The sequence below is a fragment of the Ambystoma mexicanum genome, chromosome 7q (assembly GCF_040938575.1).
Source record: "Ambystoma mexicanum isolate Mex_15411 chromosome 7q, UKY_AmexF1_1, whole genome shotgun sequence".
In the NCBI taxonomy this organism is placed as follows: Eukaryota; Metazoa; Chordata; class Amphibia; order Caudata; family Ambystomatidae; genus Ambystoma; species Ambystoma mexicanum.
The window spans coordinates 584,919,173-584,991,261 of record NC_090941.1 but is presented as its reverse complement, the minus strand read 5'-3'; positions in this window follow the sequence as shown (position 1 = coordinate 584,991,261).

The window sequence follows — 72,089 nt, the reverse complement described above, 5'->3', positions numbered from 1 at the left end:
GGGCTATTATAAGTCTGCTCCCTCATTGGTCTACCATTGACACTTGACAGTACTGGGACAAAGAAGAGGCAACTAAGAGCAAAAAAGACAATGCTCTTTTACCGCTCTAGTACTGCGACGAGGAAGATGCCTGCTAAGAGTAGTAAAGGTCAGGCATGTCCCTTTAATTGTGACCAGGCAAGGCTGAATAATCATCCACACCTGCAGCCTGTGAAAGGACTGCAGGTGTATAAATGGAGCCCAAACCAGTGGAAAAGGGGAATAGGAGAAGGACCAGGAGGCCGGTGCAGGAAGCAGAGAACTCTACAGCTTGGTGTGGGAGTGGGGACTTCCTGGAGCAGACTGGGAAATGTGAAAGAAGCCAGGATGGAAGGCTGCCCTTTTCCTTCCTATTCAACGTGCTTGTTCCCCTGTGGTGGAGAACCACACCAGGAGTGTCTGAGAGGCAGGAAGGGGAGCCTTGACACTGAAGTATGAAGGCCGTTTGAGCCACGCTATAGCATCAAGCTTCAAGGTGACCAGTGAATTTCTGGTAATTGGGAAACCCGGTCACGTGTGTGTGAACTTAAGAATTTCCTGAAATACTTTGTACAGGTGGGGTCATTTGTGGAGAGATACACATTTTCGAAGGTCTCCAAACATTGAATTGCTCAATTAAAGTGAAACAAACAACTATACTTGTCCATTATCTAACAGTGTGCGAGCAGTGTGCAGTGCGGGAGGATCAGGAGGATCAGCAAAGAACCTTTTGCAAGTCTGCTTTCACTGTTTATTTCTGGAGGCATGTCAACCTTTAAAACAACCAACCGGCGCGTTATGCGTATGGTGTGCGAGCAGTGTGCAGTTCTGAGGATCAGAAGGATCAGCAAAGAACCTTTTGCAAATCTGCTTTCACTATTTGTCTCTGAGGGCGTGTATCACTTTAAAACAAGCACCTAGCATGGTACATGCGCGGTGTACTAGCAGTTCTGCATTTCTACGGAAGTTGCAGGAGTGTGGGAGTGTGGGAGTGTGGTTTGTTTTATAATTCCTCAGCCCCTCCACACCTATTGAGGCCAGCTTGCTGTAAGTACAGTGCTTTATTTATTTACTCCTCATCTCGAGCGGCCTTCGCTCTGCTCGAATCCTCGACTTTCTTGGATATATTTTATATATTGTATTTTAAACTTTAAGATGCTTCTATAGAGCGGCGCCACTCATGACACGTCATTAATAACAAATTCGGCATCGATCTCAGATCATGAAATGTTGATGGCGGTTGCTTTACCATTGTCACCCTCGCCTTTGGATGCTGTTTGTGGGCCACTGATTTGAGCCTAATTCAAGCGCTTCCTAGTAACTTACCATCAGTTCCAGCTGTAGCGCATCTTACGCAGCAGGGGCCTCCAAGAATTCATCTTAATGACGTCAAAATCACGGAAAACCTATCTCTCAATTGGTCGAACATGTGCAAGTGGGAGCGGGTCAAAGAGCCATAGTTACAAGTCCTCATGCTCCAAGTTAGAGGAGGATTTAATGAGCATGTTGCACAACCCACCAGATATATCATGTGGTGCCGCGTGCTTGTCCGACTTTTCGCGTTCTCTGGTTAGTCCCACTCCTGCATATGTGCCACATCAGAGACTTTCAGCAGCTCTAAAGAACCTCAATGGGAGTGCAGACCTTTCAATATGTGACGCCCTGCTAGAGATCAATAAAGCTGGTCATATAGTGTGTTCGTGTCACTATATGAAGGTTTAAAAAACGAAACGAAAACTAAATCACATTCTATTTTATTGGAATCCCTCCTCTTTAAATTTGATAATGTTAAATTTCATAACATGGTCAAGGATTTTCACTCCAATTATGGACAGGCCTAAGGTCCCGTGGAGGCAGTGATTAAGACTTAAAACGCTCAACAGGGCGTTTTTGACTTTTCTGTGCCTGATGTGTCTTCTTTCAGGGACTTGGGAGCTGGACCCTTCTCTGTGGGTGCTTGCTCCTCCTTAACAGTTCCCAGTACCCTCTTCCGTTTCTGCTATTGACATTATGGGCGCCGAAAGTCTGCACAACCCAGTTACTAATTCTGCTCGTATCTCAGATTTAACCATTGTTGATTTAAACACTGAGGGACGTTGTACTTATCGTAGGGTTGATATGAAAACTAACACCATAGCAAATGCTTTTCCACCTTTAAGCACTTTGATTAATGCTGTTACCCAAGTTGGTAATGCTGTTATAGAGCCGTTTAATAATATACAAAAGACTACGGCTCGTAAACAAACTCGGAAAACACAAAATATACTACTGAACAAAAAGAATAGACAAACATCCCAAAAAATGTCAAGACATTATTAAAGAATCCTCAGACAAAGGATAAACTCAAAAACAAAATCATGGTCTCAGCATCCGGTTAGCAGATGCCTCTTTTGGGGCTTTTGCCTTTAATCCTCTGCCACAAGTGATGCAATGATTGTTCAGTTTCCCACTCTCCCCTCACCCCCGAGGCTAGTTGTTCGGCTTTGCCTTAGGTTGGTTCTTTATCAGGTATTTCTAGTGGTACAATGGTGCAATTCAACTGCGCAATGCCAAGTGACATTGTAAGTAATTCTGGGCACTCGGTAGTGGCGAATCAATCTGAATTGGCCCATCCAATTTTGAACACTGAAATGCGATCATCTACTACACCTATTAAACAAAACTGGGTTTCTCAGTGGCTTCTCCCCTCTTCTGTGCTCCATACTGACCCAAAAATGTATCAAACAAAGGATCAGCAGTGCATGTCCTCAGTTACAAATCATATATTTTGCTTTTCGGAACCAGAATTAGGAATTCCTTCGATACCTTATCATAGCCATGCACAGCCTGTTTCAGGGATGCCTCTAAAGCCATCAACACAGTGTGTAGCAGTTTAAGAGCTCCTAACAGAGATGATTCAGCGGGCGAACACTGTACCTTGGCTTCTAACATTTTGGATCCATCCTGGAAAAGACCAGATCCAGCTCAAAGTACACTTTCCATGCCTTAAGAGGGTGGGGATCAGGGCACACAATTACTGTTGGAAAGTGTGCTACCTGAAAACAGAGATATTAATCTCAATTAATCTAATATATTAGGACATTTTCGATCGATTCCTTCGCTTCAAGCAATAGCCACTGGGGATATTGATTGTGGAGATTTTATAGATCATTATAGAATGGAATAAGTCATTTTATATATAAAATCTATGATCTTATTGGACCTATTGATGAAGGAATAACAAATGATTAGATCATTGGGCTTCGATCTTTCCCAGTACAGGGAGCCAAGGTACTTTAGTGGTGGCCAAATTGAACAGGATGTGATCAGCCAATCGCCCAGGGAGATTATAGCATCACTACGTAGAGAGAAAAAACAATTGTGACAAACGCGGTTGCTGGGAGTGCCCGCGCTTGTCCAAGAGCAACATAATGACTGGCCTTGGCTTCTAGGGGCTCCAACCACTGGACAGAACTTGCAATTTGCACATCATCCCTCCAATTGAGCCTGCAGTGTTTCACTAACCCTTCTATCATGGAATTCCACGGGCCACTCCATGTTGTTGTCTAATCCCATTGTCAGGCAATTGTTAAAAAATCATTGTCTTATTTCTATTCAAGAAACATGGTTACTTCAATGCCCTGCATTTGATGGATTTATGACTAGTTTTCAACCAGCCAGAAAGGGGGCCCTTGGGCGTCCTAATGGAGGCTTACTTACCATGGTGTGTGTGCCCATGCAGTTATGTACCATTAACTCAATGCAAATATTGTTTGGGATTTTGGGAACACATGTTAGGTTAATGCTTGACTCAATCATTGACATACTGTTAATCAACATTTACTGCCATGTTGGTTTGGGTCAACTTGACATGTTTATTGATTCCATTATGGGTTGCGTTATTGATTGCATGGAAGTTAATCCAAAAGGACATGTCATTGTATTGGGTGATTTAAACGCTTGTTGTTTATCCAAACTATTAGAGATGGATCTTCCTAATTTTCGAGCAGGGGAAAAAGCAGTATGGGCACATTTGGCTAACAAATCTGGAAGGTCTGGGACTGACAATTCTGAATGGCTCAATTATTGGCGATGTCCCTAGTCATCATACTTGGACGAATGGGTCTTCTTGTTCAACATTGGATTACATTTTTACAAGTAACGGGTTCTACAACAGGTGTTCCCATTTGTACATAGTACCCAACGAATTTAGTGATCACTGTAATTTGTCAAATGTGTTTTTATTCCCCTGCCTGTCAGGACCCGGTCTTGACTATGGCTCCTTTTTTAAGAGTCACTCCAGCTGGAAATCGTGTCAGTTCAAATAAGGGTAAAGTCCAAAGGGTAAATGAGGCAGCATTAGTCTGTCTAATTTCTACATCATGGGGCTGGCAGTATTCCACACTTAGGGTGGAAAATTATGTACATTTTTTGAGGGACCCACTATCTTCCAGCTTACCGCTGCATTATCGTAAAAGGAATCCCCCCCCCCCCGAAACATCTGTACTCATTTGACATTAATATGGTTGGCAGAAAATGAGCAATTCGTGCAGAAACATGAAACAAGCCTACAAAAACTGGGCTAGGGGAACCCGAGCCCTGCATTATCAACAAGATGCTGAGACTATGTTATCAGTTTTGAGAAATCAAGATGCTTGTTCCTTCTGGTACTTGATGAATGACATTGACCGTTCACAGTCAGAACATAGAATTTCATCAGTCTCAGAACAACAATGGGTCTCCCATTTTGGCAATGTGTTTACAAAACAAACAAATGCAAATCATAATTTGGTAATACCAACAATACATACAGCTTGCAATTGGAGTCTGTCCGTTGATCGAGATTCAATCTTAGAAGTTATCTTAAAGATTAGTGCCTTGCGGGCACCAGGCCCTAATAAGAATATTGAGAATACCCGCACTTATCCAAAATCTTGATGCACCGTCTACATACTGACAATTTAAAAAAAGGCTCACATTCAGACCAATTGAATGATCGCCCTATAGCGATACTGTACGCAGATAGCAAGGTATTCTCTGCCTTGCTTTTACAGCATCTTGAAACATGGCACAGGGCAATTGGAAGAATCCCGCAATGACAGACATGATTTAGCAAGCACCATTGCACAGCCCTGAATGGTTTTCTGCTGAAGGCCACACTTAGCCAAGTCTGGCAGAAGAAATATGATTCACTTTATGTCGCCACGGTGGACCTCTCAGCTGCATTTGATGCAGTTGATCTAGGTCTACTGTGGACAAAGTTGCAGAGATGGGGAATCCCTGATGGTCTCCTTTGGCTAATAATTGGTCTTCATACAGAGTCTAATATACAGGTGTTACTTGATCATTCAGGTACATTGTCTCGCAGTATTTCTACACCTAGGGGCATCAGGCAGGGTTGCATATTAGTGCCTGCCTGTTTAGCCCCTATTGGAGCAACATCAGCACATTTATAACACCAGCAACATTGGCTTCTACTAGGATTCAGAATCTGAAGGTGGTTTGGCTTGCCTATGTGGATGATTTTTACATTTTTTACATCACTCCGATTGGCATTTGCTGGATGCTTTTAGTAATTTTGCTGTGACTCATTGTCTAAAAATCAATCCCAAAAAAATGTAAATATTGCAATGTACCAACAAGAAAAAAGTTAAATCTTTTGTTTGACGTGTTGATCAGGACCACTTGAAAAAGTTGAGGGTTTTATATTCATAGGATTCACCATCTATGTTAAAGAGCATAGGGTGCCTGTTGGGGATTGGCTAATGTCACGGGGGGTGATGCTTTGTAATCAACTCCACCGGGATGATCTTGGGTATGGTAGATACCTTATTTTACTGTGTGTGAAATTTTTCAAAGGTAACATTTTCCTAAAAATACTGATCGGTATAGAGCTCATGCCACCTTGGATCCTGGACATAGTGCAGCTTATTGAGGGGTGGCTTTAGAGAAATGTTTTGCAGGTTCCAACTAGTATACTGCTTGCAGCAATTGTATATGAGTTGGGCATCGAGTCACTTAAATGCAGAGCTCAATGGAAATTTCTTGCACTCTATTACAAAATATTATATCATATTAGCCATCCTTCCTTATATATGGAGATTAATGTGATTCTTAGAGATGGGTGAAAAGTCTGTGTGTGAATTCTCAAATTACTGTAGACAATTATTAGAGGAGTTGAGGCTTCTCCCGGGTGTTCTTGTAGAGAACCCCTTTGAAGTAAAAAAAAAAGTCTATATGGACACGATTGGGCTCACACGATGAACACCTTTCAAATGAATTGTTAAATCATTTGATACTTGATTTCAAACAGGTTGGAATTCTTGCTCCGCATCTCTCCATCTATACTCATCCATCCTCATCACCCTGTTAGATGCCTGTTTTTTAGGTTTAGATGGAACACAATTTTAACTAGGGAGATTCGCTGCCGCAACAACAATTTATCAAATGATTACCGTCTCTGCAAGTCATCCCTTGTAGTGTAACCTTGAAATTGAGGAGGGCATTCAATGTTAGATACAAAAAGAGTCTTTCTTTTGGTACAGTACACTTTGTTGTTACAATTTTAGGGTTCACCACTTTAGGTTTAATAGGAGGCGGAGAGACGTGGAAGTGGCATAAGCCATAACCTGTTTTGGCACAGTGTTCAGAGTCTGCCTATCAGAGGATAAATATTGTGTCTCATCCCACAGAACATCCTCACCACCCAGGGGATCCTCCCACAGTACACCAACCCCAGGGTGGGGTTCAGGAAACATCTGACTCCCCCATACCACCTGATAAGAGACTTTAGGCAGGGTTTCAGTGAGAGATGCACAGGATTCTTTACAGGGGGCGCAATGGTTTTGAATATCGAGCTAATGAAGTAAAGCATAACGCTTACATTGAGAGAGATTGAGCAGAGACACATTGTAACCCTAATGTCAGAGTAAATAGGGGATGCAATTGTTTAGAATACCAAATGAAATTCAGTAAAGCAATATTGGCATAACAATTTTATTGAGAGCATTCGATCGAAGACACATTGCAGCTTTCATTGTCCAAGTAAAGAGGAGCCAATATCTAATGTAATCTGAATACAGGGAGGTCACTTAAAAAGGGAAATGAAACCCAGAATTGCCAAAGCCAAGAATAGCCAATTATAAATGAGAAGGGATACAACTTTCCTAAAGAGGGGAAATTGAAAAAGAAACAATACCAACAGTTAGCTGATGTTGTAGAAGGAATCCAGAGGTGGCAGGATAACATCCTTCCTTGTAGAAATCCTCAAGGGAAAGAGGACAATCACCTGCATTGCATACAGCAATCAAATCAATGGAACAACCAGCATCAATGTGTATTGTATCCTTATGGAAGAAGTTGTGAATCCCAATGTGGTTGTTGAAAGTGAATACTTTTCTAAAGCTTGAAGTGAACCTTAGCACAAAGTATTTGTAGTAGTAGCAGTAGTAGGAGATGTATCCTGGCAGTAGAGTATACCAGGAAAGGAACTATTAAAGGTTAGTCCTGGCAGGTGAGTGGACCAGGAAGAAGACAATTAAAGTTCTGCAGTGTGGTATGAAGTTGTGTTGGAAGAAAAGTAATAAAGTTGATGCTGTGCTATAATAAACTGTGGAAATATCATACTGACAACACTTTTTATAATTATGAAGAAGCGTGAAAGTAGTTGTTCTACAACAAAAAGAAATTGTTTGGAATACTGATTGAAAGTGCAAAGATAAAGTTGTTTTTGGTTATTAATCCAGTGCTTGTGGAACTTTCACAATCATTGTGAAAACTAAAACATTCAAGTGCCAGGTGGATGACTTGTGAAGCAAGAAGAACCTTTGTGTTGTCTTGAAAGCAGAACTTATATCTTGGAAATAACCTTCTGTATACAAACTTTTGTGTTGAAAATCCTGACTTTTTCTTGGGGCAAAGGGGATCCGACCTTGTTTACAAGGATACAGGTTTGCAAAGTTTATGTTTGAATGCAATTATTGTTTTATTAAGTTGAAGCATCCATGTGATACCTGTGTGATTTATGTTGTATGTTTAACTGTTAAGGACAGAAACATTTTAGAGTGTTTTTCTTTAGTTTCAGTTTAACTGGCAGGGAAATCCTCATTAGGTTAGGGAACGTGAGGCATTTATCACACCATTATAATTTAATAAATGGCTACTTGTGATAAAAATATATCTGCTTGTCTGCCTCGCATTTCTGACCCCTCACAGTGTACATTGTGAATGTCAACATTAGAGAGGTTATAACATCTAGTTTGCATTCCTTTTCTGTAGAAAATATGCCTGCATTTATGTGGAATATAGTCAGTGACTTCCCTAGAATTGAAAGTTAGGGGGCAGCTATAATTTCTTGATTTAATATTTTAAATAAAATAGAATATTCGGATTAAAAACAGCCTGTTTTTTTACCCAGATTTTGGGGTGGGAGTGTCTTGCAATTTATATCAAAAGTGCATTGTGCAACCCAGATTATGCCCAAGATAACAGATATGTGTAAAGTTGCATTGTTATGCTGAACTGAATGGATCCTGCCGGATAATCTCATGAAGGATAAAGGTTGTTTTTGGAATAAGACAGAGATAGATGGAAAGAGATTTGTGTTGTATTTTTGTGGAGTTGATGTTTGATAGAATATTGAGATTTGGAAGTGAGAAACACAATTCAGGTATATTGCTTATTTGAATATCGATTAATAATAAGGAGTTACTGATTGCGATTTGTGATCAAATATCCAGTCTAAAAATGTCTCCGGAGTTAAAGTTGATTTAAAACAGGCCCAAGATCATACTTTGTGTAGATTCCTTCTGCAGGAGCAATGGGTGACACATGAGCTAGATTCATGAAAATCAAAATGAGGGGAAGAGTGGAGAAAATAGGAGTATATATTTGGAAGCACAGCAGCCATTAGGCTAGTTCATTGCATTAACTGTACATCACGTTCACTAACAAAGACATTTGTGAACCTTTCAGCTGATCAATTTCTCCACTTCACGATAGTAGAAGTAAGACTAGCTGAAAGGATAATTTACATGAAAACAAACACAGACAGTGACCAAATGATTTAAGTAGAATTAAGAGTAATTCAACGAGTAATTGACCAGAAACAACAACAAATAATATGATGACAAGAGGCACTGGATAGCAACCCAGTGTTATAATATAAACAATGGTCTTTTTGAGGCCGTACAAGATTAAATTCAAGTGTGCAGAGAATTAAAACAATGCTAACAAAGAGCTTTTTTGATTGTTAATGACATTCATAGTAAGTGTTTACAGACACATGATAAATACAAGTCTAAACTAAGTAATCACACTATTTATGCCAATCCATTATTAAATGACATAGTGACCATAAAAAATGCAACTCAAAGAATGACAGGAAACAACTGCAAAATCTATCATAAAGGATATGAATTCACAAATTGAATTTGATCAATTAACACAAAATGCAAGCACACGAAAAAGACACTGGTAGCCAAGAAATACACCAATTCACCTTGCTTTTGACAGAAGCACTGGCAGAAGGTGATCAGAGCAAGGCATCTTCAAAGGAGATTAAAAGTAGGGGCTATCACTTCATTGAGGTGTTCTACCTCTTATTAATACCCAGGAAGGAGGATGTGGCGACCTCCCAGCCAATGCCATTTCCAGGCGGTAATCCCGCCACCCTGAGCCTCCTCAGGACTGATGGCCACCATCTCCCCTTGCCGGGGAATCAGGTAATCCCTCCCACCTGCCCCATCCACAGAATTTCCTGAACGCCCTCCCACCTCTACTCACCTTCTTTTCTGTCCATTCCGGGAGGGGACACGCTGCAAACACATCTGTCCCCAGCACGTCCTCTCCCGATCTGCGACAGGCCATCATGGAAAGGAAGAAGGGACTACACATAGTCCATTCTGTCCTTTCCATGGCGGCCATATTTTTGTTTACTTTCTCCTATTTTTTGAATGGTCGCCATGGAAAGGGAGAAGGAACTACGTATAGTCCCCTCTCCCTTTCCATGGTGGACATTTTGTTTGTTTACTTTTTTTTCACTTATTTTCAATGCCCACCATGTAAAGGGAAAACGGACTTTGTTTTCCCTTTCCGTGGTGCACATTTTTTAACAGTTTTGTTTTTTGTTCCGAAACTCCAGAGCGTTTCCGAACAGAAAAATAAATGCTTTTAGTACCCCGGTCTTATGGGCCGGGGTACTAATAGCAATAACCCCCTCGCAGGGGGGCATTACCACTTCAGGTAATGCCGGGGCCTTCCCTAAGACTCTCCCTTCGCTTGGGCCTGTAACTAAGGGCCCTGGGGCATTATCTGAAGTGTTAATGGCACCCTGCTCGGGGCTTATTGCATAATTAGAAAACCTAAACTCTCTCTATTTAAACCAATCTTTATAATTATGATAGGTTAGTCAGGATAGGTGATAGACAGTGACACAAGCCCAAGGTCACTAACTTGAACAGGTGAACAGAATAAAGACAACTTGCAACGCAACCCTGGATTTTAGAATGTTTTGCCTTCAAACAAATAAATGATTCCTACAATAAGAGAAAACTCTAAACAATGTTCAGTGCATATATTCTTTAGTGGATTGCCAACACGTGTTTCAACCTAATAGCTAAGGTCTTCTTTAGGGCTTCATTTCCAGAAAACATCATATGACAACAGAACAATTCATGAATAAATTAAGACTCACATAAAAATGTCAAATATGAAAATTCTTTGCCCATGCTCCATCATTGCATGTTCAAATATAAACACCAAAAAACACACATATCCAAATAAAGACATAATACAAACCATAATACGGGAACAAAGATGTTTTATAGGGAAAGAAAAAGAAATACACAGGTTAGTTGTTAGTAGCATCCACTTAGTAACAGTTCATCATACTATCAATGTGTCACAAATTCCATGAATCCGCTTCCTAACACCATGACCAAAAAGTGCATCTATAAAGTAATTTATTATTTATGAAAACACCCACCTTCATCATCCTACACCCTTATAGTCGTTACCACCACCAACACACTAGTTGTGGTGAAAAGCCCATTGACTTACAAATTGTGAGAATGATCACACATTATTCGGTTGAAAGCAAAAAATGATATAACGTATTTCATAAACATTGGAGTATTTTAGCCCTTCTGAATTTCAAAAATATGTAGGTGCCATTATATGGGGGTCTTTCTCTGAAAACCATTTAGAGGGGAAATCCCCATAGGGGAAATTGTAACATTAAATGGACAAGAACTGTTGATGAACTGTTGCAACTTTATTAGATTGATGGCAAAGAAAAAAGAGTTTGGAATAATACATGTGTTTATAAAGGTTGTGACTGTCTAAGAGCCGTAGTGTTTTGGAACATTTGAAAAAATTGTCTTGATATATGATGCACTCTAATATGTTCAAAAATGTGAATACACAATGTTCACCATGTTGTAAAATGAATGGCAGCCATGTATTAAATTGGCAAGAACATTGAGTTTATTTCCAAGAAGGCTAAATTTCAATGTCGACCTGTGGGACACATTCATCTCATCCAGTTCTTAAATTGGAGGATGATTGAGAAGGTATACATGCATTTCGTCGACCACTTTTTCATCGTGGGACTTTTAATCGCCGACCCTTTCATCGCCAACATTTATTTTTTTTATTTTTTTTCAGGGGGGGTGTTTGGGCGGGTTGGGGTATGATTATTTAAGTAAGGAGGGGCTTGGGGGGGCCCGGCCCCCCCATAAATAAATACATTAAAAAAAATGTTGGCGATGAAAGGTTCAGCGATGAAAAGTACCACGATGAAAAAGTGGTCGGCGAAATCACGTAGAACCGATTGAGAGGCTCTTCATAGAGAGGAGATGTAGTAACAACTGCTATGACTGAGAGATGCATCACTTAATTTGTTTAATTTTTCATGTAGAATAATAATGTTAGTGTAGTAGGTCAACACCTGGTTGACACTGCAGGATGGTATTTTTAGAATGAGAGCCTAATTACCTACCATGTATGGTATGATATATCATAGAGCAAGGTTTCAAGAATATAGTTATTACTGTTCCGTTACTGATGGTTATCTTGCAGTTCTGGTTAAAGAGTCCATCCACGGGAGATTGTATCCATGGCACAGGCACATCTGAATGACATAACTATGTACATTTGAGAAGGCAAAAATACATAACAGTACCCAATTGGGAAAAATATGTTAGACAATAAATCAACATGTTAATTAGAAATTAAACTTTCATTAACATTGACATTTACACTGTACACTTTTTGCGTCAGCTTGAATATCATTGTGGCAGATTGTTAATCATGAAGCATACAATGGCATTAATATTATGCAAGATTTTATTTACATTATTTGCTGATTTTCCATTCTAGCAATGTAAAGTTGAATGACCGTCTTGCTCAAATGTTCTGAACTTTTGTACGTTATATTTCATTATAGTGAATCTTATCATTTCTTTGTGGTTACTTGCAACATTTTGTCCTTCAAAGTGTTAGTACGAGGGATTCAAGGACAAATAACAAGGAGACCCTGCATTGAGTGGTCACGTTGCCAAAGGAAGTTTTCATTTTTGGGAATAAATACCACATATATTAACAATATTATCTTCCAGTTTCAATTGCACGCTGTGCAGTGAAAATAAGAACATTATTGTGCAAAATATGTTCTTTGTTATTTACTATAAATAACACATTCATAATATAACCTTGTTTAATTATTTTAATATTTTTAATGTGCAAGACTACATGCGGACATGGGAGTGTTCATCTGGTCAGCTGATTTTTCAAAGCAAATAAATTACAACTTGTCTTCAAAATCAAATTTATTTTGCTAAAATCAATAATGACTACCCTCTTTCAGCCCAGTTCCAACAGAGTCGTACAGTAACAACGACAATGTTATCCCTGATTTTATGAGACTTTAATACAATAGTAACTAGTGGCATCACAAGCGTGTGCCACTTTGGGGGCTGTGTGTTGTCCCTCTGCAAAGACAATTACAATGCCAAATGAGCAGGAGCAAACCAGAAACAGGTGTCCATGTTATGTTATGTCATGTTATTTTGCAATTTAGACCACGAAACGATGGCATTTTCATGGTCTCCAGGTGCCCTGTCCCACCCTGCTCTGGGCCACTGCAGCAGCTACACCCTGGAGCAGTGTGGGACATGAACACCACAGTGCTGTGCGCTCAGGGCCACCCTGAGGCATGGGCAGTCTATCAGCTGACCACCCATGGCCTTTTTGGGCATGTATGCTAAATGTTAAATGTTAAAGGTATTTGTGCCACGCACCGGCAACAACGGCATTGGTCCCCAGACACTATGTGTATGATAAGCTTAGTCATAGATGCCCAGAAGGGAGGCTGTCACGCATCAAAGGGGGGATGTACTGTCTGTGCATATGGTTTCGGTCTGGTTAGGTGGTGAGGCGTACCCTGCTTTGTTTTAAACCAAGCATACTGTGCGTTGTTGCTTGTCTCAAGGGCAGTTTGTGGCTGCCCGTTGCTGTGTCCTGATGGCTTCTCTTTTGGACATCCTGTCTGGGACAGCAGTGTTGCCATGTGTTCCTGCTTGGCCTGAAGCCGAACACAGACAGCAGTGTGGCAGTATTCTACACAATGGGTGGCACAGTAGGAGCACGATTTGTGTCATAATCCAGGACGTCGACTGCACTGCAGGCCCAATAGGAGGCAAAGCCAGATGCACAGCATGAGCACACAGCTCCATGTCCCCCCCCTGTCTGAATGTTGCAGGGAGAGGGTACTGATTCAAGTCACCGTATGGAGTGCAGGAACGATTGTGTATACATTTATCATTAATTGTCAAAGTTACACTTGGTGGGAATAGTAGCACAACTTTTTTCATGGCATGCTCCCCCCCAATCTTGCAACACTGGATAGTCCTCTGATAATAACTGTTCGTAATATATACCACCAACACCTGCAACCAGGTAACAGGTGTGTTTATGTGTTTCCGTGCTTGCATTCTCTCTATGGAGACAGCCAGCATTGAACATGGGGGGAAAACACTTGCGTTCTTAAAGAACCCGAGCTCTTTTGCTGGACTTCGGACTTTTAATTCCTGAGTGAGTGGGACCTTTTTCCCCCACTCCCTCTTGTGTTTTTCCTGACCAGGCTTGTTTTCACTGTTTTTGGAGTCTGACAAACTCCATAGGCATCTGCTTTTTGTATGGTGACACACAGCAATCTCAGTGCAGTGTCACTGAGAAGTCCCTTGGATTTCTCTTAAAGTTTAAATGCCTTTTCTTGGGTGAACTACCGTTCGCAAGAATAGTAAGGTGAAATTGATCTTACTTACCTTTTACTTTGTAGGTCCAGCACACACCATCGTATGTGGAGTGCTGGGGGGTTACCTAGTAGGTCCTTATTCTACTTTTTCATGCAACATTTTTTGTTACCCAGCTGAGGGTTCAGCCTGCGGTAAAAAAGCACAATGGTACTTTTTACTACCGTTGTGCTTTTTTACCGCAGGCTGAACCCTCATCTGCAGTACAGCACCAAGGGGTGTCCATTTTGTCAAAATGGCTCCTGTCTTCTTTTTTCACCATTTTCTTTTTGTGAGGTCCTTCTTGGCTTTTACTCTGTACGTTGAGACAGGTTTGAGCCCTTTGTGTGTTTTGCCTTTGGGGGGCTTCAGCCCGGAAGCCGGCCCCTGGCTCAAGTGTGTCTGGAAGGACGAGAAGTGAGGGAGGGTCCCTAAACTCCCCTGTCCTTTGTCTCTACAGGGGCCTGATCGAAAGCAGTCCTGATTGGCCAACTGGCTGTCTCGGAAGGACAACCACCCTGCTGTGTGATTGACAGCTTAGGTCTGTGAATGAATGAGAATGAGCTTAAAAGGTGATGTTCTTGGGACTGCAGGCAGAGTCGACCACTGGAAGAAACATCCAAAGAAGAAATCATGAAGAGAAGCCTGCTGCAACCTCCTGGACCTTGAATTGCCCGGTGAAGCTCTGCTGCTGTGCTGACCTCCTTTTTCACCTCGACAGAAAAGCTCCGGATGGTACGACTTCTCCCTTGGGCTGGTGCGACCAATTAGCACATGACAAACTCCACTTTGGCACAATCCCCTACTTACTGTGCCTCTCCAGTCTTGCAGATGCCCAATGCCAGGGGCTGAGTGTCCATAAACAAGTGCAACGTCGTCCTTGGAACAAATTGGGCCAAAAGCTCCGGGAGCCTCCTACGCACAATCCAGAAGCAGGAAATCCCAATCCAGAGACCCCTCACCATAGTTCAGGATCAAGGGAGCAAGGAAAGTCCAAACAGAGATTTTCATTCTGCATCAGTGCTGTTTTGGAAGCGCTGAAACCGCGAAGTGCTGCTGAATTGAAGAGAGCCCGTAGCTGCCGAAGTTCTTCCCGAGTACTGGCACAGGAGCCCACCAGACGTCCTCCCTCTTGTCCCCACCACTGAGGCTCAGGAACTAGGGTCTGCTTGACTGTAGCAAGACAGAAACCAGCTGGACAACTTTTCTTCAAACCAGAGCTACTTACTGGGATTGTAGTGCTTACCTTCTTGCCTTAACTCATGCTTTCTCACGTGAGAAGGGCGCCTGCTTAACTTTCTGAGCTTATTTCAACTCCCCTTGCACAGGCTTAACTGCTTGTGTTCCTTCAGTGATTGTCTTGATCTATCTAACTTTGTGAAAGACTTTATCCAAGAAGTGCATCAGAACCATAGACTTTGTCCAATTGACTTTGGCTGTCCTGGCTCCCTAAAAGCATCCTTCTAATCTATTGACTTTGGCACTGCTTGTCCCTTCAGAGGTTGTAATTTGTTGAACACTTTTTAGTGCTGGGAAAGGCTTACCTAGACTTCATTAGAGGATTCAAACTGTCTGCCTGTTATGAGAAAGTATGTTCTAAACTTTCTATTGCTTAAGCTTTCCTTCCTCCAACACAAAGTCTGAAAAGTATATTGGTATTTATGATAGATGCAATACTATTGTTGCTATTGAAGTCACTTCAGGGTGTAGGAGAAATGTTTTAGCATATCCAAAGAGTATTCACCAAATGTATTGGCTTTGTAAAGTGATTCCAAAGTCTGTTTGACTGTTACAAACAATTGTTTTTTTAAAGAATGCTTAACTAAAGCGTATGTGTAAATAATTATAAATTTATACCTGAATCCTTGAGTGTAAGTTTTACTTGGTTACTTTTATTGATGGATTGTATCTGTACAGCTCTACAGCTCACATTTACTCCTCTTGAGATAGGCCTGGCTGCTCAGTCACACTACCAACGTGTGTAGTACAGACCTATACCAAAGGGTGGGTTACCTTATAACAATCAGATAAATCTTGTGTAGTCTCACACATAGTGACTGCACACATTCTTACCTAACTATAGGTGCCCAGTACTGTATTTACGCTTTGGCTGTTGGGTGGTGGGTACCAGGATCGCATCCATGGGTCTATCCATGGGTTTCGCAGTCTTGGTGATAGGTTTGAAGGATGCAAGGTATGGGGCTTGTGCTTTGTGTGTTGGCGAGGCTGGATGGGAGAGCGTTCCTGCACCCCATCTGTGTCTTGGCAATGTCATATTAATTTATTATGTATCTTTTTGTGTATTAGGCTACTTACTGTGAATCAATCTCTCATATAATGGCATTAATGTCGCAAGAGCATTTACAACCAGATGTCAGTAGTCCTTCAATGTAAATTCAAGCACCCCAACACAACGAAACATAACCGTATCACGCCCGGGCACAGCCCACCCACCTTCACACTTCTCAATACGCCCTACTTGATTACACACACACCGAAAAACAAACACCATCACCACCTCACAGCCAATACAACTTAGACACAAGCAAAATAATGTCCATCAGTTACATAATTTCACCCTTGTGACTCTCCCACCTCCTTCAAAATGTGTAATTGCACTTATTACCTCACCTGAGTTGCTGCTTGCCACCTAGACACTACCTATCAACCTACTTTGCTGGCTAAAAATGCACTAACTCATTTTTATAAAACCTCTCTTCATGTCTCCCATGGCTGAATATGGTCTTCAAAAGGCCGTTCAACTACACAGCGCTTCTTGGACACACCAATGGCATACGTATTAGAGCATGCAATACATTATATACGGTTGAAAAACACAATACTACTGATGTACAGAGAAACAGACAGAAACATAAACAGGGGTGTGGGCACTTGTTTCAGTTGAATGGTCCAGAGAGCTACAGAGTTGCCCAATGTGCCATATTTCTCCTGCGCATTGGTGCTACAACTGGCTGGCAATGTTTCTCACACAATGAAGTGCAGTAATGCTATGATGTAGTCCAGTTGGTGTTCCGTGTGCGAGGGCCACTCTGTATTAGATAATTAACCTTAGAGGACTATATGAACAATGTTAAGTATGTTTCACCTGCCTTTGTGCTTTCGTGAGAGTCTCTTGTTGCAAAGTTTAAACTGTACGGTATTATTGAGTACAGTTTAATGGAGTGTGTCTATAAAAATGTCCTTTCCAGACTATAACACCAGGTTTCATGTGCGTGGAGTTTGGGGGAGCTTCACAGTGCCAAGACATGTGTGATTAGCCATGGATTTATAACGAAGGCAACCCACACGCTGGCATGCATGGGAGTGGGGCTGTGGGAGGACTAAGCATCGGTGGCTAAGCCTTGCCATATGCTCCTTGTGGCGTGTGGGGGGGCTGTAGACATGCTCTCAACCCTCTCCAACTCCAAATGCTGAAAAGGGCACATAAATTAGCCAGTCCTAGCAGGATTCTGGCAGGTCCTGAGCACTCCCTGGTTCCATCGATGCAGGGGCCTCTTTGATCTCCCGTAGAGGTGCTCCCCCGTGATCTATGCAGGAGGGGATTTGTATATAAACAGCTGCCATACCACGATATAACCAGAATCCTATCTGCACGCGCTATAACATCGCATCGAATTCCAAACGCCTTGTGGAACTTCAACAATGTAGAAGCAAGAGATTGCGTGTCAAGTCATCAAACGTTCAAAGCAATATGTTCACTGATATTTTTCCAGGCTATATTTGAGATTCCGGCATTTTAACAATTTTCGAGACCCAGAAAAGTATCCAAATTTAGAGTGTGACATGGTGAACTTGAATTACTTCAACAAGAATATACCCCTAGAGGTTAAAGCAGGTTGTACAATGAAGCCTTTAAACGTGGAGTTCTAGTAGATGGGCGTAAAGGCACTCCTGCAGGGGAGCATTGCTTCTCAGCAGCAGGGAGTGAATGGCATGTGTTCTGCTTGTGTGTCTGTTGTTGATCCTATCATCTGACCAGCACCCTTATTAATGCCTTGGTCCTACACCATTAAGTGCCTGGAGCTCGAATTCCATAAAGGTGAGGAAAACTGCCTCTCGCCTACTTTGCAAGCAAGTGTGATGGTTACTGGCAATGTATAAAGTTATTTTCTTTTCATGGCTGTTTGGTTTCTCACTGATAGGCTTTCCTGCGACGGCTGCTTTACTCTGAAGAGGAGGCTTAGTCTAGTTAGTTGCATTCAGATTGGATATTGGCCACGTCCCTCGTCTACGAAATTAATTCTGATTTCAGTTTCCAATATTTGCAGCTGAAAGTGGAGTAAGTGTGATAAGCAAATCGCGGTGTTTCAAGAATCAAAGTACTATTTGTTGCTGTGATTGATTTTATCCTTCATTTATAACACACTTAACACCAGCGAGTGGTTTCTAAGCGCGGGATCGGGATTCGAACCCGTGTTGCGCCACATTGTTTTGCCTCCAAGACAAACGCGTTGCCCCTGAGCTATCCTTCCTTGTTGCGCCATTTCGTCTTGCTTCCAAGACAAATGCGTTGCCCCTGAACTATCCTTCCTTCTTGCGCCATGTTGTCTTGCTTCCAAGACAAAAGTGTTGCCCCTGAACTATCCTTCCTTCTTGCGCCATGTTGTCTTGCTTGCAAGACAAATGTGTTAGCCCCTGAGCTATCCTTTCTTGGTGTATTTGGACATGCAGCATTATGGCAGAAACACATTCTCTGTACGAGTGCCCTTGGATTTTGCCACATCGTGCAGACTGCGCACAGTCAAACTGGGAGTTTTCTGGGATTCTCAGATTCGGAATATACAAAAGTAGTGTGAACAAACTAGAAATGTCCTGGGGTTGTCAAACTGAGAAAGCATTGCGATTTTTCAAACTGAAATGTTGAAGTGCATTTTAAATGCTCCAAGTATAATGGAAGTGTGTACAATAGGATACTATGCAAAAAGGACCATCTAAAACCTGCACAGTGCAGTCTTCTGGCAGAGTACAAACTGGGATATCTGGGAGTTTCAGGCTTGGTTTGTTAACATGTGAGTGCATTGGATTAGCCAAACTGGGAGTGTACTGGGTTTGTCAAACTAAGAGTATGCTGCTGTTGCCAATCTGGGAACATATTGAGTGTATCAAAGTAGCACCCTACTCGAAGCACTCAAAATAAAATCTGGGAATATACTGGCATTTCAAGTGTGGGAGACTTGTGTGGCTAGCACACATACTAGAATTGTACACAATGGGAACATACTGGGTTGTGAAACTGGGATTTACTGGCATTGTCGTAGAGGGGATATATTGGAGTGTACTGGCATGCATTGGGTAAAGGGACAATGCACTGCTCTTCTAAGGGTTCATGGCCAAATATATCCTGGTCTTAACATTTGTGCAATGTTAGGATTTCCACCAGTGTTAGGACTGGTGCAATAACCACACATGCACTGGTCTGTCCAGTGCTAACCCGGCTGCAAATTCTTTCATCGCAACAGTGAAAAGATAAGACACATTTGGCCATCATCCTAGGCTACAACTGGCAACACAGGTGCAATTTCATGATTTGTCTGTTTCGGGTCTGGTGCCAAGCAGGCATTGTATGGGGTACTGGTCAAAACAAGGAAACGATTTGTAATGCTCTTTATTCCAGTGCAACTATCAGCACATATGTTGTCATTGTTTATTGATGGTTTCATCTGTGCAAATCCTAACATAACACACCTGACAAATGTAGTCACTTTAGAAAAACATTAGAAAGGTGAACATCCAGTCCCTATTCCTAGATTATGACTCATGCCAAGTGGGTCTCTGTCCGAGCACCACAACAAGTAATTTGCACAGGTGACAAATACGTTGCCATTGAGAATTGTTGTGAAAGGCCCCCACTGTCTGCTATTGCCTTGCACGATTGTAGAGCAGACTGGAGCCCCTGGGCCTAGAAGACTTGCCATCAAATTAGGGTTGCAAACTACAACTAGACACAGAGTGACAGCAGAGTATTTTCTACAGTGCTGCCCATGGACTGTTTTTGTACTGTAGGCCCCAGACTACCATGGTGAGTATTGGTCTTCCTTCTTCCCGGCACCAGCACAGAAGGTAACACCTGCTCGGAGAGAGCAGTGAATGATGTTCTGATTTAATATATTGGAAACATGACAGACTATCTCATTACGAGTCCAGTGGTATCCATGCCGGTAAAACCGGAAGGCTGCCACCGAACTCATGATGAATTACCACTGCCTGACTTGCTGGAATAACTGGGGCATTACAGCCCCGGCCGTCCGGTAAATCAGCCGGCAGCAGTTGTTACTCCCCATTCCTATTCGAGTCTCATCGGACTCAGTGGGAATTGGGAGGACGGACTGTGCGCAACAGTGCCAGTGCTTCCGTCAAAGTCTGCTGGCGGGTGCCGTTCTGTCCGCCAGGGTCAAATTTTGGGGGTGGAACAGCACCTGCCAGCAGACTCGTAGTTTGGCGGTCTGGAAACATCGATGCCGGTAAGCTTACCGGCACCGTTGTTTCCATACCGGCAAACTTGTAAAGAGGCCTATAGTGTGCTTATGGAAACTCGAAATAATGTGTTATGTGGCAGTAATATAAACTAGGAATGATGAGGTACGTGGGTGTAATGGAAATTGCCTCTTATTTGGTTAGTTGCAATAGTTAAGTATCATAGTCCTGCACTGCAGTTATAAAGGAAGTTATGTGCGCAGAAGCCAAGCCATCAGGTCCAAGCTGAAGATGGAAGTGCAGAAGGAGGACCAAGAGAGCATAACTACTGTATTGTTACAGATTAGGCCTATAATGCTCTTAGCATCTGACCACCGGCCAGGTGCACATCTTTCAACCTCATTTTCATCAAATGAATGTAAAAGTCATTAAAACCACTCCATAAATATCACTGAGCAGGACAAGCTCTAAGATTTTGGGACCATGATCTGGAAATATTTTGGAGAGGAGGAGAGGCTAAGAGATTGTGGGGAGGGCATAGTGTGGGAGAGGGTGGTGCATGCATAGGTGGCAGGTGGATATAGATAAGTGGGATGAGGAGCTAGGGAGTGAGTAGAGCGGGAGTCGATAGGGCTGGTTAGTAGAATCATGACAGTCATCAAGAACCATAACCATGCTGTCAATTATGCATGCAAGTCCTGGATCCTAACTGACTGTCATGTTTCAAAATTCCACTCTGGGTACTACTGCAATTTGATGGCTAGGCATAATGTAAACTCACATTTAAGTGCTAATTGGGTATACTGGAAAGTGACAATGTTATGCTAACTATGCATAGTGCAGACTAGCAATGGCATTCTAGCTAATTTCAAATAGTCGTAACACATGGTGAGAATGAGATTAATGTATCTCCCTCTCTCTTTGATGTTTATTTCGGAGTAAATCCATAAAACACACATATACAAATACACAATTTAGATAATAACACGTTATAAAAACAAATACAAATAAAAGGATACAAAATAGAACAATTCATTAAGCACAATAAAATAACCTGTATGAAAGTGTAAGTGCATTCATTGGCCCTGTAAAACAGCCAGCTTCCTTTAAAAAGTGAAATAAAGGGTAAGCCTGGTTCAATGTTACTACAACTGTACTGTCGAGTATTAGAACTCAATAGATCATGGGATCAAAGTATATGGTGTCGTATATTGACACAACTTTATTCTACCATTTGTGCTGTGGTCATTTGTGACCCCAGCAGCCAAATGGTTAAATCTGTCTGCTAATAACAACCCTCTTACCATGCCCTCTTATGATAGAAACATCCTCAGTTGGTCTGTTCCCAAGCCCCAAAAGGTAATGATACACAGTCGAGGACAAAAGTCAAAGGTCAGATGCCTATTAGTGACTGTTCAGCACCTGGAAAAGTCTCCATGATCCTAAATTCCAACTGAATGCCCTTTCCTGAGCCAGTGATCTGTTCCATCTCTAACCACACCCCAGTAAGAGGCGAGCTCTCTTAGCACACTTCAACAACATTCTACACTCATTAACGTCACACACGCCAGCTTCTTATTTCAGCCATAGCTTTCACCCACAAGGCACGAACAGTGGCTTTTTCAGTCATAACACTGTGCCAGCCATATTTAACCCCAGAAGCCATCCAAACTCCTTTTCCTACTCACCTCCCGCTGATCTTAATACACACTCCGAGGTAACAACCACTCAGTTAAATGGATAGTAGATGGCAGAGTCTTCTAATGCCTACTAAAGCCCTCACTCATTGTCCCTCACCCCCTTTCCACCCTGCATTACCCTCTCTCCAAAACCATGAGGCAATCACTCCAAAGTAGGCAACCGTCTATACCAATCTTTAAGACAAACTCCTACCAAATCCTCTTAGATGATCCATTTCCTATGCAGTGCTACATTTTACCGTGTGGTTTTATATGCCATGGCTTTATCTGCAATACTACAATTGGTGACAACAGTCATTCAGAATAGCAGACTTACCACCATAAATCAAGATTGAACAGTAAATCCACCCGGCATCAGTGGAATTACTGTTACCGCTAGTCAGCTCGGCGCGAGCGTCATTGCCGGAACGGGAAGTCTGGGGGCGTCTATCTTTAAAACTGTATCTGCCCCTAATCTCCCATTTCCTGATGCCATCCGAAGACAGGAATTCCAGGGAACATGACACAGGAAAAGGGCAACAGCGAGGTGCTGGCCATGAGGCTGCGCAAGGTGAAATGTGAGAGTGAGCTTCAGGTGCTTGCCGATGAGGTGGTGGCTCATGCTGATGAGCTCTATGGCACCAGACACCGGAGCACCTGTGGCAAGAGGAAGGCTGCCATCTGGGCCAGCATCAGGGACAAGGGTGTGGCAGTGGGCAGGGTCACACGGGAAAGTGAGAACTGCCACAAGCATGTGAATGACCTGAAGGCCAAGGTCCCCATCCTCATTGAAAATCACAGAAGTGAGATGTCTCTCACAGGAGGCGGCACAGTTGATCCCCATGGGAGGAGAATACCAGCTCCATCCTACACATGGTAGTGGCAGAGGGCATTGGGAGTGCGGAAGTGGGGTCAAGGAGCCAAGGTGATGCTGGTCAGTATGAATATTCCCTTTCCCATGAGAATGCACTGGCCAACAGCTCATCCCATGCATGTTTTCCCCACCACAGATGGGTCCAATGAACAGGGGAATGGCCAACCACATGCCAATATGTACAAAGGTACTGCTACCACAAGTGTGTGCAAGCGAAGGTGGGATTGTGTGAAAATACACGTGCACTGTAGTGGAAATGTGCATGTGAGGGCATGCTGCCATGAGAGGCAACCATGTGTGCTGTGAACATCCAAGTGGCAAAGTCTACCCCCTGTGCCACCACATGCACAAGCCATATTACCAGTCCAACAGCCAATGAGGCTATGCATGTGCCATGTACACCCTCAGCAGACACTACTCACACTTTGCATGAGCCATTCTCATTGGCCTGCAACCGACCCTGACCATCAGACAAAATGTGTGTAGGATGACTATTCATCGTGTTGCATGAGGGTCTTGCGAGTCCACATAAAGTATGCCTGATGACTGACAGCATGTCATTGTCCACCCAACAGGTTCACAATCAACTCCATCTGATGAAGCAGGCCCACTACGTCTCAGGATACCTCCACTGGTGGCCTCACTTCAACCTCCAACCCTGCACAGGCCAGCCATGGCAAAAGCAGGAGCAAGAGCAGGAGCAATGCACCAGGGCCAAAACACAGCTGAGCCAAGGCAGCCATGCCGAGTGGTGAGATGGGAACAATCCCGGCAAATGTGCTCAGTGGCCCCTGGACTAGCAGCGCATATGGCACAGCTGGCACAGCACCTGATGGAGACATACCACATGCAGCTGCAGCATCCCCAACATTTGCAACCACCACACCACAGCAGGCCCCTGTGGTGATTCCTGAGGAGCAACAACCAGCCACTGTCACACAAAGCTCAAAACCTGCACCAACCCATCTGCCCCTGACTCCCTCTCATCATCATTCACACCACCAGGAGGATCTTGATACTGTGAGTGATGGCATTCGAACACTTGATGCAGATATAACTGGATTAAGGTTCTACTGCCTACTTTAGCCCTGGCCCTCTTCATAGATCACAGGCTGTGCTGCAGCATTCAAAGGATGCCATCTGGAGGAGGCTGGACAGCATGGGACATCGCCGGATGAACATAGAAAAAGAAAACATAGCAGAGATGCAGGAGCAGCATCTGCAGGCCATTAGATTAGAGACTCAGGGCTCCTCAAAGAGAATAGCCATATCTTTGGACGGTTCAGCCGGTACAGGGCTATCAGCTCGACATCAGTTAATGTCCAGGGTGAGGGCCTGACACAGGCAATGGACGCTCACCTTGCATAACGTCTCCTCCTCCTCTCTGCGCCATGTGCTCTTTGTTACTGTTCATTCCTGTGCACCTCAATTTGAAGCAGGATGTGCTGCATGTCCGAGTTTGCAGCTGCTAGTGGCAGCTTGGTGTCAGAAAGTGTGTTAGGGGTTTGCGCAGGCCTTATGTACTCTTTCAGAGTGAATTGGGTGCACCTGTGACTTGATTGCCATCACCTGTATGCATTTACAGCCCTTTTAGGTGGGGGTAACTGCATTGTTTATTTTGGTGGCTTTTTTGGCAGTACTTTGGCGGTATTACAACTTGCAATGCTGCAGAAATACCAATTTGCATCTTGGCAGTATTTACACTAGCAGAATTAGCACCGCAGCTAATTCAGCCATTTGTTGGCAGTCATTTCTCAGGTGCTAATTCTACTGGCGGAATTGTCAGAAAAGAAATGCTGTATGTGACTCCATCTACATTCAGTATTGTTATGGGTCAACGTCATACCAACTCAGTGTTAGCTCATGCACAATGTGGGCTGTATGCTACTGGCATAAAGTGTGTGAGCCATAGCTCTGTGTCACTAAATGAGGAGCTTCCACTGACATATTTATTGGAAATTAACCTTTCCAAAAAAGATAGTGAAACATGAAAGCAGGGGTGAGTCAACTGATGGTAATCTTTATGACAACCGATGTTGATCTTCCATAATGATCAATGCATAAAATATATGAGATAGATTATTGAATATATTCGGGTGTCTTTCCTTGACTGTTGTTATTTGAAAGTGGCTGCCTCCAGACTGGGAAGAGTAAGATTTAACATCAAGAAGCCATAGTGGGCATGTTCATGACTACACTTGAGAGGCGTTTGCAAGAAAATATTCTCAGAGATGAGAGATATGAAGGCCAGTTTTAGCTCTGCATCCCAAGCAGCCAGTAAGATGTCTTTCAGGCCTCCTCTACAATTGAAACTCTTTAAGGTACAGGCTATACGTCAAATTGGGTGCGCAAATGACACTCAGTTCTTGATTGTGCATGCTACAAAGTTACTGGGCCTGGAGGATAAAACAGCAGGTCCACTGTTGTACAGATTGTGACTGCGTAGTTAAGTGACATTTGCCAGCTCAGAAAGAACATTTATCTAAGCTGGCGCTGGTGCTCTGTGTGGCCAGCAGCGCTTCGTTCGGCATGTAGCCATCGGCATCCTAAACTGTCCGTAAACTAGGGTGCAACTGCAACATATTTTCAGAGCAGCTCACTGTACCTCAACAACTGACAACTTATCAAAATCAGCAGCATCTGCCACAACAAAAATACTCTCAAAGTCAGTGGCTGATCACAGTCGAGGTAGAGGTTGGCCTCCATCCCCGTGGAAGCCAGGTTAACCAGAGAAGTGAAGTGCGAGTTTTGATTACTGTTGTTTTCGTATTTCCTATTAGTTTGGGTTCTGAGGATTACATTATATTATGGATGACAGAATTTTGATGATGTCTCAGAGTGACGTACCAAGGCAACTACATTTTGTATATCTGTGATCAGAATGCAGTGCTGGGACCTGTGATATACCACTAAGCAAACTGACTAAGCCATTTTCACATGCAATTTCTTTGCTACACTCCTTCAGAGAAGTTACACACATCTAATGTGTGTTCCTCTCTATGAGGGAATGTGGCAAGCACATCATTTTAGCAGCACTCCTGCCAGGAAGCGGGAGGACACACACACACTTCTACAAGGAAGAGGAAACACAGCTAATATTTGCCATAATCCCTGCTTTTGTTGTCCGTCAGGCAAAGAGGGGCACACCAAATTCTTGCTGCGCTCCATTTTGGAAGGGGAAGCACACACTTTTTCAACATTCCTGCACAGAAGAGGCTAATCCCTAATTATTGCCACACTACTGCAGGGAAAGAGATGCACACACAGTTTTTGTCACACTCTTGCAGGAAACAGTGTGCTGACACCTTTCTTGTTTGCACTCTCTCAAGGAAAGGGGGCACGCCTTTCTTTTCGCCAAGCTAGCTCATGGAAGGGTGTAAACAACTCATTCTTTCTACACGCCTTTAAGGAAAGTGACAGACACCGTTTTTGCACACTGCATGAAACTGTTGCATAACACATGTTAGCTGCAATTCTTAAGGGAAGGGACGCACTCATAATTCATGACACACTTCCACGTCGATGGGGGAAACAACAATTGTTCCTGTACTCCCACAGTGAGGAGAAGCGTACACACACAATTTTCCTCCAGTCCCTGAGAGAAAGGGTTACACACATAGTTGTTTGCACATTCCACAGGAAAGGTGCTCTCAAACACACACACAGCGTGTACATCTCGGTCATGACACATGATCTAGAATACACGGAGTTTCTTGGTGAACTCACTCTCAGATCTGAGCTGATTACCTTCATGTGCTGGTACATGTTGCAAAACACCTTTACCAAATGTCATTAAAGCGTACTATACCGTTACAGGACAGTGCAGAAACGGGAAAAGCAACAGCTTTTGAACAGCACCTGAAAAGCTCTTCCTTGTTTCCCACAGTAACTGTACAATCTGTCCTAGTTTGATGATGGACAATGTTGTTACTGTCTTTTCGTTGTATGCTTGGACACTTGGGATCAACATCCTCGGGTTTGTAATGGGATGGGATGGGATTGGGATTGGTAGGTAGAGTGAAGATGTCACACAGTTCCCTCCGCTAACGCAAATGGTGAAGCCCAGTTTAGATGGTGATGTTGTTTCCCATTATACTTCCTGGTCCCTGCCACAGCATCCTGCTTACACTCCCTCACACTAGAGTTGGCCCCGTAGGGGCAGTGCTTGGGACTAGAAAGTATCATACTCTTCACATAGTTAAAGCCCTGTTAGTGGTTCAGTAGTGGATAGGGCCATGGCACCCTGTGAATGGGTGGTAGAGGTCTTGCTGATCTGTTACCTGGCATGATATGCACAATATCCTCTGCTGTCTGAACCCCCTAGTCACACTGATATATTCCCAGCCACATGAAGATGATTACGTCTGTGAGTACCTCTGAAGTGTTGAAGTGTTGTGCTATAGTGATGCAGGTATATGAAAGAGGCCCTTTACAGGTAACTATCTCCATGCTTATATGCAGTGCCAATATATGCCAGCGTTCCTGCGTTAACAACATACTCATGCTTGCTTTACCCCTACAGTCAATAATGCCATTGCAAGTGAACATCTCAATGCTGGCCCTCTAGCCAGTAATGGCATTGCAAGTGACCATCTCCATGTTGGCTGTGCCAATGTGTGACAGTTTCCCCACATTAACATTATACTGTCTCGGGAGGATGGCTCAGCAGCAACCTGCTCACCTTACAAACAAGACGACACAGAACAACACTGATTCGATTCCCGGGACCGCGCTTGGAAACCTCTGGGTGTTAAGCACGTTATAAATATCATATCATCATTTATGTCTGCTCCTCCAGCCAGTAATGTTATTGTAAGAAAACATTTCCAAGATGGCTGTGCCAATTCTGCCAGTGTGCCCAGGTTAACAACACGTTCATGTTTGTTTTTCCCCTGAAGACAGTAATGACTTGCAAGTTAACGTCTCCATGCTGGCTGGGAAAGTGTTCTAATATTAACAATACATTCATGTTTGTTTTGCCCTTATAGCAAGAAGTTCCATTACAAGTAAATTCTGCCATGCTGGCTGACACAATATGCCCCAGTGTGCCCACATAACCCATTCATGTTGCCTTTTCCCTGCAGCCAGTAACATCACCACATGTAGGCATAGCTATGCTGGCTGTGACAGGATGTGCCAGTGTGTCCACGTTAACACAACATTCATGTTTGTACTTGTGCTAGTGTCCCCAAGATAACAACACATTCATTTTTGCTTTGCCCCAAAAGCCTATAATGCCATTGAAAACGACCATCTCCATGCTGGCTGTGCAAGTATGTGTCAGTGTTCCCATGCTAACAACAAAATCATGTTTTATTTGTCCATATAGCCACTATTGACATTGCAGGATAACACATTCATGCTGTCTGTGCCAATATATGCCAAAGGGCCCACTTCATCAACACATTGATTTTAGTTTTCTCCCTGTATCCAGTCATTCTATTTCAAGTATTCTTCTCTATGCTGGCGGTGTCAATATCTGCCAGTGGACCCATGATAAGAACACATTCATGTCTGCTTTGTTCCTATCATGAGTATTATTTGAGTTTCCCCTATTGCCAGTAATACCATTGCAAGAAAACCTCCCCATGCTGGCTATGCCAATATATTGCACTATTTCCCCCCTTATTGTTGGCACCAGTAACACTCATGAGGCTGCCAACCCCCCTCCAATAATTCACTTGTGCATTCACCATTCTCCTGAGTTCAATTTCTCATACAATTACCCATATTCATTCACTGAACACACACCCCGCACAGAAACTCTATGCATACCCCCACATGCATATACACACTGCACCCCAAACATGCACACACATTTACATGTGCACAGGTTCACACACATACACATTCACAAACACCCCCTCACTTTCATGCACACGTACATACCCACATGCAGATACACACAAATGTGTTTGCTTACCTGCTTGCTACCTTAGCTCTGGACTCCCACTCATGCCATTGTTTCTGTGGATGTCCTGACTTGTGCATCCTTCAGGCAGGGAGCAGAACGTAGGAGGAAGTGTCAATCAAACACATCACCCTGAATCCTGTTTCGAGTTGGACAATACACAGTGTCAAGAACCTACCACTCAAAGCCCTCCCAACTCACAGTGAGGTGCAGAAGTCCCTCCTAGGGATATTCAGGGTGCAGTATCCCAGCCAGCATGTCCAATTGGTCATGCTGTTGCGTTCTGCACTGCAATGGCCCTACGGCCCTGGTCACATTTCCCGCACACCTTATACTCAGTAACATCCCCGGGGCCATTGGTACATCAACCTTCCTCTTTATTCCCCTGTTACATTCTCCTTTCCCGGGCTCTACTAGCCTCGCCTCTTCCTCCCCTTCCCTCTGGGTCCTTGGCACTTCCTCTCTTCCATTAAGGTCGTGCCTGGTAAAGGTGTCCTCTTCTGATTTCGCTGCAACATATGCAAGTTTGGTGAATCAAAATGCCCCCTGTGTTTCATGGCTCATTGGGCATGCACATCTGGAGTACTCCACCTAAGACACAACACAGCCAGACAAGGAGCACTCCCTCAGCAGCACATTGCTCAAGTTTTCCCTGGGCTGGCTTTGTCTTGTCCATAACAGGTGGCGTGTTGGCTCGCCGTCACCCATTTTGGATGAACCACCACCTGCATGAACCATGCCTGCCCGTCCCATAAAAATCTCCTGTAATACCCCTATTACTTTCTGTTAATACTGATAATTCCATAATGGTCGAGTCAAGTCAACCTCCTGTTATCTATCTATCCCTTATAATACCCCCTGATCATTATGCTCTTTCCTCGCTCCTTCTGTGAGCTTCTACTGAGGTGGAAGATGTTGTTTCTAGACTGCAGTGGACCCCTACAGATGTAGGACTGGTCATAGAGATTAGGGTGGAGGGCCTCTACTGTTTACTGCTGTCTAATGACTTTCCAGGGCTCAAACATATACTTTCTGAAGGTTTATAGTCATAAAATCGAAAACCAAAATGTCAAAAGTCAAAAAATCAAAAAAATAATGTTGAAAAAAAAGGCGAATTTCTTTTTTATTATGTTTATTATTCGAAATGGGGGGGTTCCCCCCAACCCCTTTTTTTTTTTTTTTTTTTGCTTTTACCTTTTTTTTTTTACATGCGGGATCCAAAAAATAAAAAAATCTTTTTTTTTCTACATTATTTTTTCAATTTTTGTGTAATTCGACATTGACTCAGCCCATAATGATTTCCAAGTCTGATGACTGATATTAAAGGAGGTGTTTTCACAATAAAGCAGGCGCCATTCTCCTTAGTTTCAGGTTTAATAAGATGGGAATGCAAAATAGAACATAATGTACTTATCTACCAAAAGCTCACATTAATTACAAAGTCAGTAAAACAGATAACAACTGTACAGTCGTATATATTCTTGAATTCTAGTAATAATGCCTTTATCTGCGAATCAGGAAATTGTACGTCTCGTGCTGACTCTAAGCTGTGTCTTCTGCCAGAGCAGACTGCTGGGCATGACTCGCAAGCAGAGAAGCGGAAGACCTGCCTGTGTAGAGTCTCACTTTCGCTTGCGCATGCCTTGTCGGCTGAATTTACACATCCGAAAGACATGTCGTAAGACGTAGGGCCATGTTACACGTACAGCAGTGCAGCTAAAAAACAGGTGGTGATGCGGCAGTAATTCCGTAGCTGCTGCCTTACCGCCGCTGGTGAAATGGAGTAAAAAAAGCTGGCGGTAAAGGTAAATCCTCCATGTTACTACCAAGAAATTGGCAAAATTGTTAAAGTGACTACCTGCGATAATTCCGAGGAAATCCCCATGTAGCCCTATGGACTCTGAAAATGGGGAGCAGCACCACCCTACTGCTACAGAGTAGCCCTCCCATGTGTGTTGCCCCTTTAAGGGGATGTGTCCCTCCCATGTGCATTGCCCTTTTAAGATGGGCCATGACTTAGTCATGGCCCCAGCTAATAAAAGGGAGCACTGTGGAACAGAACGGCTGCAGACTCTGAAACTGAATGACTTGAGTCTGTCTCTCATTAAGGCCTACAGGCCCACCCTGTACAAGCAGGGCCTGCAGGCCAGGTTGCCATTGGGCCCCCATGCAGAGAAGGCATCCTGGGTCTGCATGTGCTGGTGAGCCTTGACCTGCCACACCTAGAGGCATAGGGCCTCATAGGTGCTTATATCCTATAGCACCTCAGGGGATCGGGGGGCTGGTGCGATGTCCATGACCAGCCCCCAGCCATCCATCCTCCGAGGCACTGGGCCTCCGTGATACTGGCGCCCCATAGTATCACAGTGGGGGCTGGCACGATGTCCATGACCAGCCCCCATCAATCCTCCGAGGCGCTGGGCCTCCATGATGCTTGGGTCCCAAAGTATCACAGGGGGGCTGGTGCAATGTCCATGACCAGCCCCCCTGTAACACCTACCACCACTTGTGGCACTAATGGTAATTGAGTTTGCCAGTAATTCTTCATACTTGCTGCTGAATTACCACCAAACTCGTAATGTGGTCCTTTGTAAAATTGCTAGAATACTAATTAGATGCACTGATGAGTAGATAAAGAAAAACACAAATGTGTGTGCTTCAAAAATCGAATGCAGTGGAGTAACTTTGCTGAAAATGTTGGGGTGTACATGACATCTGAAGAAAAGGAGCCCCAGCTAAATGAATGGGGACAAAATGGTGTGCCATTAAAGTTGGGGGGGACAAACACCCTTGCCCCCCCTACAATTACGCCCATGAGCGAATGCGTTCACGAATCATAGGTGGTATTTTAAATATAGGAGGAATATGAAATACCACTTGTTTTACCACCAATTAATACACATTATGCATACCATGGTATTTTGAATGCATCATATGTGAAATACAACCTGATTTGGGGTGAAGAGAACGAGTGCAATACACCATTGGGGGCGCATGGAAGGTACTGCATGTGGTAAACAACCTTTCTTTAACCAATGCTATTCTTTTTATGTATCCAGTGTGGTAAATACTCCATGCAAACCACCTCGGGATTAGATGGTATTTTACCAACATGTGGTGTTTAGAACACCACGTGTTTTGACCATTACGGCCATACATACACAGGAGGTCTACCAGTTTCCTTGACTTAATGTAATAAATGCTAGAAAAATTGGATGAGACTTAATAGCAAATTGCAGCCTGACCTTCGACCCCTGCTGCTTTTCCAGCCTGAACGGAGTGACACGATACATTGTGCTATCATATTAGGAAATTAGCATGACGGGTGGTTCCAGAAGCCGGGCTCTGCCCTTAATCTGGCCGCCCGTGTGTCTCGGCCTCCTAGTCAGGACAGTGGCTGACGTTAAACAGGTGCGCTGACGCTTAGACAGGACTATCGCGGGCGCCATGTCTGTTGTCAGCTAGGGACGGATTGAGATTAGTAGACATGATGTATGAGAGCGCGTCGTCCCGCGTAATCGCGAGTAATTCATCCTGATGGTCAGAGCAGAATGCACGCAGGGCTTCAGAAACTGTGCTTCGTTTTAGTGTCTGGGACACCTCAGAAAAGGGCAATATGTGAGAAAGCAAAGTGTAGCGGTCAAGAATGATCTTGACCTGAAATATTCATGAGTAATCAATCTCCACTTTGAGATAACGAGACAGTAAAGGAGAACAAGCATTGGCAAAGCCAGCAGTATTGGAGTTTGTGTAGTCATGGTGGAGACATGTAACTATCACTGCCATAATGGGGCTACCTGGCCATAAAATGCCAGCAGCTGGAAAAAGGTGTGATTACCGGATCATTAGATAGCAGAGCCTGGCAAATGCCTATCTAATACCAATACACAAACCGAAACTCATGGCTTTGGTGGTGTTTGTTTAATCAGACATCAGTGCAAGGAACAAATATAAATGAAGTGGTGGAAAGAACACTTGGCTAAGGGCATTTTCATTGCACCAGTAGCACAGTGGCAATGAAGCCATTAACCGTCTGCAGACGATTCCATGTGTTAAAATTGCGGCAAAAATGGCTGTGGACGCAATATATTCTGGGAAAAAGGCTGTGGTTTTGCAACCACAACCCATGTAAAGGATGCGGGGGACACCCCTGCAACCCCCAGACCCATTACACCATTTAAAGGAAGTGGGGGACGACCCCGCAACCCCCGCTCCCCTTAAATGGTATAATGGGATACGATTTATTGCATGGGCAAGATTCTTGCCGCAATTTAATCACTGCATACCCTGCAGACTACTTAGAACTAACACTGTCAGGGCAAAGCTTGATATTACCTCTTGCTAGAGCTCGCTCAATGACAACGGAAGATGAGCTCTGGATTAGGAGGGGCAGGTAGTGGGTGCGAACGACCATAGGGATTAGCATGGTCATGGGCAGTGAATAGGTGGGTAAAATAACCAAACTACACCCAAAAGCTGCCCCCCCTCACATGCTATCTCACTCATAGGTGCACAGCAATGATATGATATAATATGACATTTCTAACGCACCTATACACAAGTGTTTCAAGGCGCGACGAGGCAAGGGAGGGGAAACAAAGGGAGGACAAGACAACGATCTTACTAGGGCTAGTGATAATGAGATCGCACAGGTGCAGGGGAGAGGGATGGGGAAAATAGTATTGGCTTATAGGTGGCACCGAAGCACCACCAAATAGCCAAAACTAAACATAGTTAAGATGTGTTGGTGTACGATATAACTGAATGATGGAGCTAGCGAGTAATGCAAAAATAGTTCATGTCTCATTTTGGCATGAATAGAGAACATTCACACATAAATGTTTTGTATTTCTCCCTTTTCACCTCAACAGTAACTGCAATCTCTGACTAGTGATAATGTGCCGTTTTTGATAATAGGCTTAAATGTTGTGCAATTTAGGTTCTACTTTTACTGGTTGTTCAAAATGACTATGTCCACCAGTCTACATGGGCCTCTGGTTGTGTTTACTACATCATCTAAGTCATATGTTTTTCAGCCTCTGATGTAACAAAGAATATCAAAGAAGGATCAGATGCAAGTGTTTCCTACAGTATTACTAGTTTTAGGTGGAGAGCTTAAAGAGCTTAATCAAGGTTTTTTTTATTTTGAGTGCTTGCCTAATTTATGAAATCAATAGGAACCACGAGATATCCAAGTGTTGCATATTTTTAAACAGGGATTGGGCATTCGATGGAATAGACATTCTTAACCCCTTAAGTGCCAAGGACAAGTATGCTCGTCCTCTTTGCATAGACTTGCATAATAGCCTGCGTTTGCATTTCATTCATCAGTTTAACCCCCATTTAACACCTTCTCTCTTCCAGATCAAGTTCCAAAAAAGGCCAGGCAATCAGCACATACAATTTAACACACGTCAAACGATAAACCACTTAACACTAGTTTCTAGCTCCTGGAGGGAAACTCCAGTATTTAAAGTCCACCTCTCTTCTTATGTTATTCCCACAATTGGCAGCCAGGGGAAACACCAGTGACCCAGCTGCTCCTGGATGAAAATAGCTGAGGTACACATTTCACTTGACTCCCTGCAGGAGCCAATGCAAAAGCCGAGCCATACAATGGGCTTCATTGCAAGGTCAGTGGTGCGATAAAAAAGTGGCAATAATTCCATTACCAGCACTATTTTTGGCAGTGATGGCGTAGCCGCAGTTTTTACCATACTACTGAATTCCGAGTTTGACCTTAAAGTGGAGGATTTACCTCCAGCATCATGCCAGAAGTAAATACTTCACTTCACAGACACACATCGGTAGAATTATTGCAGCAGAATTACCACTTTTGGTGATTCCATCTAAATCCCATTTGAGTCCTACGGACTCCGAAAATGGGGACTAACACCATTTTGCCACCCCTCAAGATCCTTTGGTAAATCCAGAGGACCGAGTGGTGGTAACGGTAATCGATTTTGGCAGTAATATGGCAGATTAACCATCAAATGACCTCCAAAATCATAATGAGGCCCATTATTTGTTTCACAAATGTATAACTATGTAAAGTTGAAAAGATTGACATTTTTTCCACTTACACCGACAGCTGTGTTTCTTGCGTGCACCACTTTTGTTGGATGAAATTTCCTACCATTTCTCATTGCTGCTAAAAATCATCATACACATTTATGTGTATAAAGTCGTTCACAAACATGCAGTTGTGCTGAAGAACTGAGATGCATAACCCCATTTGTGAAGGCACATAAAGAATATTTCTGGAAGATTATTCCCACTTAGGGGCTCATGTTCGATTTCTCTGTAATTTGGAGGCGGGGGAGCTGTTACGTTTGGAAATACACGTAGACGTCTCTCAGCCACCAAAATGTGGTCATTTGCCTGGCGGAGTGCAAATGTGCAGGGCAAATGAGTAAATGCAAATGAGTAAATGTTGCCTACCATGCTTGCATGGCAGGCAGCGTTTACAATTACATGATTGTAAACACTGCTTGCCATTCTTGCGTGGCAGGAATTGTGTATTCCATGCCAGCCCAAATGATGGGGCTCTTTTTTTTTTTAGATGCCCCTAAGAATGAATGGGTTTAGTAAGTTGGATACGTTCTAAGACTAGAAACCAACCTTTTGTGCTTCAGGAAAAAGCTGAAAACCCTCCTCTTCAAATAACTCCAGAACTACACTACCGTCTATATATTGTCCCGTATCCATGTTAGTCTACTTGTTGCCTTATGTGTCTTTCTGTGACGCCCTGATGCCTGAGGGCGACCGGCGTGATACAAATAAATACAATAAATAAAAGTAAATAAGGCTTGCCACATCTGCTATGTGGCATGATACATGCCCAGAATGCAGGAGTGGTGTTGGAGTCCTTACCCTATCCAAGTAAGAAAAGCTATATGGGAAAAAGTGGCAAAAACTGGTTATGAGAACTGATATGAAACACACCACAGGCCGGTCATCATGGGAAATGATGCTCAGCACCATGAGTAGGACAAGCTTGCCTGAGCATGCAGGTAGAGGAAGGAGGAGGAGTCTCGAGAGGATGGCTCAGGGGCAACGCGCTCGCCTTGGATACAAGATGACGCGAAGCAACACAGGCCGTTCATTGTGGGAAATGATGCGCAGCACCATGAGCCAGACACGCTTGCCTGAGCGTGTGGGTACAGGAAGTAAATTGTAACTTACTTTTAAAAACCTTTTGATACTCTAAACTCTAAGCTATACTCACTAAGTAAACTACAAGCTTTAATCTATAGTATATACTAAACTGTGCTTATGGTATCCCATACGATAATGTACTATAAACCATATTTGTACTAAATACTATACCGTATTACATTATACCACTCAGATGCAAATAAGAAGAAGAAGTGTGGCAGAGGAAGTTCGTCCAGGGACATCAATTGTACCCGAGGAGACCACAGCCTGCAATGACCCCTTCCCTGCAAATGAAAAGGAGAGACAGAAGCTCACCTGGCACCACCCACCCGCTAGGCCTTCACCACCACACCTTTCAGACACTCATGGACAAGAATATGAAAAATACAGATGCAAAGGTGCAGACATGCAGGTACTGGTGGAACCTGTGCAGGCCATGATTGGCCATGTTACGGCCATTTTGAGGACAGTATATACCGGGTCTTCGGCAGGGCGGGCAGGATTTCGATGTTCTCTTATTTCATTTTTATGTTTATTTTCTTAGGTTATTTATTTGTCACTGAAAACTCATTTTTTCCCTTTTGCTTTTACTTTTTTGATGTTTTGAGGTAACTATTTTTCTTTTGTAATAAAAATGTGTTTGCACCCCTTTGGGATATTTGTCGGGTTATGTTATGTTATGTTATGAACTGCTAGACCAATGTCAAAATGTCTAGGTGATTGAATGCAGGACATATGCATGATGCACGTCATATGGTCTGTAGGAGAGGTATGTGTTGGCCTCCTCCTTCACAGCTAGGGTTATAGGTCGTACGTGCTTATATTATAATTCTATGATGAGTTACATTTTCCAAGTCCACATAATGTCCATTTTCATTAAAGCAGTCGGGGCGACGAACAGTGTGCCTTTACAACAAACATTATAAATATATATAGAGGCGGAAATGTAGAACGTGGCAGTTTTAAGAAAAGTACACAAGTCTTGAAAAAAGTGGTAAAACAAGTCATTTTATTTTTTCATCAATGTGTTTTAAAGTTTATCTACTCCTTTAGTTCTCACCATTAAACACCTTCAAATAGTCCATTTACTTACAGTAAAAGAAAAATAATTAAGTAACTAGAAATGTAGACGTGATACATCATGTTGTCAAAATAAAATGGCATCCCAATATTTCAGTAGAGCCAGGACAAGACTAGTGTTCTTGGTTTTTCGATCCTATGTTCAAGGCACAAATCTCCCAATTATACGCTAAAGCATTTAATCAAGAGTTGAACAGTCAATATACAACTTTTTCAGTGTTGTGTTTGAACTTGATTAAATAAACATAATATAAAACACGGTGTCTTGGAACAACAGGGAAACGTGTTAAGGCTGTGTGCTGACTCTACCAAAATCAGGAATGATATTCACATAATCAACTAACATAGTCTTGACTTGTACTTTAGATTTTATATGTTCCCTTTCCCAAGACAGCATTGTGATTTTAAGCTCCCCTAAGGTAGGTAGCTGACTGCTTGACTCCACGTTGATGATATGATGGAATGAGCTCACAGGGCTTTGAGCCTGAGCAAGTCTTTTTTTAATAAACCAGCAGTGGGAATACTGTCTGTGTGGATTCGTCTAAGCAGATGGAATGTTGTTTCTGAAAGGATGTTATTAGCAAAATCCATAGCTGTTGTCTTAGCCAAAGTCTCCCAGTTGATAGTATCCAATTTGATGTTTATTAACTTGACCAGATTCGATTGTGAAAGCCAGTTTAGTGATCCACTTTAGGTCGTTGAATGCTTGCACATCAGCACCATTCATAATGGTAGCAATTAATTTCCTTTTAATCAGTACAAGTAAAAGTAATAGTGAAAATCTGCTTTTATTAGGGTCAACCATTCTCATAACATTTGTAAACTGTTGGGAATTAAAATAAACAGCCATAGTGTGTGCCTCCATCACATGTTATCACTTATTGTCACTTCCAGATTTTTAAATTCAATGACCACATCAATTACTTATTTTAGTTTCAAGTTGAAGCTGTATTTAATTACTTTTTGACTAAATCTCATGGCTTTGGAATTGCTGATATTTCTTTGAGGAGAGTACATTTTAGCTGCATTTTGCAAGGTGTGTAAAGATCTTTGCAAGCCAATCTATGTGGTGTACCTTCATATGAGGTAATCCACAAAGGCTAGCTAATTTGGATGCCCCCTCCCCCCCAATTGCATTGGAAAGTTTCTGACATATGCTAGATGTCTTGCCAAGTACAAATTGGATAGAGTTGGATCCAACATGCATTGTTCGTTCAGACCCCAATGGGTACCTACCTCTTTGGACATTTCCACTTTGCTGTTCAATCATACTTCAACGTGAGTACTCTTAAGTAAAATTTTAATGAAGTGCATAAGCACAGGGACAGTGCTCCAATTGTTAACTTCTCCCACAGTCTTGTCCAAATAAGACAGTTGAATGCTTCTGTCAAGTTGATAGACACAATATATAATGGTCCGTACTTATCATTGTTTGCCATGATGTATGGTGCTAAGATTTTAACACTTGTGGACATGCCTGGGCAGAGACTGTATTACTATATCAATAACACCCGATCCTGTGGTAACGGCTGAGGCCCAAGCTATAGGCCTGAGCACAGTAAGGGACTTATTACAGATGGGCCCCGGCGCTGTTACCACCCGATCCGGTGGGCGGATCGGGTGTTATTGTCATTAGCACCCTGGGTTTTAAATCTGCAAACCCAGGGTGCAAAGAGCAATGTATGTTGTTTGAATGAACAAGACAACTTGAGGTGTCCCATTCATTCAAACATAATACATGATGGCCTCTGTGCAGCTGGAGGTCGGGGCTCCATGCAGAGCCCCTCTTCCATTTCCATGATGGCTGGCGAGCCAGGACAGAGGCTGGAGAGGTGGCGGCAGTGTCCACCACCAACAGAATATGGTAAGTGGGGCAGTGGGGTCGGGAGGGGAGGAAGCAGTGACTGGAGGGAAGTGGTGGGTGCTGGGGGATGGTGGGGTGGTAAGGCATCAGGCTGCTCGGAATGAGGGCTTAGATCGTGGGATTCAGCCCATGAACCGAGCAACCAGATTGGTTGGCTTCCCCATCCCCCAACCCCTCCCCCCCACCCCCCCCGGTGCAAATAGATCGTTTTCAAGTCTTGTCCATCCAGATGTTTAGGGTAGACAGAAGTAACCTAGCAAAAACTTTACAATAGGAACCTAATAATGCTATCATTTTATAGTCAGCCTGGTCGCTTCTGAATCACTTTTATCCAGGATACAGAAATGTCCTCTTTCATGTGAATAGCCTTAAATAATAGAGATTAATCTTGAGCCCAGTATTAAAAAGCTCATTGCTCAATTGGCATGAACCTGCCACTGGTGAAGGCTTCAACTTTAACATGAAATCCCTAAGTTTTATGGTGAAATGTTGAACTCCCTGTCTGAGCAATTTACTTGAGAGGAAGAATTGCCACAGTTGCTCAAACTGTTTGCCAGAGCTTCCTATAATTCATCATTTCGGGAACAGATGGGTGCATTTTGCTCCAGTTCCCTGATAGGTCAAGATTTTCCTAGGTCTCATCCAATAATGAAATCTTGTTTTAATCTTGTTATGTGTTGTAATTGAGTCTCCAAGGTCAAGTATCCATCTTTTATTATTCGTTGATTATTAGATCTAAGTTCACAGAGCTTCCTGTCAATTACAATATGTTGCTTATTTTTACTGTTGCTAATATTATGACTATGGTCCTGATCTGATTATCTTAAAGATGTTTGATCTATCAGGTCCTTCACAAACTCATAATTTATCTTGAAAATATGTAGGACATACAACCTTCTGTATCTTGACAAAAAATACTTTGAACTCTGTTTCTGACAATGTGAGTTGCTTTGTGTGAATATCTACCCATTTATTTGATCATACATTTTCCTCATATTGATTTCCATTTCTGAAACAAAATCGAATACTTTCTAGTTGCCTATCTAAGATTAGAGATGAAGGATCACTTTTGTCTCTAAGAGCAATTTTCAACTTTGTGACACATTTAATGTGCGTATCCATAACGAACAGATACTCTTTATGGAAGCTGAATTTTGGGAGCAAGTCATTCACTCGATATCATGTTCTTGGTCTTATTATGTTGTTATGCTGTGATGGGGTAGTCCTCCTAAGGATGTGATTCTCTAAGTGCTGTGTTGCTGTGTATTTCTGTGGACAAATCTACCATTTCTCACAAGAACGTGTGATATGCACAACTACAATTGTTTGTGATTGAACTATGAACTCACACACCTAGTTGATTATGTGTTAATTATTCGACCTTTCTATCCATCTCTCCAGTGCAGATTTTTGCAGCAGATACCTGCAGCTGCATGAATGATGTTGCAATCTTCTGCATATCCATTTTCTTTGGTCTATATTCTCATCAATCGGAAAAGTGTATATTCTGCATAGGAAGTGTGCATTCTTTTTATGATGGGTAGGATTTCTATAATTCTGGCTGACAAACTTCTCCTTTTGTCTCTGTTGATCTCCCCCAGTTCACTCTGGTAGCTGGGCGCAAGAGATATGTTATTGTCAGCTTGCTTAGTGTTCATCGTTGCTCTGTTTTCCTGTGCCAATAAAGCAAAGGCTCCTTATCTAGCGTTAGCTTCACATTATCTCTGATCTACTGCTCAACCACTTCCTCTGCTGGGTTCCATGTAATAAAGTCACTGTGAAAATAACTCTTTTAAAAAGAATCGCAGCAAAAAGCCTGTGGTGTGGCTCCCACAATCAATGTAATGGATGTTGGGGACACCCATGCATCCCCCGGACCCATTGTGTGGTATAATGAAAACACTTTTACTGGGTCACACCAGAGACCATTGAGAAGCTAGTGATTTCCAGTGTCCTGACAGTATTGTTGAAGGGTAGCGTGGTGGTGTTGCCCCTGGGAGAGCTCTATGTGGAGGTGGAAAAAGAGGAAAATACTCCAAGCCCTTTCCTGTAAAGTTGCAAGTGATTCCTGTCCCTTCCTTGTGCCCCTTAGGAGGCCTAATAAGGACATTTCTTAGATTTATATCCAGGTATTCTTTTAAAGGAGCTTTTTCAGGAGAGGACAAGATGAGCATTCTGCCAAAAGGAATGATGGCATCCGGCATTGTTTCAATCGTGCAATCTTCTGGTTGGTGCGGTGGCAAGGTTTTTTCTTGTAAGAATGAGAAAAAATAGCAATATTCTTGGTACTCAGCTGGAACCTGTTGTACGTGAGAAACTGACTTTGGATGAGTTTCAGCAGAGTTAGTGGACATTACAACAAGTAGATCGGTAGATTCCTGGAGGCAATGTGTAACACAGAATCTGGATCCTAGAAACAGTGTTCCTGCAGCCCAATTTATATAAGGGTTATGACGTTGCAACCACAGGATACCTAGGACCAGAGGATAATGCTCAGCTTCTATGATGTCAAAGTACACTTCTTCAAGGTGGTGATTAATCATCAACTTAATAGGTTTGGTCTGTTCAACTATGGGACCCCAAGAGAGTGGTCTGCCATCTATGCGTTCCACTGCTTGGACCAAGTCTTTGGCTTGACATGGTATTTTGTTCTGTGCTACCCAAATGTGATCCATGAATAATCCCATGGCTCCACCATCTACTAAAGCTAGAACTGAAATCAGTACCTTGTCTCTGGGAACCACCGTGACTTTGAGAACTGCAGTCATCAGTGATTTTGACTCCAGTGATAAAGAAGAGTTGGAGCTGGTCTCAATTGCCCGCTTGTGTGCTCCATTGAGGAATCGAAGCTGGCGTTTCCCGCGTGCCATGGTGGAACAATAGGGTAGTCACTTACCACTTGGTTGGGTGAAGCACAATAAAAGCAAAGTCCCTGTTCAATCCTATGGATCCTCTCTTCACAGGTTAACTGGCCACAGAGGGACCCCAATTGCATGGGTTTAGGTTCAGATGTTTGAGCAGCTCCTTCGACTGGGGTCGATAATTTGGCCAAAGGTGGTCTAAGTAGAAAAAACAATGTTTTGTTTCTCTGCATTCCTTTCCTGTACACGGAAATCAATCCGCACAGAAATGTTAGGGTGATCAGCCATGGTCTTGAAGGCTTCAATAAAGGCAGCATAATTATCCAATAAGTCTGCTGTCGATGCCAAAGGGATAGAGCAAGAAAGAACATTACGTGTTAAATGTGAAACAACAAATCCTACTTTAGCCCTCACAGACGTATATAACAGAGGCTTAAAAGTGAAATAGATCATGCAGGAGTCCAGGAATTGTTGTACTTTTTTTAGGAGACCCATCAAACTTATCTACCATCGTTCCCAGTGAAGGATTTTCCTGTGATAGAACATCACTTGTCAAGACCATCTGGCGAGGTGCCGCATGTTCTGCTTTCAGGTTTTCTGCCTCAGTGGTCAGTTTGTGCATGCCTCTTAATAAATCCTGCATGGGATCCATTTCTGATTTGGGAGTCTGTTGTGTTAGGTGTCTCAAACAGTCAGAGGTCAAGCTCACCTGTGACTTCTTGTGAGATAGAGGGACTGGAGACTGACTGCGTCAGCCTTTTATGGCATGAACGGGTGTCGCGAACATAGGGGCGAGACGCTCCTGATGCCACCCTGTCTGACAGATAAGTAACCCCGGCCGGGTTATTACCGGAGTAGACTGCCAAGCAACGGGGGGGGGTACTCAGAACGGAGGGACAAAATGTGGACGGCCCAAGGCCGATGAATCTTCAATGCTGAGAACCGGAGAAACAGAAATTCAAGGCAGTAAGAAGACCACAGGAAGGAACTGAGAGAACCAAAGGACAACGGTAACTAGGAACGGACGGGAAGCAAGCAAAAGGTAAACAGGAAAGCAGGAACAAGAACAGAGTAAACAAAGAGTTAGGGTTGCGCTGAGCAAGGCTACCAACCTAGCATTGAGACACAATGGTCCAGGTACAGCGTCCTGTATTATGTTAGTAGAAAATGGAAGCGGTTCTAATCCCTGCATGTTGAGGTCTGTTGAGTTCTGGTTCCGAGTGGTGGGCAGCGGCGTCATCTTGGGAAGGAAGATTGCATGTGTCAAGTGTGGAGTTAGTCGCCATGACGACCACAAGGACCATGGACTGAAAATCGTGACAATATAGTATGTTTCTTCTCCACTGGTTCACATGCCCATTGTCACATGAATGGTTTGCACAGAGGACTATAATAATGCTTTTCTGGTTGTCGCTAAACGTTTTCTCTGAAGATCAGACACTCCAATTATCATCAGAGTAGGAAATGGGGGGTATAGGGATGATAAATCCCTCTCAGAATTTTAAGCAGTCGGAAACAATATGATTTATCCCCGCCACAATATAGAGAAAGTGAAAAGAAAGACTATTTATTTTTTCAATCGGGAAGTATGGACATCGTTTTAGAAACTTGCCTTTCTTTTTCCAAGTGATAAAATGTATGTTTTTGCTGTGAATTTGCCATTAACCTCATTGTGCTGGTAGAGTAGGGGGTGAGTGGGTGCACAGCTGGATTCTGTCTCACCCTGTCACACCTTCCCCTGGGAGGCTGGATGGAAATGAAGGGAGATCAGGCAATCTGTAGAGCATCTTTTCAAAAATTGTGAAGAGGTTTTAATGATAAGACCACAAAGTCACTAAGTAATAGCATCTTTGTTTGATTCATAGCTTACAGGTATTACTATCCAAATACAATGGCTGCAATTTTCTAATTCTTTAAAAGCAAATAAATGCTTTTTAAGCCCTCTTTGACCCCCCCCCCCCCCACATCAAATTATCTGTGACAAAAGCACAGGCCTTTCGAGCAGCAAATGATTTCAATTTACCAGCCCATCATTTACCTTGAATTGCTTTATTTAGACTTAGCAAGGTAACAATTGCTCTCCTGTTAAGCAAATACATTTTCTTGTATGTGATGGGTTGGAAAGAAGTTATGTTCTTTTGTACCAGCAAAATACAATTGCGTTACACTTTAAACCAAGAGGGTGCTTTATTAAGAGTTCGTGCTGAGGGCCTGACCTGTTAGAAAACTGATGTTTCGCATTTTGCTATAGAGAGAAGATGTGACAAGTGTTACTGGAAGACACATTGTTAGGGAGAGCAGTGACTTTTCCAAACCATGTGCGTATTGAGTGATAAGTTAACAAGGCACTTTTTCCACAGCAGATCACAACACAGCTAGAGCCCAGGTACAGAATGGAATAACAGATAAAAGACAGTTCCTTGAGCAAAACGGTTTCATTCCCGGGCCTAGCTGAACAAAAGGAGTGTTATCTGAGCTGCAGTCCCAATCTGGACCTGTAAACTGAAGGAGCTTCCCAGTCCCCAACCCTAGAGAAGCTACTTCTAGGTCCCATTTCCTACTGGATTACTTGCCTGCCCCTGGAGGAGAGTTGCTGCCCGCTGACTTTGCTATTCACCGCAGACCAAGAACGGCATCGGGGCCTTTCATTTCTTTTTGTTGAAATGGGCCCCAGAGCTCTGGTGGTGTGGGGCATGGAGCAGTCTTGTGTTGGCAGTCTTTTGACACAAAAAAACTCCTTTAGTTTGGGACATTAATCAGGCGCAGCACACACATTGCAGGCTGTCACCTCCTTCTGGCAGTCTCTGCAGACTTTCGTAAAACCTTGTTACCTTTTTATTCAGGTTTATCCAACATTAGCACCCTTCTGTCAAAGAGCAATTAATAGCTTTTCATGGAACATTTAGCACCCTGCCTACTGGCATTTATGTGATAATATGCAGCTATGAACCACCTCCCTGCATTCTTTTGACTTTATTATAATTTAAACACTCCAGTTGCACCTCTGATTGCTTTCCCCAGCTGTAAGGCAAGGGAGGCTCCCAAACATCATGTTGAAAATCCCCACCAGCCCCGACACACCTTCATGCGGCCCTACCCCAAAGGCACCTGTCAGAGTCACCCATATTCTAAAGAACCCAGCTTTGCTGCCCTTCTCATCAACAAATGTTTATGTTTGAACAATTTAGCTGGACATGTATTACATTGATAAAATAGTGAGTTGATGCATAAGATGCATCCCATAAGAACCAACTCAGACTTTCATCCTACTTAAAGTTATTAAATGAGTACCATTGAGAGGGTCTTAGAAACATCTGTTGATTAGAAGAGTGCTAAGAAGTTACAGGATTGTGTCTGGAAACTCTAAAAACAATGTCATTTTTTAATGTGCATACTTTTATTTCTAATTTGGGCTGAAAGGTGGCAAAGTTGAACTTCTTTAAAAAGTGTGAGAAAAGCGCTTATTTTTCATTTATTAGGTAAATTGGCACCAAATGTGTTCTGCGGCATGTTCCCCAATAAGGACCTCATTTAATTATAAGGCATAATTTATAAGGCACTGGTATAGCAGGCTCTGCAGATGAGGATAGTGATGCAACAGGGCACAGGTTTTTGCATGGAGCTTATGAAAGGTGTTGGTGCGGTCCAGAGGTCTGAGGATTGATCCCTCAAGGGCCCAACAACCCTCTCCTCAGAATAACAGAGGACTCAGCCAAGGGCAATTTAGAACTGTCGTTTATTACAAAAATCGGCAGTGATCATACAAGGCAATTACGATTCTCCAGTACATCTCAATTTTCTAAGGTGCGTTTCCCAGTTTTAATGCCACATGTTGTCATCACCTGGGCCCTCCCCCTAAAAACTATCCCTGTTTATATTAGGGTGCTCAGAGTAGTAACACATATAGCTAACCCCTACAGAGGTTATTCTACTGGCCCACACATGTCAGGTGTCTGACCTGCCCTGTCCCCAAGAAACTATCTATTACATTGTTGCAGGGTAGTATACTTACCATTGGCCCTTGCCCTTTGCCATCCACCCCTGGATTTCTGTCTCTCAATTGGCTGGATCTCGTCTCCCCAGGCCTGGGACCCAGTTCGGTTCTCAGCCCTCTGTGCACCTCATCATGGTGATGTGAAATGACTGTATGAATAGTAGCTGGTAGTAGACCACCTTTCCCTATGAGAGGAGAGGGTGCTCTCCGCCGCAACATTTGTTTCACTTGTCATCTGGGTTGCTGAGATCGTCTAGTTTCGGCTGCAGCACGTGGTTGTGGACCACAAAATTGAGCTCTTTGGGTCTGCATTTATGAGGATTTATTCTGTTTTTTTGCAGCTGGTCCCTTGTCGTCTGAACCTTGGCTGTGAGCTAGGTCTGCGCTTTGTGCAGCCTGAGCTTTCTTCTCTTGTCTGGTGTTCTGTGGCTTGTAGCAAGTGGTGCACTTGGGGCCGCCATTTTCATTGGGGTGAGGAGGGTCATTCCTGGGACCCTGTCTTCAAAGGGGAATCTGATCAGCAGATTTCATTTTTAGAGATGGAATTGCCTGCATCATTTTACTAATTAATAAACATTTTTTTAAAAGCCAGGGATACTACACCCGTGCCAGGGGGCAATACCTTACAGCGTATGACATTATGAAAGGAAAACTAACATTAGCAGGGTGTATGATATGATATGATATGATATGACATGGCAATTATAACACGCCTATACAGAAGTGTATGGGGCAACAATAATAGGGTTTTCTGTGTGGCAGGTTGAATGATGAAAAATTGATGGGCAAAGGGTGGGACTTGCCATGAGCGAGTGAGGTCACAGAGAGGATTCATAGGTCTGGAAGAGGTGGATTTAAAGACGGAAAGGGGAACCCGAGCCAGATGTTTGGAGGCATTTGGAGGTCGCTAGACAAGTCCAATCTATGAAAGCCTCATCAAAACAGGTTCATCTCTGTTCCTCTAAAACCATCGAGGACCACATTGACACCCTCACTCCAGCCCATGCTGATTTTTACAACCACTCCTTTGCCTCAGGATCCTCCCCCCCCCTCTGAAGCACTCTCCTGTGCATCCTCTTCTCAAGAAACCCACAGCTGATCCTTCTTGTCCAGCTAACTATCGCCCAATTTTCATTACTCCCTTCCTGGGCAACCTCCTGGAAAAGTTGGCCATCTCTCAGCTTAACCTTCATTCCAATTATTTTGGCTGTCTCCATGACCACCAGTCTGGCTTCAGAGCTGCAAGAAGCACGGAAACTGCTCTCCTGAACATCTGTGAAGATCTGCTCTCCAACCTTGACTCTAACATCCCTCTGTCCTCATCCTCCTCGATCTCTCTTCTGCCTTCAACACGGTCAACCATACCATCCTGCTCAACCATCTCTGTGATAACCTGGGTATCACTGATCAGGCCCTGTCCTGGCTGACCTCTTTCCTCTGTGATCAACCCTCCCAGGCCCAACTCGGGTCCTTCCTATCATCTATCTTCCGCTCGACTTTTGGTGTTCCCCAGGGGTCTAACCTCTCACCCTGGCTTTTCAACCAATACCTGGCAACTCTCACACACTGCATTGCCATTTTCTGCTCAAATTTCCAGTGCTACGCTGACAACACTCAACTCATTTTCAGGCTGCCCTCGTCCATCTCCTCTCCCTCTCTCATCTCTGATTGCCTGACTGCCATTCAAGATTGGTGTGCCGCCAATGATCTTTGTCTGAATGCCAGCAAGACGGAGATCCTCCTCATCGGCACACCTTCACCATCCTTTCCCCTCACTCTCTGGCCGGCCTCCCTTGGCCCTCCGCCTACCCCCACCTGTGAGGCTAAGAACCTCAGGGGTCATCTTTGACTCCACACTTTCCTTCTCCGCCCATATCTTTGATGTCTCTATAAAGTCAAACTTCCTACTGCACTTCCTCAGAGGTAATCTGCCTTTCCTCTCCTTCCCCCTGAAGCTCATGGTCTCCCAAGCTCTGGTTTTCTCTAGGTGGGGCTATTGTAACAGCCTCTTTCTAAATCTACCTGCCACTACTCGCCGCCCTCTCCAACTAATCCAGGACTGCAAGACTTGTTCTTGGCCTCAAGCGTATCTCTCCTGCTCTGAAATCCTTCCATTGGCTCCCAGTCGATGCAAGGATTAAATTCAAAACCCTCTGCATTGTCCCTCTGTTTTCGGGGCCTGGGTCCAAAATACCTTCAGCTATCCCTCCGCAAAAACCTCCCCTCTTGAGCTCTTCATTCCTCTACCTCTAACTCCCTCAGTGTCAGTCGTTTTTCAAAGAAACGAGCTGGGGTAGATCTCTGTATTCAGCTGGGGCCTCCTTCTGGAACTGCCTCCCTGCCATGCTAAAACTTGAGGAGAACCATCTCCGGTTCTGGAAGCACTTCAAGACCTTCCTCTTTTCTTCTGCCTTCGCTCCACCTCTCCCCTGCTGATCTGTTACCTCTTGGCACCATGCACCTGGCCACCCTCTGTCCTCTGGGCCCAGGGTACCTGCTCACCCTGCCACCTTCCCGCACTGCCTCCGGGCCACCCCTTGCACTGGGGTCTGTATATGTACCCATACAGGCCCCCCCCTTTTTATTCCTGCATTTATCAGACCTAGCCTGTCTGCTGCCTTAAACCTAGAACTTGCCAATTGCTGGCTGCACTACCACTGTTTGTTGCCTTTATTATTTATTTATTTATTATTTATCTGTTTCACCTTTGTTTTGCGCTTTCCACTTCTCCCCCCTTCCATACGCTTTTCCCTCCCCCTCTCCCATGCACCTGCGCGTTCTCATTGTCACTGGGCCTAGTAAGATCGTTGATTTGTTCTCCCCTGTTCCCCTCCCTTGCCTTTTCGCGTGATAGAAATAAAATATCAATATCAATAGGACAAATGGGCCAGGAGGACACATAAGTGCCCTGTCGAGTTGGAGGGCAAAGTTAGTATAAGGAAGGTTGAAAGAAAAAAAAGCATTGTGAAGGGGTTGACAATTGCCGTGTGGTGGGGTTGTTAATGTACCTAAATGGATTGGTTTATGGACGTGATGTTTGATGTATTAGGATATTTTAGGACCTTATTAGTATGCACAGGAGAGGCAAAGGATGATGGAAATTGTAAGTCTTGTGAGGTCTTCAGTGATTGCAACCATTTATCAACTGAAAGTATTTGAGCGTCTTATTCACGTCACTGCCACCAATGCTGGAGTTCACACAGTCTGTGCTGCAACAACGTTTTATTGTTTGGAATGCAGCTCACTGAATTTGTCTGAAATATGTTGATGTGTGGTACACATTGCATCACACATTATTCTGACATTCAGTTGTCAGGCAGCACATCGCCATAGTATGACAGCATTCCTGTCTATGTGTTATTCCTTTTGATCTAGTCAAGCTACCAAACAAGGCATTCACAGCTGACCTTCCATCACAGCTTTCTCTGGCATGTGCATGTGATCATGGAAGTCAGCAGCTATTGTCTCACCATCCAGGCCGCATTCGACTCCATCCTTCGAATGGTTATTGCGGGGCACTGTGAATAGCGCGGATGCTGCAGCTAATGCCGGCGATATTGGCTTACTTGAGAACTTGTTTCTACCGTGTGCTGTAAATGCGTAGCAGCTGGATTTGAAAGAAATGCTGAGCGCTCGGAGCACGCACAGGCTACGCTCTCTGTGTTCCAAGAGAGCCGTGAGAGCTGAATGAACCTGAATGCTCTCCTTCTGCCCTGACAGTCAGCATCAAACGGACCCCTCTCGCTAGTATTTATTGTTGTCAAAGGAGTTACCGTTTTTTGTCTCAAAATCGAATATTGTCTAAGGGAGTTGATCACATATTTCAGTATTGAACCCATATCACTGAGCACTCTCGTTACAATAAAAATCCTTTTTGCTATATTATTAATTGACTGACAGCAGCTCTACCTTTATACCTTGACGTTTTTGCATACTTATTTGGATATTTAGTCCTCTGTTTTGGACTGTATTTTTTTTAACTTCAGTTTGCCAAATTCTTTAATTACACATCGTCACTGTGATCTCCATTATTAAAATACATTCCGGTTGCGTTGATTTTTAAACGTTTGAACAAGTGCAGAACGCGTGCCAAGAGGACCACGTATTCCTATACTTACACGCAAGCAGTCCTCTCCGGGCTATAGTGATTGGTTCAGGCATCTGGTGACTCTAGGCACATAAATCCAGGTGGTTCCAGATGTCCTCGCCTACAGTATGCCCCATCCCTGAACCATTCATAAATGTCACCACATTAAAAATCCAACACTCCCTGCCTACTTTTAAACAGTCACACATCCATCCACCAATCACTTCCAAAAACTGTACATATAACCCTTTCACCATGTTACGATTCCACACACCAACTGCCACTTAACAATCCTCTACAAATCTTTTGCATCTGCATTTTCCTTACGTATACAAAAATATTGTACACAGTGCTCCTATAAATGCACATATGCATTGTGTAGTGAGAAAAGTGCATAAATAGAAGGGGCAGTACGGATGGGCAAGTGCTTATAGGAACCCAGGAGGGAAATGCCAAGGGATGCCAAGGTGGGAAGCACCTGACAAACTACTGGAGTAGAGGTTTCTCAAGGGTGGGATGCATCTTAACCGTATCATCCCTTTAACAAGATTTTTTTCTGTCAATTTAATAGGTTTTAATAAGTGCAAATGTTTTCATGATGTTACATCACTGTATATAAGTTATTAATAATTCCTAATTTCCATATGTATGAAAGAACTATAAACGTCCTTTAAGAAACATATATACTTATGTCTGTCCTTATCAGCAGCACATGCTGCGGGTCAGCAAATCATCATTCAGTTGCCTACGGGATAAGGTTCAACCATGACCATAGCCAGTCCCTGGTGGCCAAGACCACTTTAACGACATTGCTGGTTCCTCATGGTCCTCGCCAGTAGCAAGATTGTCCGGTCATATGACCCGGACAATCTGGCCACTGGCCATGGCCAAATTCTATAACTCAGTCACTAAAGGTATATCACTATTTTTTGTACCTACATTATGACACTTTTCAAAAAATAAAACATGCACTCATTTGCAAAACCATGCTTCCAGGGCCTTCCCAATGCTCCTTGAGTTTGCTGCAAATCCACCATGTTTTATTTTTTTTAAAGTGTCAAAATATACATACATAAAATATTCATATAACTTAGCACCCACCTGACAAAATCCATTCAAACTTTGCCCAAACATTGAAGGATCGGTCTATAATCTTTCTGAAAACTTTTGTCCCCATTCGTCAAATGGCAACAAAGTTATAAGCCATCTAAAAATGTTGAGGCGCCCCTCTAATTTTGCCCCCTCTTGACATAATCCCACCAAACCTTGCAAAAACCTTCATATCTAGATCTAACATCTCTTCGGAATCATTTGTGTAGATTCATCAAATGGCACCACATTTGTAAGCCTTTAAAAAATGTTGGGATCCCCTCTAATTGTGTTCCCTCTTGTCCAAACACCACCACACTTTGCAGAACTATTCAGAGTCAGGTCTAGGATACAATTCCCAAATGCCAAGCAGTTTCATTCAGTGGCATCAAAGTTATAAGCCATTCAAAAACTGCTTTTCACCAACCCTGAAATTCAGAAATAGGCATATATGTCCCAGCACATCTAGATGTTTGCAGACATCACGGGACGTCTTCACGGATGTCGGAATTGAAAAGCCACCCATTTTTTGGGCTTTTTAAGGCCATATTCAATCCCATCCTCATCACCCCTCACCTCTCCAGAGATTGTTTAATTAGTTTGACAAGTGCAATGTTGTGTTTTTTAGTATGCTTTCATCGCAGTGTTTGTGGATAACAGCAGCTGTCTGTGAATTCAGCATGGTGGGTGTTTCAAAAATTGCACACACATCACGCTTTTCACCATCCAATGAGCGGGAGTGTCCGATGTCTGTGGGAATCATGTCACCCTCTGGGCCAATTGGAGGCCCGTCTGCGGACTGAACAGGGAAGTGAGTCTGCGGACCGAACCCAGGTATAACTAATTTCTTTACTACTTTTTGGTCATTTTAAAACAAATGCTTGGATGGATATACACCAAATTTACCAAAGCCGGCTTTTGGGACCAAGCCGCTGCTCCCGCTACAAATCTGGTGAAAATCCGTCCAGCGGTTTGGGCTGTAGTTGTGAGCTGAATTTATTTTCCATTGCGTCTATGGGAAAAACCACACATTTTAGGATCCCCCACATAAGTTTGCCCCCCCGCACGAAACCACACCAATCTTCGCTGAATCAATCTGGCAGCAGAATATACTATGTAAAAAAAGGTGGTTCCACAGCGAGCTACCTATTGATGTCGCACTAAAGGTTGAGGATTTTCACAAACATTGGGTGAGTTTAAACAGTCATCTTTTTCAACATATTTAAAAAGATGAAAAGGTCGGAATTACAAAAATATATACATTTTTATTAGATACCACATAATAAAAGGTTTTTTGACCCATTGGTCATATTTATAAAAGATCACAAAACAACATAAAATATAATTTTTCACAAAACAGTAACTGGTTCTATAACAGTGGTATACATTTTCCTATAGCGGTGTAAACAAATGTACACCAAAGCTAAGGTGATGTTAGTAGCCTATGGGTGACTTCAATCAGTACAATTCATATTTCATTTCAGAAGAGTCCCCATCATTATTGTGTCAACAGAAATGAGTCTGTTTCCAGCCTTATTCTTGAACACACTTGGACTGTGTCAGTTATTAAAAAGACATTTAATCATCTGTGGAAGGCTTTCTTCAGGACACATTAGCCCAGAATCTAAGTGTTTTGGATGTCGTATTAGGAGTCTTATTACATTCTCTCCCAGCGTATCTACAATAAACCAAAGAACATATGTTTTACCAACCAGGTAACACGGTATATCGCTTAATTTCATTACACAATGGATAAGAAAATTCTATCAACCTATGAACAAATCTCAGTGCGCATCATATGTAAATAATTACAAGAGAAAAAGGAACTGGGGACAAATTATTTACCCTTGTGATATTGCTGTCTAGTCAAATCACCTCATGCAGTTAAATACATTGCACAAAATAGGCCCCAAAACATCAGGGCGATAATACTTTGGTTGTTAGACCAAGGAAAAAAGGAAAAGGAAAGAACTGCAAGAGAGGGTAGGCAGGGAGGCAAGGAAAAGGAGGGAAGGTGGGAAGGAGAAAGGGAAAGTGTGAGTGGACAATTATTTCATCATTGACTGTACACGTTGTAGTTGTAAGAAAGCAAAGAAGGGACCAAGAAATGCGTACCTTCAAATGTTTTCAGAGATAAATGACAGTTATTACGGCCAGACACCCGGAATTGAAACCACGCTATGTCTTGTAGTGATAGAACTGTAACAACAAGGTGAGAAGGGCGTCACATTGTTCAGTCAGCATTTAGTGCATCTAGTGGAAGCGCCATTACGTATATTATATTGTGTGCGCCCACCTGAATAGAAACATCAGATTTCCTGACGAGCTGTGGCAGACATGAGTTGTTTTCTTGTTGTGACTTAAATGTTTGTTCACTTAATTTTGTAGTTCGTCGTGCGTCCGACCCAGTTGGAACTGTGCAAGGCGCGAAAGGGGAAAAAAGAAGAAGAAGAACCCTGTTTATTTTAGTGAGCGCGCGTTTCGTGTCAGTTGACTGCCATAGATATTTTAAATACAACTTACTTGTACACGGGAAGGATTATCTCACAGCAGTGCACGATGGCGCATTATGTGAATGTGAGTGGGGGCTGCAGTAGCTGCAAAGTCATGTGATGTAACTAAAAAACGTGATGACATGTTGGTCATTGGCAGCTAGTCCATCAGAGTTCGATACGGCTGCATTGAGGCATCATAATAATGCAGCCATATTGGAACCGTGTTCGAAGTGCCATCCTGTATTGGAGCCTGCTAATTAGGCACTTTCATGCGTGGGAACACGTAACTATTTTTTGTATTCATTATGCCAAAAACGGTTTACGGGCCTGATACCTCTAAGAGATCGGTGTCTAAACTGGAGCTTGAGGCATCTCCCACAGTAGAGTGGGGCATGTAGATATGCATATGTCACCATACATAAAAACTGATCGGTGGTCCGAATTGTGTCTACTTGGTAGGATACCTCAAATGGTGGTTTTAAAGTGCATTTATTTATGCAGAAACAAGTTCCACTCAATGTATAGATTTAATCAAAATTTTACAGAATCTAAGTTATAAATCAATTTTTGCTCCAACCTGCGGAGTTTTAAGTCTCTGTCACCACCCCGTGAGTGAGAATTCAGGGTTTGCAGAAAACACCAGAACATCTCATCATGGGAGTGTTTCATTTTCTTGTAGTGTTTGACAAGGGGTTTATCTGGTGTTCCGTTTTTTATGCAACACCAGTGTTCTCCAATTCTTTTTCAAATTGCTCTTTTAGTTTTTCAATGAACAGGAGCCCACAGGGGCACCTGATACAATAGATTGCCCACTTAGTGGCACATTTGGTGAAGTATTTGAACTGCCATAACTTTCCTTTCAGATCAATGGATTGTAGGTTTTTGGTAAAATTGCACATTATACATTTGCCACATTTGAAGTGCTCTATGACAGGTGGGAGATGCCACAATGTGGGCTATTTTGAAACATTAGAATGTTGTTGTGGATAAGTATGAACCAGTTTATTGTTCAGGTTTTGTAGCCGTTTAAAAGCAAAACATGGGGGAGGGATCTTGAAGTCCTCTGTATTAATCATCTTCCAATTTTTTAGTATTGATTTTCTTAAATCATTACTTATGGGAGTGAAAGATGATACACATGTGATTTTGTCTAGCACAGCTTTTTTTTTCCGAGAGACATTCTGTCCTAGGGACATTGGCTGCTCTTTTGTAGGATCTTCTTATGATATGTGGGGGATAGCCTCTGGCCTTTAGGTTGTGTTTAAGTGCCTCACTATGTTGTTTGAAGTCTTGTTTGTCTGTGCAGTTGCACCTAATGCGCAGGAACTGGCCAAAAGGTAGGTTCTCTCTCAACGATTGTGGATGAAAGCTTTTGAATTGTAAGATAGTATTTTTGTGGGTAGGCTTTTCAGAGAGACTTGTCCCAATTTTGTTGTTAGACATTCGATAAATAAGAAGGTCCAAAAAGGCGATTTTGTCTTTATTGGCATCACAGGTGAAATTGATGGAGGCCTCCCATTTATTGAGCTAAGTATTGAAAGAATTAAGCTCTTCCTTGCTTACTCACCAGATCATAAAATATCGTCAATATACCGATACCAGGCTTGGATGTTTGTTAAATCAGGATTGATGTCAGCATATACATGGTTGTTTTCAAAATTATCCAAGTAAAGATTGGCCAAATCGGGGGCAAAAGTGGCCCCCATACTTGTGCCGTGTAGTTGTTGAAAGAAAGAGCTGTCATATATGAAGACGTTTTTGGTAAGTGTGAGGTGAATACATTCAGCAATGAATATTTCGGCAGAATATACTATTTCTGCAAGGTTTTGTGAGTATTCGTCCAGAGGGGGCAAAGTTATGAGCCGCCCAATGAGTGCTCTTCCTCTGGGTCAAGGAATTTAACCATAACTACAGGACCGCTACTGCAAGCCCTGTAATCCAAGTATATATATTTATTAATTATAGGACAGCAATTGCTTCCCTATAGTTAAGGGGAAACCTATCATCCATAGGAAAAGTGAATATTGTATGGATAATAACCTTTGAGCCGTAGAAGGATTGGTATGGTGTTAGACATTTCTATATCATGGTTCAGGGCCCCCAGAACTGAAAAGTTTTGTGCACATCCGTGTTACGGTTGAAAAGATATAATGGGTAAAAAAGGGTGTGTTTTTCACTTTTCCCTGTATTTTCCTATAGGGAAAATGTCCAATATTTGTTCATGCACACAGCCCATATCGCTGGATGGATTAGGACCAAATAAGAAACAAGACGGGCATGAAGCACTCAAAGGAAATCCTTTCTTGTTTTGCCGCAGATTGGTCCAGTGCTTTTTTATTTTTTATTTGGCGCAGAGTGGGGTGCCTCTGTAGCCAAAAAGTTAGTTATATTTCCCACCATGCATTGCTGTTGCCAAGCTTTTTCAGTTCTGAAAGTTGCCCATCACCCAGGTTCCCTAAAATGAAATAAAGGATGCACATTAGGGAGTTTTGAGGTAAGGAAGCATGTGAGCATGGTGAGGAAGGAGGATTGGAAAAGGTCTGAGGCTTGGGGATCGCATAGTTTTTTTGACGAGATCAAAAAGCGGCATTAACGGGCACAAAAAGAGTAAATACTCGAAAACTATGATACATGGCTGTGTGGAAATCAGCATGGATGATACTTAGGGGAAGATGAGTATTTCTAGTCAATTTAGGATTTTTCAATATATAAAAAAAATAAATCTGAATTAACTTAAAATGTATATGTGGGTTGTGTTAAGTGATTTAACTTCCCGCGTGTGTCTAATAAGATTGAGAATTGTATTATTAAACTTTGTTTTATGAATATAAAGTGCATCACAGAGATGCGTTCATGGCTGAGCCATAGTTACATTGTGTTTTGTTTTGATTGGATGAGATTTTCACGTGATCTGAACGCTTCTCGATTCAGTGTTCTTTTTGGTGGGGTTCTCAAAGTCAGATGTTTGTACAGATGTTTAAAAAGTTGCTTTTAGGATTGCTTAATGTTTAATTTGTTTAATTTGTTTGAAGGGTGGATGTGAAGGGGAGAAAGGAGGTAGGCAAGTGTTGTTAGTTTTGGCAAAGAGTCAGTGGCCATGGAGATAAATTTGCACTATTCCGTATGATTTCTTGATTCATAAGCCATGACTAATGAAGAGAATACAATGTAAAAAAAGTAAAGTTTATTTTCTGTAAAGAATGTATGAGTATTGGTTTGGGAACTGTGATTCTAAATTCAGAATTTATATTTGTATATTATAAGTTGATGGTGTTGTGTTTACTGTGTTATATTTTTACTTATATGAAAAAGAGTGTAGGAGGATTGGGCAGTGTCGTATGATAAGCTAAATGTAAGTTTTTCTTTTTTTCTTTACGTTCCTGTAAGGAGGCGCTAGACAATCAGGATGCTTGGAACATGGGTTTTATTCCCCGTTATAAGCCTGCTTTATTAGCAGCCTGAGTGCTGCTGGCCAGCTCCCCCTTTCCCTGCACATCCTTACCCTATCTGCTCCCCATTCATCTCTTTCTGTGTAGTTTCCTATACAGGTGCCTGGGGTGTTTAATAAATGAAATAAAAGTATGATCTTGTGGTGTGGAACTGTGCCATTCCATACCTTTAGACGTTTTTTTCTGTTTTGATGATGTCACAGTCATCATATTTATTTTTAAATGTTTTTATTGGCATTTACGTTTAAACATAGAATCATTACAATCATGATGTGGGTCGAGACTTGTGTTACAAGTCTGTTATGCCATATAGGGCATGAATAACTTTAAACAGTAAACAGGTAAACAAATAACAATGGTAACTTTGACTGTCCTTCTATCCCCCGAGTTACTGTGCTCCTTGCTTCATTGTCGAACCCCAGCCTCTGCTCTATTTGGCTCCGTTCGCTCTTCGTGGAACGTGGTGGGGGAGTGTGTGTGGAGTTAATTCTACAGTTCATGGATTAAGCTGTCATGCAAAGTGCGAGGGGTAGGATTCAGGGGGGGGGGGGTTTGTAGCTTGTTGAAAAAAATCATGTCTCTCAGAAGGGTCTTCCAGGCCTCTAGGGTAGTGCTCGAGTCGTCCCCACCCCGGTTGTTCCACTCCTCCCAGGCTCTAGTTTCTGCCGCCGTCCATCTTTCCATCTCCTTGATCCAGGGTTCGTACCTGGGGCCCAGTGCCGATTTCCAGGCCATGGCGATCGTTCTTTTTGTGAGCACACATGCTATGTCCATGAGCTTCACCAGGTGTTTGATTTTACTCAGTCTCGGGTGGGTGCCTAAGAGGCACTCTTTAGGTGTCCAATCATATGCCTCCAGGCCCGCTTTCCTACAGGTCTGTTCAACGGCGAACCAAAGTTTCTGCGACTTGGGCATGTCCAAAACATGTGGCTCATGTCGGCCTGGTCGGAGGGGCACCATGGGCATGTCGGGCTGGATCTGTCGCTGAATGTGGATATTCTATGTGGGGTCATGTAGGTCCTGTATAGGACATTGAGCTGAATTAGCCTGAATCTAGCGTTCCTAGAGACCTCCTTCGGGTACGATAGGGCTCTCGACTATTCGCCCTCTGTGATTTCAGCCCCCAAGTCGGACTCCCACCTCTCTCTCAGACGTGCACTTCTTGGGTTGGGCCTGTCATTTATTTGGGTGTATAACCTCGATGTCGGTTTTCCAGCCATCGCTAACACCGTAGATCTCCTGTACAAGGGCGTGTGTTTCAGGTTCCTCGGGCCACATACTCCATTTCTCTTTGGCGATGTGCTTCACCTTTTGATACCATAAGAATTGGCCCGAGGAGAGTCTGTCTTTCCCCTGCAGTGATTCAAAGTCTCTGAATAGCCCCTCCTCGAACATATCTCCCCACGTGTAGAGGCCAAAGTTCTCCCATCTCCTCATTGTTGATAAGTCGCCAGGGGCTTTGCATACGTCTGCTAGGATGGGAATCTCAGGTGAGTATGAGTGTTGTAGCCCAAGCATAGAGCTGACCTTTTTCCATACCTGTCGCCCCATCTGGACGATCATGGGCAAGTTAGGAGGCCCAATTCTGGTGTTCCATATTAGGTCTTTTGGATGCATGGGTGAGGTTAATTGGCGGAGAAGGTTCGTTTCGGCTGTGGGTTCATCACATAGCCACTTAGCGACATGGGACAATTGTGCCGCTAGATAATATCTTTGGAAATCGGGTAGCTGAATACCACCTGTGGCATAGGGTAGTGTAAGAATGTTCAGTGTTAGTCTGTGCCTGGTCCTTCCCCACAGAAAGTCTCTGATTAAGGATTCCAGCTTCCTGAAGAAGGATGGGGGAATATAGTATGTTATATTAGTGAAATAATAGAGGAATCTAGGTAGTATTATCATTTTGGATATTGCCGCTCTGCCCATCACCGAAAGTGGAAGTTTCGACCAAAATTTAATGGATCTACGTACCCCAGACATAGCGGCCTCTGTGTTGCACTCGTGGGTGGAGATTGGTGTGTGCTTGATGGTAAGGCCCAGGTAACTAAAGGCCTCCACTTGCCATTGAATCCCGATCTCAGGGAGTTCTTCTGTGCTTTTTCCCCTGAGTCCAGCTAAAGGGAAGGCGCATGATTTCTGCCGGCTGAACTTTATCCCTGAATATTTCAAAAAATTATCCAAGATGTCTACGGCTGTAGGGGCATTCTTCTGGGGGTCTCGAAGATATAGTAAAACATCGTCGGCGTACAGGGAGATGATGTTGTCTGTTCCACTGATGTTGATACCCGCGTCAAAAAGCTGTTTCCTAAAATAAATTGCTACTGGCTCCAGACCCAGGATATATAGCATTGGCGAGAGCGGGCACCCCTGTCTGGTCCCTCTCTGAAGAGCCCAGGTCCCTGATACCAAGCCCCCTGTCTTTACTCTTGCCACTGGGTTGTTGTAGAGTACCTTGACCCATCAGATAAAGTGTTCACCCAGTCCAAACTCCCTCAGGGTCTCGATCAGCCACTCCCAGAAAATTGAATCAAAAGCCTTAATGGCATCAAGCGAAAGTACCACCAGGTTTTCTTTGCATTCCTCTGTCTGTGCCATTATGTGCTGGAGCCTTCTCAGGTTGGCTGTGGTGTTACGCCCTGGGACAAACCCGCTTTGGTCCACGTGTACTAGGGAACCTATCACCCTTGAAAGCCTCTTGGCCAATATGGTTGTTAGAATTTTGCTGTCGTAGTTCAGGAGCGCCAGCGGGCGATACGAATCACATTTTTTGGGTGGTTTGCCAGGTTTGCGCATTGGGACGATGAGGGTTTCTCTCATGGTACCTGGTAATGTTCCAGTCTCAAATGCCTCTGCATAGACTTCATGCAGTATGGGGGACAAGATCTCCTCGTATGCCTTGTAGAACTCTGGGGTAAGGCCATCTGTTCCAGGGGTCTTACTTGTGGAAAGGGATTGTATCGCCCCAGAGATGTCTTCGATCGTGATGGTCTCTCCCAGCATGTTTTTTTGCTCCTGGTCCAGTGTAGGTAGGCCAACTTCTGCCAAGGTGTCTCTTATGTCTGCTTCAGGAATTCGGTCACTGTGGGCATATAGTTCCTCATAGAAATCGGAGAACACATAATTTATTGCTTGTTGCGTTCTGTGGACTATGCCATTATCGTCTTCAATCTCATTAAGGGCCAGCTTTGGGTGTTCCCTCCTGCACAGCCAGGCTAATATCCTACCCGGTTTATCTGCTTCTTTATGAGCTTTCACAGTGCGAGTAGAGAAGTCAAATTTTCGAGAGCCTCTCCCATGCGATTCTGCAGTCTTCCCTGATCTCCCTCAGCTTGATTTCCGTCTCGGTTGTGGGAGAGGGATTGTTTTCGAGTTGCCTGATCTTTTCCTCCTCGACCTCTATTTCCTTTCTCAGCTGCCTCCTGATCCCACCTGCCTCGGCAATCACCTCACCCCTCGTCACTACCTTCATTGCTTCCCAAAGAGTGCTCCATTTTTCAACTGTTCCCTTATTAATCTCTGTGTACTCTTCTAGCTTCTCGGCCAGGGTCTCCTTGAATGCGGGGTCGGTTAATGTCTCTGCTGGCATCCGCCACATTGGGATAGGAGGTCGGGGGGTACGCAGGCATAGTTGTATCATTAGTGGGGAATGATCCGAGATTGATCTGCCCAGGTAATTCGCGGACTCGACCTGTGGGGTTAGCTCATCATTTATGAAGAGGTAGTCTATCCTGGTGTGCAGGTTGTGAGGGGCCGAATAGTATGAGTAAGATCTGTCAGCAGGGTGAAGGTCTCGCCAGATATCGACCAAGTGCAAGTCCTTAACCGCTCTGTGGAAGGCCTGAGCGGGGAGGTTATTGTGTTTTCGTGGTGTGGTGGATCTGTCCATTTCTACATTCATGACACAATTGAAATCGCCTCCCCATAGCAAGGTGTAATCCCTGTGGAGCATAACTTTGGCACATAGCTTCTTAAGGTGTGAGGGTATGCCGTGTTGGGGGAAATATGAGTTCATTATGCATATTCGAGTGTTCTCCAGCATGCCCCATACCAGCAGGTACCTGCCTTCATTATCTGATTCTACCCCCATCTGATGAAATGGTGTGCCTGGACTCACCCATGTGTACACTCCTCTTGCATACTTCGAGTATGATGAACCGTTACCTTGGCCCCCCCAGTAATTTGATAGTTTATCTGTAGAGTCAGTGGAGAGGTGTGTCTCCTGTAGAAGGGCAAATGATACTTTCTTCCTCTTCAGGTAGGAGTGTATACGGTTTCTCCGGAGATAGGATCCCATCCCTCTGACGTTCCATGTGATCACCCTTATTTTTGATGCCATTGCATGGTTGTATTGATTGCCAAGGGGAGATCTTTGTCTTTTCTGCGGCTTAGCAGCATGTTGTTGTGAGCCTTGTCTAGTTCTGTTCGTGTGGAGTGGTCAACTCCAGTGTTTAGTTTCGGGTTCATTTCAGTTTGATTGAAGGTCCTCAGAGTTAGGGCAGTCGAAACAATAACAACTTGTGTAAAACAATTATAACTGGTGCACCCAGCAACTGTCACAAGGGAGGAGTGCTCAGGTGCTCTCGCACTGTCTGCCCCAATCCGGGTGTCTGGCGTGAGTAGCTACGTGCTGACAACTGGTCTGCATTGGTCTTTCGTGGGGTCGTGGTCTGTGTACATGTGTGGGAGGTCAGGTGAGCCCCGCAGTCATTCAGCATTCTCATTTTGTAGTTTTGCTTCGTTGATAGTGGTGGTTTCATGAGTCCTCAAATATATCGCGGGGGTTGCTAGTGCCTGTGTCGGTGCATTCAGCCCTCACCCTTGAGTGGGTGGATTCAATAGGGACCTCAGCCAGGTTATTATGTTCCATCCACATGGTAGCCGCGGTTGGTGTCTCGAGAAATACCGCTCTTCCTTTATAAATCACCTTCAATCTCGAGGGGTATAGCAGCATATATTTTAGGTTTAGTTTCCTAAGCCTGGCCTTGACTGGGACAAAGGAGTTTCTCGCTCTTTGAACCGACTGAGTATGATCGGGGTATATGGTGATTTTGGAGTTGCCCCGCTCAATTTCTCCACCCTCTCTTGAGAATTTCAGGATCACCTCCCGGTCTTGAAAGTTGAGGACCTTCGCTATGATGGGGCGGGGGTAAGAGCCTGGGGGGGTTTCTTCTGGAGCGACTTATGAGCTCTCTCTATGGCGAAGCCCTGTGAGAGGTTTGCTACCCCGATCTCTTGTTGTATTAAGGATTCCACGAAGGCCGCCGGGTCCGTAGTCTCCGTCCCTTCTGGTATGCCCAGTATTCTTATGTTACTGCGCCTAGCGCGGCCCTCCGCCTCCTCGGACCTTGCTTCTAGGAGGGACACCTTATTTCTGAGGTCTGCGACTTCAGTTTTCAGGGCCGCTGTATCATTTGCCATGTCTTTCTGGGAAGACTCAACAATGGTGACACGTTCCGTTAGGTTGCGGGCATCTTGCCTTATCAACTGGATGTCGGCTTTTACTTCGCCAATCCTTGTGTCTATAAACGATCTTAGGGCCTCAATCGCCCCCATCACCTGATTGTGTCTGGTGTCCGCCTCCGGAGTGTCCCGTGTTGTTGGGTCATTTGGTGTAGACTGGGCGATAGGGTGAGATTTCGAGGTGATGAAAGGGTCCAGAGTGGCATTTTTGGTTTTGTTCCTTGCGGCGGCCATAGTGGATTGTCTCGGTCCCGGTTGATAGCACAAAGGATCTAGAATTCCCTATTTAGGCATATAGTTGTCTACAGTTTTTCGGTCTGATTATGGCACCATACAGATGTGCGGGGTTACCCGGCTCAATGCAGTCCAGGGTCCGGGCGTTCACAGGATGTGATCACCCTGCGTTTGTGGTACAGGAGAAGTTGTGGCCCATGTCGTTCAGGCTGGTTTCATTGTCTGTATCTCGGATCTGATCCTTTAGTGTATTGTGAAGGGCTGATGGGATTCGGGGTGCTGTGGAGCAGGTAGGACAAGGGGAGCAGCGCAGCGTGGACCCTTATTGTTGCCCAAGGTAGACAGGAGCATCCTGTAATTTGGTAATTAATTTGTCAGGCCCAGCCTAAGAAATATGGTGGAATCGGACCCAGCGTGGGGAGTATGGTGGAATCAAATCCCAGGAGGAGGGGGGTCCCACTTATATGAGGCAGATCCCGCTGAAGCCCCAGTGCGTGCTCCAGGGGGAGGATCACACTGCTCTCAGAATATTAACTCTGACGAGCGCATGATTTAGAGGGATCAGAAGGGCCCGTTACCTGCGCGCTTCGTGTGAAGCATGTTGGAGCCAACGCCATACAGCCTGCTGCCGGTCCCAGGTCGGGGTAAGATGATCTGTGCGGGCGGGAACTCCGCTCCCGGAGAAGCGGAAAATTCGTGTGGGGTGCCTCGGGTCGGGGTCGCAGTGGATGGTCTAGAGAATTTGGCAGGGCGACTGTGAGAGACTTGCGCTGCTTGCGCACCGGCTTCGTTTGGCGTCGGGGCACCAGCACCAGGCGCCCAGGGTGTTCAGCACCCGGCGCGGGAGCCCCCGCCTCGTCTTCGCCCGATCCCCAGCTGATGCTTCAGTGGGGCCCGCCGATCCGCCCCGATGGGTGTACTGTGCCTCCGGGCAGCAGTGAGCGACAGGGGAGGTGCGTAGGCGGCCAAGGTCAGGCTCCTCTTGAACACAGTTACGTCGGTCGTTCCAGGACCGTTAGCTGGATATGGCCGCCATCTTGTGTGCCTCCCTCACGGGGCACGGGGGCGGACTGGAGAGTCCCAGTGGGTCCGCGTCCTCTGATTATTGTCGGAACGAGTTGCTGGGCGCAGCCAGTCGCCTGATTTACCACTGCAATAAAGGATGGATAATGTGGATGTGATTGTAGCACCCAAAGCAGGATGAGACTGCACGGCTCGGCCGGGTCTTGAGTGCTTTCCCCAGGGGGCAGGGGGAGTCGGACCGGAGTGTCCCAGCTAGTCCCCGTCTTCCGATTTTTGTCGGACCAGGTTGCCAGGTGCAGTCAATCGCCTGATGTACCACTGCACCAAAGGATGGGTGGTGTAGATGGGTTTACGGCACCCAAAACTGGATCTGGTTACACTGCTCGACCGGATCCTGTGTGCCTCCCCCAGGAGACAGGGGGAGCCGGGCCGGAGTGTCTCAGTGGGTCCCTGATGTCCAATTTTTGTCGGGGCAAGTTGCAGGGTGCTGCTAATCGCCTGGTGTGCAACTGCACCAAAGAATGGGTGATGTGGATGAGTTTTCAGCACCCAAAGCAGGATCTGACTGCGCGGCTCGGCCGGAGCTCAAGGGATCGACGTCCTTACACCATGCGCATCAGGCATGCCCCATGTCACAGTCATCATAAGAGAAAGTAGATTTCAGGAACTAGGCTGTGGCACTGAGGTGTGCTGCAAGGTAAGTATTTTGTTTTTTAAATTAGATATAGGTCTTGTATGTTGTTAAGGGTGTTCAATTCTTTTTAAATGACCTTGGCGGTGGTAGTGAGGTACTGGGATGAGGGTGAGTGAGATAGTGGTAGTGGGAGACTGTGATGAGGAAGAGGGAGGTGGTGGTAATGGGGTACTGTGAGTATGATGACTGACATCGTGGTAGTGGGGTACTGTGATGAAGAAAAGGGAGTTGGTGGTAGTTGGATAATATGATGAGGAAAAGTGATATGGTGGCAGTGGGGTGCTGTAATGAGAAAGAGTGAGATGGTGGTAGTGGGAGACTATGATTTTGCAAGAGTCAATTGGTGATATTGGGGCACAGTGATAAAGAAGAGTGAGGTGGTGCTATTGGGGTACTGTGACAAGGAAGAGTATGTTGGTGGTAGTGGGAGACTGTGATGAGGAAGAGTGAATTGGTGGTAGTGGGGTAACCTGATGTTGATGAGTGACGTGGTGGTAGTGGGAGACTGTGACGAGGAAGAGTGAAGTGGTTGTAGTGGGGTACTGTGACAAGGAAGAATGAGTTGGTGGTCGTGGGATACTTTGACTAGGAAGAGTGATTTAGTGGGGTACTGTGAGGAAGAAGAGTGAGTTGGTGGTAGTTGGGTACTATGATGAGGAAAAGTGACATGGTGCCAGTGTGGTACTGTGACCAGGAAGAGTGAGATGGTGATAGTGGGCGGGTGTGATGAGGAAGAGTGAGGTGGTGGTATTGCAGTACTGGGAATAGGAAGAGTGAGGTTGTGGTTGATAAAACGGTCTCGGAAAACCTCAATATTATACAGAGGATGAGGGGGCCAGAAAAACTCAGGCTTTAACAATGGAAAGAGACAAAGTGAAAGGTAAAATCCAGCTTTATTAACACTCAAAATAAAGCAGGGGCATCATACAAGCATGTTGGGTTATAGCTCTTGGAGCTCTCATACAAAACAAAGTCTGTTATAGAAAAAACACATCAGAATGACATCACCATAAAGCAAAACATACAGTGTCAGGGGATTGGCTAATATTAGTAACTATATATGTACTCTATAGGTGTTAAATGTACAAATGGATAATACTTATTTATGCACTGGCTCCTCCTTGGAACGCCTCTAAATTGACAACAGCACAAACACATCATCAATACAATGTTTCATTGGTTGGCACAATACATACTGGGCGGCATAATATTGGGGCATTTCGATTGGTTGGCTTCTACTAACCAACCGTTGGCAACTGACAGGTTATCAAAACATGAGCTAAATGGAAGTAGGGGAAGAGAGGTCCATTTTTCTGGTTTCCTTCAGTTCAAGAAAATACCATCCCTTCTTTCTGAGGCCATGAGCCAGGTTGATTACCTTTGTAGTTGACCTTGTGTGGTGCCTCATGTCTGGGAATAAGAGTGAGGGGTAAAGCAGGTGTCTTATATGTGTCTGTGACTAATGATTAGACAGTGTTCTTGAATTATAGGTCACGTGAGAGAGGACTGCGTTTGGAATTATTTCACCCTGCATTTATGAGTATTTTAGCTAATATTAATATGACTGTTGAGGACTCCAATACCACTGAAGGCCCTCTTCAGCTTTTTCTTCATCGAGTCTTCCGACTCATAATTATACTGTCCTTGGCTCACAATGGCCGGTTGTGCTTTTCCAGACTTTTATTAATTTTGAAATATACTTCTTGCATCCTTGGAATCCTTATCTCAGGCTTTTTCTGAACCGTGCTGACCCTGCCTAAATTCTCAGTAACCTTGGCTTGAGGCTCGTATGTGTTAAAGAGGCTTGCTACGACTTCCATTTTGGAAGAGATGGCTACCCAGTATTCTCGCATTTCTATTTTAGTGATGTTCATGTTGCATTCAGCTGATATATTTCATATATTAGTATTCTTCATGTCTATATTGTTGCAATATCAGTATTCTTCATGTATAAATACATGTTTGACCTAATGTGTTTTCTTCATGGTGAGTGCATATGTGCTTCATGTCTAGTGGATGTGTATGTTTGGTTCTATGATCAGTTTGATTATTCTGACCATCTTCAGCTTACACCGTGTTCATCCCTTGCTGTACCTGCCTGGGATAAGGGTGATATGGTTGTCTTAAGGAGTAGCATCTCTCACCTTTATGGTATTCGGCTGGGGTAAGGGCAATAACAGCGGGTGACATATCCCTCAACATGGAAGTGGGAGACTGTGACAAGGAAGAGTGAGTTGGTGGTAGCGGTGAACTGTGATGGGGAAGAGTGCAGTGTTGCTAGTGGGGGACCGTGATGAGGAAGAGTAAGGTGGTGGTAGTGGGGTACTGTGGCAAGGAAGAGTGATGCATTGGTAGTGGACTACTGTGACGAGGAAGGATGATGTGGTGATATTTGGGGGCTGTGAAGAGGAAAAGTGAGTTGGTGGTAGTGGGGTAGTATGACGAAGAAGAGTGATGTGGTGGTCGTCACTGATTGATTAGAAAGAGTGAGGCGCTGGTAGTGGGGTTGTTAATATGCAGATCCAGCGTTCTATGTTGAGAAACCCCCCCACCAGCTAGATATTAGGTCTTAAATGTTGATGTGGCTGTGTAAGGTGCCTCATTACAATAGAGCATTAGGATGATAGTTAAATATACACGTAGCAAAATGCACTCAGCAAAACATATACATGCAGCAAAGTATTGAAACACACATGTAGCAAAAGCTTTTAAGCAGGGTGTTTTCCCTTTCTGAATTATAAGTGCCTTCCTTTTTGCATTCATTTTTTTATAGATATATATTTTTCTGTTATAATCATAATGTTATATAAGGTTGTAGAGTTGAGGCATGGCCCCGTTATGGAGTTTTGTGTTTAGACAGTGTGAGCTGCCATCGGTCATTATGAGCAAGAGAACAGCCATGTTGGTATAAGATTAGAGCTACAGGCCACACATTTCACCATGTTATCCTGCTAGGTAGCCTTTCAGAACTAAGGCCTTTTTCTTAATTTAATTTTATTGTGTGGTGAGTGCAGGTGCCACAAAGTCAGGATGTTTTCGTAGGAAAGGCAGTCATTGATTCATTTTTGCAAAGGAAGCAGCCCCCATACCTTGAAACCCCAATTCCAGATGAGCAGGTGCTGTCCAATTGAAAGGGGGATGAATACACAAAAGATGCAAGGACACAGCATGGCATTAGTGCCAATTAAAAAGTTAGCGCATGAACACAGCACCCCCAGTGCTGCGAAAGGCCCTGGTTTTGTGAGGTAACTGTCTTAGTAAGTTGAAAAAAAGACACAAAATTCAATTCGAACAGCAGTGTCTAAGCTTGGCAGTTCATCATGTGATAGCTACAAGGTCATGTCTATGGGTTTGCAGCCTGTGTCGTGAGGGGAATGGCATTGCATACAGATTCTCAAAGTTAGCTCAGAGTTTCATACTCCAAAAAGTACAGACCTTCTTTGTCAGGAATACCTTGTATTGGCCAACCAATAAGAACACGGTCTGAACATAAATTAGGTCATGGCATGTGGGTGGGTATTTTTTGGGGAGGCAAGGGTGAATCTGCCAATGATTGGCCAGGATGTATAGTGCTCAATAGGAATTTTGGGATGTGTAGCCAGTGATATTCTTAGGTTTTGAATTATAGTAACACTGATCTAATATGCTAAATCTGTGGTTTGCAGCTTTAAATGGTGTGGCCCAAATGGGCATGTCGAGACGGTGTCCAGTTTTCAATCTGATCGCTCTTTCTCGGCTGTTCCGGACATAAAACTCTATTCTTTCTGCAGTTCGTGTGCTCTATTTGTGAGCATTTCTGTGTCTTTATTTTGTGTTGATTTGGGACAGCTCCACCTTACATTTGGAGGCCCCAGCGAGATCCTCCAGTTGCCCCCAATGGGCTGGACTACCCCTCCGCTTGCCTGGCAGAAGTGGCTTAGCCTACAGAGACCAGTTTCCTGTGCCCATATCCTGAAGAGGCGTGCAGGCACCCCTTAATCGAAAAGGCCTGACTGATCCCTTGGAGCAAGCAGAAGATGCAGGCAGTTGAAACAGGGTCTCAGGGGATCCAGGACGACATGAGTATAGTACTGCACGAAGATGCAGCATTTTTCTTTTGTTGATTATTTTGGTATTTTGTAGCATATTGGGGAGAAAGCTAACTTCCCTTTTGGAAAGTGGAAAGGTGACGTTGCATAGCAGTAGTATTGCATCCACTAAAAGGTACTGAGGTGACCCTCCACCGCTGTGAGAGATCATGACTTCATATTACAGTAGCATTGCGCATTGAGGTGGTTATCCCCTCTTTTATGGGGAAAGATGGTGCCGTGTAGAAGGTAAAGTGTTATTTTGTCCCTGTGAGGGGAGGACAGTGTTTTTGTTTATTTTGTGTGTTGGGGATGGTGTTTTGGTTTGTTAGGGTGGAAGGGGAAATGAGTGAGTAATTATTAAAGTATTTTTGTATTTGGTAGAGTAGGGTGTCAAGAGGTTTATGTTGTTAGATTGGGTGTTTTGTTGGTATGAGTTGTTGTGAGGTAAGTATACATGTGTTGTTGTGTTGAGTGTGTGAATAAGAAGAGTGAAGGATGGTGCATGATTTTAAGTACTTCAAAAAATAGACAACCGGTTACCAATTGAAACTGTCTAAATTGGGGGGGGACAATTGAACATGTATAAATTGGGGTGGTCTTTAAATGTGTGCAAAATTGGGCTTTGGAACGGGGTAGAGCTTTGAATATAAGATATTGTTGGAACGGTATAGATATGCATTGAGGGCACCATGGTGACTCCTCTGGAGCATATGTGTGACACACTTTCTGAAATATAGGTCAAAAATATAAAAATACCATACCGAGTGGGTCAGTGAGACCACACAAAGTGGTAAAATACAAAGGAAAGAAATTACAAAAAATACAGAGACAGAGCCAATGCCCTAATTGTGAAACAGATACAGGGTATGAGGAGAGAACAACACAGTAATGCTAGCACCTGTAATGCTGGCATACTTCCCCATAGAGTCCTATCGGACTTCATGGAATGCAGAGTTACACCATCACCCAGAGGTCAAAATCCAGCGAGCATTCCACTGGACCGAGTGGCAGTAACAGTAATACAGTTTGCTGGTATCCTGGTGGATTTACCACCAGGATACCAGCAAACTTGGAATGAACCCCCGTATGTTTTGATGAAAGGACGGATGACGAGGACGGAGGTGATGGGTGATCTCCTGGGTATACCGGTGTGATGCTATATATAGGGAGAGGCTTAGAAAATTGCCCAACAGAATAGCAGTGGCAACAAGCACAGAAGGTAAAATGGAGCAACCCCAGAAGCTGGGCATTCAGTTCCTATTGTTACAAAAAGGTTAAGGAGGAGCTCAGTATGTTCCCTGGCCAAATATGGATAAGACGAATGTAATGAATAGCTTGCCATCACTCACTGCAGGGACTGGCAAGTGGATGTATGACCTGGAGCAAAGGACCGCAGGGACAACTTTAGCTGTAGGGGACATGAAGAGCTTGTTTGTCTCTTTATTGGGGGAACACTCGGATACCCTTTGGCAAAAGGCAGGCTACGCAGGGGTAGCACTGAGCAGCAATGTTCACGATGGAGCACCATTTAATAACTGTTGAGCACATGTGTGGAGGGCACTAAGGGAATTATACCCAGACACATCTGACATACAGTCTATTTTAGCTCCTTCCATGAGACCAGATGATGACCCTGCACAGTACATTGAACAAATAAAGGAGGTGTGGCATTCATAAAACAGGTCAATTTTGGGACAGTAATATCCATCTTTTGTATCACATTTTGTTTAGGACACTCCCCACAGACGTACAGACTGAATTGGGAAAAGTGGTGGGAGTACAGACAAAGTCATGGGCAGTGATACATGCACACATTGTACATTATTACAGATTAAAACAAGACAAGGAAAATAATAAAATAGATCAAACTCAGAAGGCAGAGGCTAAGTTAGTGCAGAAGAAAGTAGCTAAATACAGTATGAAAGGAGCAGTAATAATACGTATGATTGACAGACAGCACACTAACAGCACCTCAAAGACTGTGGCAGCTACACAACTACCACTGAAGGACTTACTTCTTAAGGTACCACAGATAGGGTTAGCCCCTCAGATTTCCCAAGGAGGATTTATTCCAAGATACCACAAGGAGGGTTTGCACCACAGGTTCAGCAAGGAGGATATTTCCAACTCGGAGGATATTTTCAACAAGTAAGGGGATGGTTTCAAAGGGGAAGAGGGTTTGGATTTGGATATGGAGGTTTGAGACCATGATTCGGGGACAATGTTGGGCTTGTTGGAAGATAGGACACTTTGCAAAATAGTGCAGGAGCAGAAATCAAATAACATATGGTGCTGCAGGCACCCCATATACCAGGCGCAACCTCAGCAGATGTTTTACCCTACACAACCACAGATACCACAAGTACAACCACAACTGCAGGTGCAAAAGCCACTGATGTTTCAGCAGCAGCAACATTTACAGCCCCAGAAACAGCCCCAACAAGTTCAATCTATATATTGCCCGAACGCACAAAATGTCTCACAGCAGCAGCAAATGCAAGCATTGTCCCCATTATCCCAGCAGCCTCAATTTGTCCAAATTCCTCAACGTTCATAATCAAATCCCTTCTGACCCATCGCAGGCACACACACACAGACACCCACTCCACAATGGAGTGATTATTTGTTAACGCTAGGCACGGAATCACATTACATGGGGGCAACAGTACTAGGGAGCAATATTTATTTCATTTCCAGGCACTGATGTGAATCCACAATAGGACAACCCACAGAGGGCTCTTATGTGCCCAGTCCTTTCAATAACTGTAGACCCTCAAGAGGAACCACAGATGGCAGTGAACATAGGCAACACACGCTTTTCATTTTTTGTCGACACAGGAGCTACCAGATCTTCTATTAAGGAAGAAGTTTTCCTTTGTTGGACAAAGTATTGGACACGCAGGTTTATTCAGGGACTGTTATGATGGTTTCGTTTACAGACAATGTACCCCTCGCCATGGGTCTGCACAAATTTCTAGCACCAATATTGTTTCAAAAGACACACCGATAAATATATTGGGCAGAGATATAATGAGCAAATTGAACATAGTCATATCATTCTCTGACAAGGGCATAGTGTGTTACCCAGCCATGTATTCCATACAGATTTGTGCAATAATGCGAGCTTTTCATGCTCACAGTGTTTTGCGAGGATCACCTCTTGACTTAGAGATATTTATATATGGGGTGCAGGTGCTGTTCTTTTTGGCACCCCGAATAAAGGATCACACATTTCGATTATCCACAGAATTTCAATTGAGACCAGCAGTGTACAAGGAGGTGCCACAATGTACCACAAACATCAAACACTTAGAAGCAGCTGTTACAAAGAAGGAAAAAAGTTATTT